This window comes from Sus scrofa, chromosome 2 (genome assembly GCF_054392235.1).
Source record: "Sus scrofa isolate SSC_HxYL_T2T_F1_AM1 chromosome 2, Sscrofa_HxYL_maternal_Yorkshire_Landrace_v2.0, whole genome shotgun sequence".
NCBI lineage: Eukaryota > Metazoa > Chordata > Mammalia > Artiodactyla > Suidae > Sus > Sus scrofa.
The window spans coordinates 65,175,035-65,247,123 of record NC_139384.1 but is presented as its reverse complement, the minus strand read 5'-3'; the positions used below and the strand labels follow the sequence as shown (position 1 = coordinate 65,247,123).

General features: G+C 33.8%; 3 protein-coding genes and 1 pseudogene across 3 annotated transcripts; all 4 read right to left on the bottom strand.

Annotated features, from left to right (window-relative positions):
- Window positions 1–1,941: 1,941 nt before the first annotated feature.
- LOC110259606 (olfactory receptor 14A16-like) lies at window positions 1,942–2,800 on the bottom strand (annotated as a pseudogene).
- An 8,255-nt stretch (window positions 2,801–11,055) lies between these two features.
- On the bottom strand, window positions 11,056–12,006 carry LOC100736692 (olfactory receptor 11L1-like). Its single transcript, XM_013994604.1, has one exon. The coding sequence runs from the start codon at window positions 12,004–12,006 to the stop codon at window positions 11,056–11,058; it is 951 nt and encodes a 316-aa protein (XP_013850058.1).
- A 25,039-nt stretch (window positions 12,007–37,045) lies between these two features.
- Window positions 37,046–38,002, bottom strand: LOC110259605 (olfactory receptor 14A16-like). The gene has a single exon (XM_021085082.1). It carries the CDS (start codon window positions 38,000–38,002, stop codon window positions 37,046–37,048), a length of 957 nt encoding a protein of 318 aa, XP_020940741.1.
- A 25,357-nt stretch (window positions 38,003–63,359) lies between these two features.
- Window positions 63,360–64,316, bottom strand: LOC110259604 (olfactory receptor 6M1-like). Its single transcript, XM_021085081.2, has one exon. The coding sequence runs from the start codon at window positions 64,314–64,316 to the stop codon at window positions 63,360–63,362; it is 957 nt and encodes a 318-aa protein (XP_020940740.1).
- Between the last annotated feature and the right edge of the window lie 7,773 nt (window positions 64,317–72,089).

Genomic DNA, 72,089 nt, shown 5'->3' with positions numbered 1-72,089 from the left:
TTATGGATACGTACAACATCATGAGATCATTATGTGAGGCATGCTACAGCATCTGTCAAGTGCAAATCAGCTTGTAAAATTTAGAGAAGCTCTAGGAAAAAAATATCTACAGACATCCTGTGATATGCCAGAACATTATTACTGATAACATCACAGTCTTTTAGTTTACATAGTCAATCTAACCCAAAATAATAAATATATATACATATATTTAAACACGAGCAAACATTTACACATAGAAAACAAACTCAAATGTATACATTATAGGTCACATTCTAATAAAAACAAAAATAATTAGCTTTATGTCTATATAATCAAATAAAGTACAACAAAAGGAATATTTATGAATTGGAACTCAGATCCATGCAGGCATCTAGGACTATGAGGTGTAATACAATAGGCACAAGGACAAGTGGCTATTGAAATGTAATTGGTCTCAAATGACATGTGGTATAATTATAAGTACACAATGAATCTAAAATGCTTAATATGAAAAATACTAAATATTTAGTATATAATTTTAAATGGAGTATATGCTGGAATGACATTTTGTATCCATTTGTTTTAAAATTAAATGAGTTAAATTTAGCTGTTTCTCTTTTTTAAAATTTAATTTTCTAAAGTTACAAATGCATTTTTTGTGATGTTTCTGTTGGACAGAACTGGCACAAGTAGAAAGAAATGAGAGTGTTCCTATCCTTGAAAAGGCCACTGTCTTTTTTGTGTGTGTATGCATAAGTTTTTACAATATTGAAAAGAGTAACATTTATTTTCTTAAATACAAAATTTTATTAAAAATTATAATAGTTTATTTCACAGCAAATACTGAAAGCTATGAGATATAAACAAAGATGGAAAATTTAACAGTTTAAAGCAGTAAATGTGTATTGGGTTTTGCAGGAATGCTCAAAATGTAGTACAAGCCCTTTCATATATCTCAGTTTAGCTGACTAAGGCACACATAACAAAGCTCAGTCAATTCTAATGTTTTACAGGTAGAAAGAAAGGACTTAAAAAAGCAAAGAGAGAGATTGGGATAATGGGAGGAATAGAATAAGGCAGAGGCAATAAAGAAAAGAAGCAAGGAATTGAAAAAGAATGGAAGGAGAGAAAAGAGAAGCAAAAATACAAATACAGTGAGAAAAGGCATCCATGGAAAAGGTAAGTGATGTTTAGAGAATCAAAAACATGTGAGACAATAAAGAAAAGTAGGATGATAAAAAACACAAATTTCTCAAGACTGAAAAATTTATTAAAATTTTTGCTAACATTCCATTTTAACCAGGAATGTGTAGTGAAAGATGCCTCATTTGGTATCACTATCCATATGATTCTTGTTTGTGACTAATTATTCATTGTACCTACTTAATTGTCTAAGTTTAAGGGATCTGTTTTAAACGGAAACTGAAAGTGAGTAAATTATTACTTATTCTAAATTTCTAAAAGGAAAAATCAAAATAATAAAAATATTCTCTTTACTCATAATTTCTGTTATGAAGTAGTAAAATATATTGCTAGGAAACAAAACATAATATGTAAATTTTGAATAAACAATATAATCATGTAAGGAATAGTGTGTGATTCTAGTTACAGAAGTTAAACCAACAGAATAGTCCAAACTGGATCTTTTGATATGAAATTAATGATTTAATGCATTTAGTGTTTCCTACACCTTCCTCAAATTTACAGGAAAATACATATTATTGGATATGAATTTACATAAAATTTAAATCTATTGTAGCTGTTGCTGGAGAAATGGAGACGCTGATAATGGTAATAGGTCTAACTTTTAAGAAAATTTTCCATTTGCTTTATATAATATGTAAGCCATATGATCTAATGTCAGCAGAGGATTTACAAAAATTGGTAACATTTTAACACTCAGTATTTTATTTAGGGCTGCCTTAATATCTTTGTTTCTTAGACTATAGATGAGAGGGTTCAGGCTGGGAGGTAATATAGAGTATAATACAGACATGAAGAGATTCAGTGATGATGCAGATTTATAGTTGCTCCCTAAATAAGTGACAATACCAGAAAAGAGAAACAACATCACCACAATGAGGTGGGGCATGCAGGTAGAGAAACTTTTGAGCCTGCCTTTTGCAGATGGGATCCTCAGGACAGCTGAGAAAATGTAAATGTAAGAGGCAATCAGGAAGAGAAAGCATACGAAGGCAAAAATACAGCTAGCAATAATAAATGCATATTCTAGATTTTCTCCAGAGCAAGCAAGTGTGAGCACTGAAGGAATATCACAAAAGAACTGATGCACTATGTTAGGACCACAGAGATGGGCAGAGAATGTACCTCCAACATGGACAGATCCATAGATACACCCGCTAGACCATGATGCTGTCACCATCTGCCAACAAGTGCCTCTATTCACGATGGCCTCATAGTATAGAGGATGGCAGATGGCAACATAGCGGTCATAGGACATTGCTATAAGGAGGGCATACTCTGTGCCAGCCAAAAACATAAAAAGAAAAATTTGTGAGGCACATCCCAGGAAAGAGATGGTTTGGCTTTTGGTCAGAGCGTTTATGATGGCTTTGGGCACAGTGACAGAGATGTAGCAGATATCAATCAAGGACAAATTCTTTAGGAAGAAATACATGGGGGACTGGAGACACTGGTCAGTGGTGGTGAGGGTAATGATGAGGAAGTTCCCCATTAGTGCTGCCAGGTAAATCAGGAAGAAGAAGGTAACATATAGTCCTTGTAGCACCTGGTCATCAGGGAATCCCATGAGCAAAAATTGTGTTATGGTGGTAACATTTCTTGATTTCTCAGGCATGCTGATTGCTATCTGTAAAAGTAAAGATCATGCTAGTAGCTAGTTTACTGTGATACAATAATATTCATCTTTACTTAACTCTTGATATGGCTTGATTTGGGGTGAGGGATAGTTTACTTGATGTTGAGTAAAAGATAGAGTAACACTGGGAAAATTCATCATATATGTTTCCCTTATTATTATAGTACAGAGAGTACGTAGAAATATGACTGACTTTGAGAGTTTTAAAAAGGCGGAAAGGGAAATGAAAAGTTTTATTTCAGTTGTCCATAGAGCAGAGGAATTTTATTACATTTCATGCTTTAGGGATATAAAGCCTTTGAGACAAATTTGTGTGTCAAGCAGCTAACACACTTTAAAGGTGCAGGGCAAAAAGAAAACAACAATTTTTCCTACTGCAAAAATTATTAATTAAACACTACTCCAGAAGTTGAGAAAAATGCAATTAAAAATACAACAAAATGTAACTAAGCAAAATAAAAAATGGTAATAATGCATGGGTTTGTGAACAAAGTCCAAGATGATACAGGATATATCCCAGGCAGGATATGAGAAAAGCATAAATTAGTATAACACTGTAAGACTAAATTTTTTAGTTGATATTATACAAAAATATTCATAATAGAAATATGAGACATCAAGACTGACATTTCCTATCTATTTACTGTAGATGAGTTCCTTGTACATTAGCCTGCCTATCTAATTCCTTGAAACTACACAGCAACAGTGGCCAGTCAAGTGGCCATAAAATGAGTCAGTGGCAATAGCTTTCATTTTTTTTTAATGTGCACATTTGCTAGACATTCAGAAACAAGCATCATAATCATTCTCTAATCACCTTTGAGACAAATTTGTGTGTCAAGCAGCTAACACACTTTACAGGTGCAAGGTCCTTGAAACAAATTGTTTAGATAATTTTCTTACCAATTTGTGCAAGTTTCATCCACAGTTGCAAATGACAGTACTGCAACTTATTCCTGAGGGAAGAGGAAGAAAATCACTTGAGCAAATATACCCTTGAAATGTACTAAAATTAGTAGGCATATATCTTCCCATTCATTGGACTTGGTAGTTAGACATGAAATAAGAAGATTATATCCCAATAACCATGATGTGATGCAGCACAGTTTTTTGTTCTATATCGACATTCCCTATAAATGGTAATAGTCATCAAAGACACTTTTATTCAAGAATAGCTGTCTGGCTCCATGACAAACAGTGCTTAATTATCTGTATAATTAGTGTAAAACTGCTGATTTAGAAGCTTTATTTTCAGGCCCTGGCATTGGTTCAAGGTTAATGATCTTAGCTTTTACATGAGCTTACATTTGTAATTGGTTAGAAATTAACTACATAAAATGGCCAAGGGTTCTGATGAGAGAGACTTGAGGGATCAGAGGACAACCTTAAATTCCTAGATTTAGCACTACTTAGAAGTTTGATTTACTTGCCCCTACTAACTTTCATTTATCAACCTATCACAACAACTCTATGAATACATTCAAGTTGTGCCTTTCTATTTTTGATGTATTATAATGCTAAGGTTTTAGTGGAAAATACAGAATTTTAATTCATGTATTGAATTTTAAATTCTGGAACATTTATTAAGCTATGGATTCTGTTTTATTTCCCTTTAGTTCTGATTTTTTTGTATTTTTAATATAGTATATATTCAAATATTATTCACATAAAATACAAACAGTATAGAAAAACTAACTTAAAACTTGCCTCACTCCCACATTTCTTCCCAGAGATTATGGGAGGTGCAAGTGTGAGAGTGTTTCCTCCAATTTAAATTAAGTGTCTCTTTTTCCTGTTTATTTTCACATCACGATGCTCTACTAATTTGAAAATTCTGAACAGTTTACATTTACCATTAATGTTTACAAACACATCATAATCTCACAGTTTCAGGGCAGTCACAAAAAACAGCACATTTACTATTATTCCAGAAAGCATACTTTAAAGTATGTGGTTAAAATGAGGCTGCACAATCTTAAAACTTGACATTAAGGATTCTTTTTGGTCATGCTTATTAAACATTCACTACTGGGCTTCAAATGAGTGGTCAAATTTCTGTGGTCTGTGGTCACTCAGCAATTCAGAATGTCTATAGATGATAATGACAATGTTTCCATTAAAGTTCTGGTACAGAACAGAACCTCAACAGGAATGCTTTATTTTGTTGGAAATAAGTTAAAATCACAAAAAAACTATGATGATTCTGAACATTCCAATTTTGTCCTTTTTTTCTTTTATATTTTGTCCTATTTCTCTCTTCAATTCCTTCTTCTTTCTTGTCATTTAATGACACACTTTTACTTTTAATTTCTCTTTATTTCTTTCTACTTCTGTCCTATTTTGGTCTTCTTAAATTTAAGCATATATATATATATATATATATATATATATATATATATATATTCTAGTCAGTTATAAATTCTTCAGTGCCCCTTTCTTCTCTTTTCTCACTGATGAAATAAAAATTGCATTTTAAGACTGAACAAGAAAAAATAAACATGAAATTCTCTCTTTGTGTTAGTTTGGGCCTCTTCTCTCCCTCCCTCCCAAGTGTTCCATGTATATGTTCATTACATATTAACCAGAGCACCTCAAAGATGGGAGTGCATGGTCATCATTAAAGATTTTTTTTTGTACAGTATAAATTGTCACAACATTGTAAATCAACTATATTTGAATAAAAAAGAACTGAAAGATGAAGAAAGTATTACTTAGTAAATTATGTCCAGTTTTAATACATTTTCATACAGTTACACCTTCAAAAAAAATGAAAGAACATGGTTCTTCGGTAATTCTCCTGGGAGTCTTTGTGTCTCACTGCTCACTTTGTATGTGCTTATCTGCACTAAATATCCATGGTGAAACATATGTAAAAAATCAGTGTGCTATTCTTATGTATGATACTTTCTCTGTAAAATGTATATGACTGTGTCTTCAACTTTTTACAGGTAGGACAGTTCTTAGAGCTTTCTGGGGGTCTGTCTTCCAGCTTATAATCTCCATATGACTCAAATAAAATTCCTCTCACTTTCAGTTTGTATGTGTCCCTATTAGTGAAGTGGGTCTCTTGAAGACAGAATATATATAGATCTTGTTTTTGTATCCATTCAGCCAATCTATGTCTTTTGGTGGGGCGTTTAGTCCATTAACATTTAAGGTAATATTGATATGTATATTGTTATTTCCATTTTATTAATTGTTTTGGATTTGTTTTTCTTGCTACCAGGAATGATTTACAAGAAGCCCCTACTGATAAGACTGAAACAATTTGATTCACACATGGGTCCTATTAAAGGGATGAGGATGGTCCAAACTAGACATGCAGTAACATCCACAATGGCCATAACTGAAATCTCTTAGGTGCCAGAAACAAAGTCAGCATAACAGGAAAAATGAATTGCCTTGACCAGAGCCTCTCAACTAGCTAAAGACCAGGAAGTGCCTGCCGTGAGAGTAAAGATCTTTTTATCCCCTTCTCCTTTGGTGCTAACAATGTAACTTCTTAATAGAATAGTGTGCCTTCCTAATTCTGCAGTGGGTCATGGTGACTTGATGTTCCCTTTGTACCTGCTTATTTGGACTGTGTATTCTTAGTGAACTTTATGCAAAATGTCAGTATGCCAGTATGATTCTTCGTCTTGAAAAATGTATATAACTATCTTTGACTTCTAACAGGTGGGATATTTCTCAGAGCTTTCTGACAGTCTGTCTCCCAGTTCATAATCCTGAGTCTGGCTTGAATAAATTCCTTTCTATTCTTCTTGATTGTTAAATTAGTCTTCATTGACACCACTTAGAATACCACATTCTGTACCAAAAACCCACATAAATTCTACTTTAATATTTTTTTCATGATAATCTTGGTGCAAAAACTAACATCACTCAAATGATGGTTCCAAGTGTTGCATTTGGATATTCAGCCTTGCTCCAGGGGATGTAATTGTCCTAAACTTATTTTTGCCCATGTACAACAATGTCTTTTTTTAATTTTTATCTTCCTCTTTATGCAGCACTTTCATTTTAATGTAATGTCTTATAAAAGTATAATGTTGCTGAACATTTTTAAAGCAGACCTCAGAAAAGACTACCTAAGCAGAAACACTGCATTTTTATATTTATTTTGGACACATATGACACTAATATCAATATACATTGATTTTCAATTATTTTATTTACTTTTAGTCTCTGCTAGGTTTGCACTCAAATATTTTCTGCTTTTGGATATTTTACCCCTCCAGTTGTTCTGGACATTTTTTGGTATAATTTTGAATTCAATTTATCTTTCAACCACCTAATTAAGCACATAATTTATATTTTATCTTTTTTTCTAAAATTATATCAAGGAATTGACCTCTTATTATAAATTACAGTGCAGCCACCAAGGGTCGCAATGCATTTACATGACATTTAAATTTTGCTACAGAGCCAGACTTTATGTAGCAGCTTCCTTCCTTTCTTTCCTTCACTTTAGCCTATATTTGCAGATTGATATAGAATCAACACTAATAGCTTCCAAGGTCACACCAAGTATAAGCAGGGAAAATTCTAATTTGCCAGACTTTCCAGCTTAAATAATCAGGGGTCACTTCTCAACAGACCCTTTTATTCCCCTTGAAAATAATAAAGCTGACTTTGGTTTTCTGCAATTAAGGTTTCATAATTAAAGTTTCTTTTCGTAAGGTATTAATCAGTTAGCAGATAGGTATTTTACAAAGATTTCGGTACACTAGTATTTTAAAGGAAGCTATAAATACAGATTCAAAATATAAATTGTAAGATTTACTTTAGTAAATTTATACCACAGAAAAAGTTACAATCAAACACATAAAATGTATACAAACTATTTTCTGGGTCTGGAAGTTGCTTAAATACTTATAGTAATTACCTTTATGTACATTGTTTTTTGGTTCATAAAACATCATATATAAATATATTGTCTATATTTAGAGAATGACTTGTGAGAAAACACTGTTCTCTTTGTAAAACATTTCTTATCTCCTTTACATTCTATGAAGTTTTATCCATATTCTTCTAGCTTTATTACCAAAATGAAATTTAATATTATTTTACTTTTAAATTTTTCTCATGTTTTCTTTTTTTGTCAACATTGACTCAGGTTTTTATTTTATGGTTTTACATTGCTTTACAAAGATCACCCTTGGCATAAATTCTGATATATGATAATCAGCTGTAATTCATCTTGCCCAAAGGAAATGTGTTACATATTACCAAGTTCATCCCTTTCCAGTAAAACCGTATTTATTGCAGTTTTTGATAGTAAAACCAAAATGTTTATTAAATATAAAAACAGAAAGAAAATGAATGAATGGAACAGGGAAATTTCTTTGTGTATCCTTAAAATGTAGTTGGGATAGGTAAAAGAAACTCTATTTTCCATAAATAACTCAATACTACCCTCAGCTCCTGGCATATCCTAGGCAAAATTAGAAGAAAAAAAAAAGAAAAAGTCAGTTTGTTTTTGGATAAATGGTGTGATAAAGGGAGGGAACCTTAAATATACATTCTGCCAAGGACTTGGATTTGGAAAGATTACTACCATTAATACAATAAGAAAAGGGGTTAAGAACATACCACCACAAAATATGTTGCTTTGACATAGTGACTATTATGTGCTGAAAGCTCTTAAGAAACAACACATATAGGAAGGGAATCTATGACTTTTCCTTGCTACTTAAAACAGGTCATAACCTTTCCCTTTAGAAGGCAACCACCGGTTCCAGGAAGAGAAGAGAATTCTTATCACTGGAAGTTGGTCATTGAAATAAATACACTTAAATAAAGTTTATTGTTAAATAAGTTATTATCCATATATTCGTTAGTCACTCTCCCAAAACCTACTACCCCCATCCCAAGCATCTAGGTCCTGACACATCTCCACACTTTTTCCTTATTTGTTAAAATGTTATGTAAACTCTTGGGCTTAAAGTGTTCTTCTGATTTCTGTTTACTTGAAAAAATAACAACACAAAAGTCATGAGTTCAAGTTTTATTCAGGGTCTTATTGAAGACTTTAGTCTGGGTTTCAGTCTTTCAGTAAATCTGAGGAATCTGCTGTGAAGAGGTAGAGCAGAAGCCAGTATATATGCTTTTTTGCTAGGAAATAGATGCAGTCAAGCATACATCTTGGTAAAAGGAGCAGATATCCCAGTTAATTATTTTAGTGTTTTTCTCTGTATTGGAAATGCAAAAATCTTGGTTTATTAAAATTATTATTTTTTTATTCTTTTTTAAGGACCTCACCAGTATTATATGTAGGTTCCCATACTAGAGGTTGAATTGGAGCTACAACTTCTGGTCTGCTCCACAGCCACAGCAATGCAGATCTGAGCTATGTCTCTTACCTACACCACAGCTCACTGCAATGACAGATCCTTAACACACTGAGCAAGGCCAGGGATTTAACCCACAACCTCATGGTTACTAGTTGGATTTGTTTCTGCTTCACCACAATGGGAAAACCATAATTTTCTTAAAATATACATCGAACAATCTAAGCAGCTTGTTTTTCCAAAAAACAAAATGCCTCATCTGGTTTTCATCCTGAATGCCTTTCGAGGTGCAATGTCATTAACAACTGCTTTGACTTAATCCTTGTAGAATGACATGATGAGTAACATTACTTGTATTCTTTTGAAACACCTATGTTCAGGTAAAAAATTAAAACACAGTGTATACTTTTATACTGTGAATCTGTCTTTTGTTAGTTTAATACTTAGACTTAACCAAAGAACCTAAGAGTATAGAATGACTTTTTTCCTTTCCTACTAAATGGCATCCAGAAATACCTGTGTGAAGATAATAGAATGTTTCCCTGTTATTATGAGAATTCATATATTGCTTTTGATATTCAGATGGAAGGGAAAGGACTTGAAAACATGTCCGTACATATATTTTTCACTTACATGTACAGGCTATTTTGATAGTAGTTTCTATGAATACGTCCAGTGTTAAAAATGAAAAATAACCCCCAAACTAATTAGATATTGGGGTAAAGAGAATCTATAATTTTAATATATAGCAGAACATGACATGTCAAAAATTTAAACTAAGAAAAATTTCAAGTGTTGGCAAGTGCAAGGAATTCTTGAATTCATTATAATGTGTTGTGATTTAAAAAGGATTTTTTAAAATCTTGATTGCCTAAATTAGTGCTTCTAGTTGTTTAATCTGTATATCAGTCATATGTGGATCTTGTTTTAGTACATAGTCACATTCAAGAGGCATTACTAAAGCTCCCAGATTACTCTGATCCTTCTGGTCCAAAGACAACACTCTGAACAACAAGACTTTCAGAGACAATCAAATAGAGAGTACTCATCCTAAAAAGATTTGATAGAATTTCTTTCAGCACATATTTTTCACTAAAATATTCTGAAATAATTAAATTTACCAATCTTTTTTTTTAACATAGAAAAATGGACAACCTAATGGAAAATGTAGTTTGTACTAATTTTTTCTTCTTTTTTCTATCTCTTTCTCTCTGGCTGAATTGAATAGTTTATGCTCAAATTATTTTCTTCTAGGCTCTTTCATTAAAGTTGTTATTTGTTTTCCCATTTCAGATGTTCAACTCTTATATTGTCTACTTCTATTTTTTTCCTTTTTTCTATATTTCTAACATTTTGCCATGCTAATATTTTAAAATTTTGTAATATTATCTAGAAAAGTTCTAGTTTTCTAATATTTTTCTGATATTTTTCCAATGATAATCTCCTGTTAAGTGTATATTCATAATAAATCAGCCTCTATGCTTAAGAATAGTTCCTGGCTCAATATATATGTTTAATAAATATTCCATTGAAAGATTTTAAGTACAAAGTGACATAGTTATAATGACACCCCACTAGATGTAGTAATACTGCTTAATTTAACAGAAACAATTTTTGGCCCTCAGTTACTGATAAGGTATGAATTAAAAATTTTTTTTTAACTGAACTATTTTATGTGGCTAATTCATCAAATTTCCCCCTCGTGACTCCATTGTAGGTAGGAAATTTGTGGTATGTATCTATTTATTACTATAATATTGCATGGAGGCATTCTTAAACATGATAATTATATAATATCTATTTCAGCAGAATCAACCAAAGGGTAAAGGGCAGAGTTGTTCATATTAGATGGTAGCAATTTTATAAGTTTCAATACTTACCATTTGCAAATGTGCTTTGAGAATCCATTCTGAATTGCACATTTTCCTTGATCTCTCAAATCTCCTACATTTTTCTGGACAAGAGAAGTCTCTTTTGTGCTAGAATTTTTCTGAGAGCTTTCTTCACATCTTTGTTTCGTAGGGTATATACAAGTGGATTTATCAATGGAGTGACCACACAGTAGAACACTGAGATCACTTTACCAATGGTAAAATTGTACTTGGCTGGGGGACGAACATAGGCAAAGATGATGGTGCCATAATAGATGGTGACCACAGTGAGGTGGGAGGCACAAGTGGAGAAAGTTTTCTTCCGAGCCTCCCTGGAAGACAACCTGATTATTGTGACCACAATGTGTCCATAGGAAGACATAGTGAGGAGAAAAGAACTTAGAATCACAATAGAGCTACATGTGTAGCCCAAGGCTTCCACCAAGAATGTATCTGAGCAGGAGAGTTTAAAAATTGGGTCTGAGTCACAAAAGAAATGATTGATCTTCTGGGGTCCACAAAAATTTAAATAAGAGATGAGTATAGTAGGTAGGAGGGGGGCAATGAAACCCCCAACCCAAGATCCAGCTGAAAACCGCAGACACACCTGAAAATTCATGAGGAATGAGTATCTGAGAGGGCTGCATATGGCCAGGTATCGGTCATAGGCCATCACAGCCAAGAGAATGCATTCTGTAGCCCCCATGGAGAAAAAAAAGTAGTACTGAGTTATACAACCAGAAACAGAGATCATAACAACATGTGAGAGACAGGTAGCCAGCAATTTAGGCACTGTGGCTGTGGTGTACCAGATCTCTAAGAAGGACAGATTTCCTAAGAAAATGTACATGGGTGTTTGGAGTGTGGAATTCATCAAAACCATGAAAATGATGAGAGAATTTCCCATAAGGGAAAGAAGATATACAGTGAGAAACATTACAAATAATGTAAGCCGAAGATACAGACAACCAGAAAAACCCAGGAAAATAAACTCTGTCACTGTGGTTTGATTTGCAGCATTCATATCTCATCCTCTCTGATCTGGAATGAGTCAACAAAGCCTAGAATATGGAAGATTAGCAAAAAAATAATATTTAATATTTATTTCATGATGATAATGGACAATATAATAATAAAAAACTATGACTGGCAAAGAACCATAATTGTCTTTATAAGCATTTTACACAATTGAAGTTTATTTGAATTATGAAATATATTGCAAAGGTAAATATCAAATAATTTACTGTACAAGTGAAGACATTAAAGGAGTGAATATTTTTCCTAATTACATCAGTTTAGGTGGTGTGTGACAGAGATTGTTTTAAAAGGCCCCAGTTCAGTGAATATATAAAAATGTGGCTATTGAAAAAAACTGTTATTATCTGATCTCTGAGGATTTTATATCCTAGAGGATTGTGAAAAAATCAACAATGAGTAGCTTGGAGGCCACTGTATGTGGGTGATGCTTTGAGAATTCAGCTCCTGGAACATACTAGTTGCCTTATGATGGCAAAGATTTGCCTACAGTTTTAACTTCATAAACCCCTTTATATGTCTTTAGTTAGGGTTTGGTGGGAGATTAGTACATGAGCAAACTCTGTCTCCAGAAATATAGCAAAGGATGTTAATTCAACATATGTGAAAAAGTATTTGTTCATAAATATTCTTTTTAACTTTTCTAATCTTGGCTTGATTTTTCTTTTTTTTCTTTTTTTTTTTAGAATCACTGCATCCAGCAATTTTCCTACATTGTTTAGGAACTTTCAAACAAATAATATTAAAGTCATACATCCATTCATCCTACAATGGACGTAGTATTTTTTTTGTGTGTACCTTATTTTTAAGTATAATTATGTTAAGTGTTCTTTCCAAAATTTAAAAGAAATATGTTTTTAGAGAAACAGTGTTTTTTAATAGTTATATTAATGTATATATATCTTTGATACCAAAATATCCAGATGTTAAGTGCAAGTTATAGTAGAAAAAACTTAATACCCATAATAAAAACTTTCTTGTGTATGCAAAATAGATTTTTTTTACTCTTTTTTTTTTTTTTTTTTTTTTTTTTTTTTTGTCCTTTGTCCTTTTAGGGCTGCACCACGGCATATGGAGATTCCCAGGCTAGGGGTCGAATCAGAGCTGTTGCCTGCTGGCCTACACCAGAGCCACAGCAACTCAGGATCCAAGCCGTGACTGCAAACTACACCACAGCTCATGCCAATGCCAGGTCCTTAACTCACTGAGCGAGGCTAGGGTTTGAACCCACAACCTCATGGTTCCTAGTCGGATTAGTTTCTGCTGTGCCACAATGGGAACTCCGATTTTTCTTTTACTCTTAAAAACAAAAAGTTCTCAAGGTAAAAAAAAAAATAGACTTTATATCACAATGAGAAAACTGTAGAATGTAAAAAGAAAGCAATATGGTTCATATTTACATGTTTCTATCATAAAATTTTATGGAGAATTTAAATTATAAACTTCTATAGAAAAATATGTATAGGACTTATGCCACAGTATTCACACTCCCTGTGGTGTACTATTGATAAAGTAGAACTTCTCAAATATACAATATTATTATTTAAAAGGCTAGGTTAGTATGGTCAAGGGATATTTTATGTGTCCCACTAAGCCAACTATTTGATATAATCCTCTAAATATTTGATATTTTTTTCACTTGCTCTGTCTAAAAGAATTAAAATTTTGCTTTTGCTGGCTATGCAGCTATTCAAAATTCTTTTAAAAATATGACTAGAAATCTATCTAGAATATATAACTTAAGGAAACCATTTTGAGGAAAGAACTGAGATAAAAAGTTAAAATGTATTTTCTAAGTTTGATAGAGAAATTTTAACATTTATTTTATTCATATAAGACCAAATGTCCAGGGAGTTCTCATTGTGGCTCAGCAGGTTGCAAACCCAATTAGTGTCCATCAGAATGTGGGTTTGATCCCTGGCCTCTCTCAGTGGATTAAGGATCTGGCATCTCTGTGAGCCGTGATATAGGTCACAGATGCAGCTCAGATTTCACTTTGCTGTGCCTGTGGTTTTGGCCAGCAGCTGAAGCTCTGATTTGACCCCTAGCCTGGAAATTTACACATGCCACAAGTGAAGCCCTGAAAAGCAAAAAAACAGTGTCCAAAGTAACTCTTATTGCTATTATCTGTACATCTAATTGAATGCTACAGTCATACTATATGATATAACATGACTATTTCTTCTATTGTTATTATTACTATTCTGGAATTAACAAAATAAAAAGAAAAAATGATTTGGAAGGAATATCAGTATAAATTTAACAACAGAATCTGGTTGATGCCATCTTCAAAGAAAATTTCTTTTCTTTCCCTGAAAGATATCAGAATTATATATTCTGCCTTTAGAAAAAAATAAAGGTTATAACTCCCTATCTATGTATATATATAACTTTAGCAGCAACGTGAATGATAGAAAAAAAATAATTTCCAATCAGCATTTTAATAAAAAATAAAACAGCAATTTAAATACAAGGAGAAAGTTATATACATTTTTTATTTATTTAATGTTTTAATTTATAACTCTTCCTACATGCCAAATAAATATCTGAATAAGAATATTGCCTCAGGTTACAGAAATAACCAAAATGATATAAGTACTGTCATGTAAATCTGCTATTACCTAGAAAAGTGAGAAATAACACATATTATATCCTCTAAGGTATACTCACAACCTGTATGTTTTGCTTATTTCCCAAGAATTGAATTACTTTTGTTATATTTCCTTAATTACTCCTTTTCAACATGTCTGTGAATTAGAGCACACCACATTAAATTGGTTTGTAAGGGAGATAAGATAAGAAATTAGCTCCCTGCTATGTCATTGGCTGTGGAACACCATTTATACTACAGCTAAACATGGAGTTCCCAGTATTTTTTTCTCTTTGGTTTTCCCTGTGGCCAGGATGACAAAGGTATGACATGAGATCCCCCCTGTGAGAAGCAGTAGGATTTCATCAGTCTTGAGCCTTGGAGAGCTGAGCTGTCCTTTGCCTTGGGAGATCCAAAAGTTCCCCTGAAGACTTCCTTTTGTTGAGAGACAGAGTAGTCTCTTCTAAGGGGCCAAAGGAAAAACAAAGTATGGGAAGCATTTGAAATATCTCTACATAAACTGGAGAAATAATCTCCTAAGTGACTTTATGAACTAGCACTGCCCACGGAATTCACCCTTCAAAATACAATTTCAGAATTTTTATCTCTCAATATTTCAGCCTTTACACAAGGTAATATTCAATAGCATAAAAAGTATAAACTAGATCAACATTGAAAAGTCTTTCTTCCCAATAGAGAGCTACAAAACCAATAAAACAACAAATGAAAAACAGCAACAATGACTTGGCATCTCTTCATAGCAAAAAACTAAGCATTTATCAACTCTGTGTAGAAAACACTATTGTCCATTAATGCAGATAACCAGATTAAGACATTCACAGACAATTTATATTACAGATGCATATTGAATATATGCAGAGAGTATGAAAATATGAAAAACTTTGGTATCAGAAAAATAAAGTGGAAATCTAGAATAGTGAATAAAATATAGATGATATCCACAAATGCACAATAAAAAAACACAAAATAAATTTGAGCTTATTTAAATTATTTAAGAAAAATAATATTCAGCATGTGTTTTATGAACATTGATTATCCTCTAGGTTAAATACAATAAAAAATATTTTCATAAATGACAAGCAGATCAATAACTCATGCATTAAAGAAATCAATTCTAAACCAGTGGTAATTAAGAAAGTGGAAGTCACCAAAAAATATTTGAAAATGTGTGGAGATAGGTTTTTTTTAAGTAACTTGGGATACTGGTTTCCTATATTGGTGCAGGCATAAATTATGCATAGATAAGAATGCTTATCTAAGGATGAAAAGTAATCTACACAGGGTTTTAATAGTGATCCTTCTAAATATAACTATCCAAAGCAATAGAAGACATAATTTTATAGACTTAGATTTATATTTGTCATGTAATAAAATACACCCATTATAACTAGAGTGAATGTTTTGACAAATGTACACACTCATGTAACTACAAGCATAGTCAAGAAATAAGCATTCTTATTTACTCCACAAGTTTCCTCATGCCACATTCACTCATGTTAATTCTCCCCTTAGACAATCTCACTGCTTTACTTTTTGTCACAATAGCTTAAAGCTTATTCTATATTTTCATATGTACAGAATTCATATATTCTTTTTTAAAGTTTTACTGAATTATAGTTGACATAATATTGTGCTAATTTCTGCTCTACCACAAAGTGATTTATTATTCTTTCCCTATATGTTATTACAAAATATTGTGCTATACAGAAGATCCCTATTCCATATTTAATAGTGTGAATGTACTAATCCCAACTCCCCTATCCATCCTTCCCACCAAGTATCCCTTTTGTTAACCATAAATTTGTTTTTGAAGTCTATGAGCCGGTTTCTGTTTTGTAAAGAAGTTCACTCGTGACATTCTTTTAGATTACACATATAAGTGATATCATAAGGTATTTGTCTTATTCTGACTTACTTTACTTAGTATGATAATCTCTAGTTGCATACATGTTATTATGAATGGCGTTATTTTGTCCTTTTTTATGGAGGAGTAGTATTCCATTGTATATATATACCATGTCTTCTTAATCCATTCATGTGTCACTGGACATTTGGCTTGCTTCCATGTCCTGGTATTGTAAATAGCACTGCAACGAACATTGGGGTTTATTGACCTATTTGAGTTATTGTTTTCTCTGGATATATGCCCAAGAATAGGATTTCTAGATCATATGGCAATTTTTAATTTTTGAGGAACTGCCATATTCTTTTTTTTTAATTTTTTGAGGAACTGACATATTGACCTGAATGATTGTACTAATTTACATTCCAACCAAGAGTGTAAAAAGTTTCCTTTTTTCTATATCCTCTCCAGAAGTTATTATTTACAGTCTTTTTGATCATGGCCATTTTGACAAGTGTTAGCTGATACCTCAATGTGGTTTTAATTTGCATTTCTCTAAAAATTAACAATATTAAGCATCTATTCATGTGCATTGTGGCCAAATTTATGTTTTCTTTGGAAAAATGTCTATTTATATCTTCTGTTCATTTTTTGATTGGGTTGTTGATTTTTGGATATTGAACTGCATGTGTTGTTTGGTTATGAGTTGTTTGTATATTTTGTAGATTAGGCCCTTGTAGGTTGCATTGTTTGCAAATGTTTTGTCCCATTCTGTGAGTTGTCTTTTCATTTTCTTTATGGTTTACTTTGCTGTGCAAAAGATTTTAAGTTTAATTAGGTCTCAGTTTATTTTTATTTTTATTGCTTTCTCTAAGAGGTGGATCCTACAACATATTACTACAGCTTATGTCAGAGTATTCTGCCAGTGTTTACCTCTGGTCTTAAATTTAGGACTTTAATACATTTTAAATTTAATTTTGTGTGGGATGTTAGAGAGTGTTCTAATTACATTCTTTTATATGTAGCTGTCTAGTTTTCCCTGCACCACTTATTGAAGTTAGTCTTCTCAATTGCATATTCTTTCCTCCTTTGTTATAGATTAGTTGACCATAGAGGTGTGTGTGTGTGTGTGTGTGTGTGTGTGTGTGTGTTTATTTAGGGGCTTTCTATCCTGTTTCACTTATCTATATGTTTGCTTTTATGCCAGGTCCACCCTATTCAATTGCCATAGCTTTGTAGTAGAGTCTGAAATCAGGGATCCTGATTCTTCCAGTTCTATTTTTCTTTGTCAAGATTGCTTTCGCTATTCAGGATCTTTTGTGTCTCCATACAATTAAAATTTTTTTTTTGTTTTGGTTCTTTGAAAAAATGCCACTGGTAACTTGACAGAGATTGCATTAGTACAGTCTTTGTGACAATATTGATTCTTCTGATCCAAGAGCATTCATCTGTTTATGTCACCCTTGATTTCTTTCAACAGTGTCTTATAGTTTTCAGAGTACAGATCTTTTGCCTTCTTAGGTAGGTTTATTCCTAGGTATTTTATTCTCTTTGGTGTGATGGTAAATGAGATTGTTTCCTTAATTTCTCTTTCTGATTTTTTGTTATTAGCATATAGGAATGCAAGATATTTCTTTGTATTCCATTTTATATCCTGTAACTTTATCAACTTCATTGAGGAACTCTAGTAGTTTTATAATAGTATTTTTAGGATTTCCTTTTTATAGCATTAAGCCATCTAAACTGATAGTTTTATTTATTTTCCAATTTGGATTCCTTTTAGTTATTTTTTTTCTTTTCTAATTACTGTGGCTATGACTCCCAAAACTAAGTCAAATAAAAGTGGTGAAAGCAGATCTCATTAACTTTTTCCTGATCTTAGCAGAAAATCTTTCAGCTTTTCCTTGTTGAGAATGATGCTAACTGTTGTTTTGTCGTATGTGCCCTTTTATTATGTTGAGGTGGGTTCCCTCTATGCTCACTTTTCAGAGGATGATATCATAAATTGTGTGGTTTTTTGTCAGTGCTTATTCACATCTATTGAGATGATGATATGCTTTTTATTCTTCAGTTTGGTTATGTGGTCTATTACACTGATTTGTGGATATGGAACATTTCTTGTATTGGTATAATCAATCCCACTTGATCATGGTGTATCATCCTTTTTCTGTATTACTGGATTCAGTTTGCTTATATTCTGTTGAGGAACCCCCACTATTATTGCATTAATGTCAATTTCTTTTTTGATGGCTGTTAGCAATTGTCCTATATTTTGAGGTACACCTATATTGAGTGTATATATATTTACAATTGATAGATTTTCTTCTCGATCTTTTGATTATTACATAGTGTCTTGCTTTTTCTCTTAGACAGTCTTTATTTTAGACTCACTTTTTCTAATATGAGTTTAACTACTCCAGCTTTCTTTTGATTTCCATTTGCTTATAATACACTTTTCCTTTGACTCACTTTCAGGATTTATGTCCCCTAATATCTTAAGTGAGTCTCTTGTAGACAGTGTATACACACACACACACACACACACACACACACACACACACATACACGCACGCACACACACAGTGTATTCTTTCAGCCAATCTATGTCTTTTGGTTGGAACATTTAATTGATTAACATTTAAGGTAATTATTGATACATATGCTCATATTGCTTTTTTTTTTCAGTTGTTTTAGATTAGTGTTCTTTAGCATTTGTTTTCTTCCCTTTCTCTTTTGTAGTTTTCTCTTGTGCTTTGATTACTATCTTTAGTGTTGTCTCTGGATTGTTTTTTCTTTTTTTTCTGTGTGTATCTATTATAGACTTTTGGTTCACACTTACCATGAGGTTTTGATATAGTTTTGAGATATATATATATATATAGATATAGATATAGATATAGATGGAGAGAGAGAGATGTCACTTTTCTCTTAATTTCAAATGCCTTTCCAATATTCTGCACTCATACTCCGCTCTTCTCATGATTGTTGGTTTTAATATCATATATGCGTGTCAATGATTTCTTACCTTTACTATACGTTTGCATTTACTGGAGAGCCTTCTCCTCTGTAATTTATTTATTCTTAGTTATGGCCTTTTTTTCATTCTGGAGAATTTCTTTATCATTTTGGTAAAGCTATTTTGTGGTGCTGAATTCTCTTAGCTATTGTTTGTCTGTAAAGCTTTTGATTTCTCCATCAAATCTGAATGAGAGCAATGCTGAGTAGAGGATTCTTGGTTGCAGGTTTTTTTTTCTTTCCCTTTCACCACTTTAAAATATTGTGCCACTCTTTTCTGGTCTGCACAGATTCTGCAAAAATTGTGATAAGCATATGGGGGGTTCCATTGTATGTTTTTTGTTGCTTATCCCTAGTTGTTTTATTACTTTTTCCTTGTCTTTAACTTTTGTCAATTTGATTAATATATGTTTTGGTTTATCTCTTCTTGGGTTTATCCTATTTGATATTTGGTGTGCTACCTGTACTTGAGTATTTCCTCTCCAATATTAGAGAATTTTTTGGCTATTATCTCTTCAAATATTTTCTCTGATGCTCACTCTCTTCTCCTGCTGGGACCCCTATAATATGAATGTTGGTAGTCATATATTCTTTGGGACATCTACTATGATAGACATTTTTCCATGTTGATATGTTTTGTTGGTATTATTTTTATTATTGAAGTGTATTCCTTTGAACAAATATATAGATAATTATATATTTACTTGTTAGTACATATGTAGATTCTATCCAACTTGAGGTAAATACGGATAAAACTGATGTCAATTTCATTTTGAAATCTTGATGCAGATTTGTTGCCTTTCTTTTGATTAAATAGCTAGAAAGGCGTCAATGTACTTATATGGTAAGTGCCTATATAACTTAAGAAGAAATTACCATAAATTTTCCAAAGTTGTTTCAACATTTCACCTTCCCCATTGTCATCAACAGTTAGTATTGTTCTGCTTAAATTTTAACTTTTCTAGTGGATGTTTAGTGTATCTAATGCCTCATCATTTATGTTTCTGATGAATAATGATAGAATATTTTTATAAGTTCACTGGCAATTGTTATGAAATTGTGCTTAATACACAATAATCAAGTCAAAATTTATTAAAGAATTAAATGTACAACCTAATTACCTTGACATGGTTCTTTTTAAGTTATTTTCATTACATCATCAAAAGCACAGAAACATAAAGCAAAAACAAACATTGGCACTTTGCCAGACTAATAGATTATTCTGCATAGAAAACAATCAACAAAATAAAATGAATCTATCAAATGATAGAAAATATGTACAAACAATATATCTTGTATGGAGTTAATACTCAAAATATGTAAGGAAATTTTATAACTCATTAATAAAAAAAGAACCAGTTAAAACTGGAGAAAGGATGTAAATAGTCATATCTCCAAAAGAGACATTCAAATGACTAACAGGTCAATATAGGAAACACAACATCACTAATTACCAGGGAATTAAAAATCAAAAACACAATAATTTTCTACTTCACACTGATTAAGATGACTTAGAAACAAAAATAATGCTTGGGAAAAATGTGGAAAAGTGGGATTTCTTTTATATTGTTCGTACAGATATAAATTAGTACAGGCACTATGATAACTATTATGGATGTTTCTCAACAACTTATAATTATTACAATCATCATTTGATCCAGGAATCTTACTTCTGTGCATGTATACAAAGGAAATAAAATCATAATCCTGAAGTTATATGTGTGCTCCACATTCACTGCAGTGTTATTCAAATAGATATGCTATGAAAATTAACAAATCAATTAATAGTATCAAGAAATTAATGGCAATGTAAATTAAGCATATCTTAAATCTATACTATCTATTTATTTACTTAGTCAATAACAAGTCTGAATCCTGAATTTTGATTGTGAATTCTAAATTTTGAATCCAGAATAAATGAAAAAAATTATACTGTGAAAGCATTTTTGACCAGTAAGAAAATGATAAATATCTATATTCTGTTTTGAAGAATACAGATTCTGAAGTGACAAGTATTCATGGAGGTAAATCTCCTCTCCCATTAATATTACACTTTTAAATATATTAGTATTATAGAATCAAATTAAGTTAAAGGCATAAAATAAGATAAAGTAAATTAATGTTTTACTAGGTAATAATACTCCTTGATAAACAGTAACAAAATTAAATAAAATTTTAAATAAAACATAAATCTGGAGGTGGGATAAATATGGTGGAGGAATAAGATATGGCACTCAACTACTACCACAAACATATTTTAAAAAAACACCAATGTACATGGTAAATGAGTTATATAAGACACCTACTGAATGATGGCAGAAGACCTCAAGCCAACAAAAAGAGCAAGAAGCCCTCCAGATAACTGGATAGAAAAAAAGGGAAAAAAAAAGAGTGAGAGAGACATAAAGGAATTGGGATGGGGCCTGCACTCTTGAGAGGGACCTGAGAAAGAGGAAATGGTCCCACATGCTGGGAAGCCACCTAACTGATGGGGATATCATCTGACATGGAGGGACCTCAAAGCCACAAAGAAAAGCACACCAGCTGCAAATGAGAATGGCAAATCAGAAAGAGAGCTACAGAGTCCATCAGTACTACTGCCCCCAGAAGCCACAGTCTGAGATGTTCAAGTGGAGCCTGTGTGCTGAGACTCAGGTTCTGGAGGTTGTTTCCTGGGAGAGAACTAGGGTTGACTGTGTGGAGACAGCCTGAAGGAGCTAGGGGGTAGTGTGCCAAGGGCTGGGGAGAGGAGTGTCCCTGCTGAGGGAACCCTGAGGTCTGGACCTGCAGGAGAAGCAAGGTGACATTGTTGGGGAGGGCAAGAGGAAATGGGGTGGACTTCCATAGAAATTTCTCTGTCTGCACACGTGCAGACACTCAGAGGGCAGGGTTAGGGGTGGCAATGCATCTTGGACCTATAATGTCCCCTCATGTGCCAGCCATTTGTTGTAGCACCTCCTGTGTAGGCAAAGCAGGATGGGATACTTCTTGCATGTTCTACAGGTAGCAAGGGCAAACCACTGCAGTTATCTCTGAATGCAGAGGTGGGCATGCCCCACCACCACAGATGGGTTCATCAACAAGCAACGTTTGAGCCATAATCACCACAGAGGTTGCCAAAGAAGAGGGTATTGCAACCGAGTACAACCTATTGTTGCTCTCAATCCCCTGGAATGCACATGCCCTGCCATCACCACTGCCAAATGCTCTAGGCACCACCTAAATCTGCCTGAGGCTTGGTACCACTTCCCAGGACTCTGCAACTAGGAGTAGCCTGTGTGACCTTCCCATAGGTCCTTTCTACTATCAAGAGCCCAGAAACCAAGCACTGACTACTACCCTGGCTCACTGCCTCCTCCCTGGAAAGACATGCTGCACCCTATCCAGGGGATAACAGCTTGCTCACACTGAGGAAAGATACAGCAAATATCTAAATTCCCATGCCAAAAATAAATAGTAAGCCCTTACAAAATACAAAGGGGTGCACTTGAATATAAATATCCCTCTAAGACTACGGTAATTGATTTCCCTAAAATCACAGAATAAGAAAAATATAAGAAAAATAAAGAAGCTCAAGAACCAATCCCAGGATAAAAACAGGAGAATTCAGCTGAAGTTGCAAAAAGTGAAACAGACCTCTGCAGTCTAGTAGACACTGAGTTCCAAAAGGAGATAGTGGGGAGTTCCCATTGTGGCTCAGTGGCAAACGCTGATTAGTACCCATGAGGGTGTGGGTTCAAACCCTGGCCCTGCTCAGTAGGTTAAGGATCTGGCATTTCCATGAGCTGTGGTGTAGGTAACTGATGTGGCTCAGATCTGGTGTTTCTGTGGCCATAGCGTAAGTCAGCAACTACAGCACCAATTTGACCTCTTGACTGGAAACGTTCATATACTACAGGTGTCCAAAAAACAAAAACAAAAATTACAAAAAAAAGAAGATTGTGAAAATAGTGAAGTAATTAGGGGTTACTTTGAAGGACTTAAGAGCAAATATAAATAGTAATGCAGACTACTTTAGAAAGGAACTAGAAAATATAAGGAGGAGCCAAGAAAGATTAGAAAAGTTAGTTGCAGAGACACAAACTGAGTTAAAGGCACTGAAGAGAAGAATGAATAATGCAGAGAAATGAATTTGTGACTAGGATGACAGAATAATGGAAATCACCCAATTAGGACAGCAGACATAACCAAAAAAAAAAAAAAAAGAAAGAAAGCAATATAAGATATACATGGGATAATATAAAATGGGTCAATCTATGCATAATAGGGATTCCAGAAGGAGGAGAAAAAGAAAAGGGGATAGAAAATATATTTAAGAAATTATGTCTGAAACTTTCTAAAGCCAAAGGAAACAGGTATAAAGATTCAGGAAGCACAGAGGGCCCCAAACAAGTTGAACCCAAACAGGCCCACACAAAGGAATAATATGACAAAAATGGCAAATTTAAAACTAGAGAGGAGTTTAAAGGAAAAAGATAAAAGCAAAGCATTAATTATAAGAGAACACCCATAAGGATCTCAGGTGATTTCTCTACAGAAATTCTGCAGGCCAGAAAGCATGGCAAGATATGTTCAAAGTTCTAAAAGGGAAAAATTTGAAGCCTAGAATACCCTGCCAAGCAGGGATATAATTTAAAATAGAAGGAGAAATAAATAATTTTTCCAAAAAACAAAAATTAAAAGTATAGCAATACTAAACCCATTCTAAAAGAAATGCTGAAAGTCCTCCTGTAAGTAAGTAAGAAGAAATAGGATGGAAGAAACCAAAATTGGAAAGTATTCACTTAAGCCAATATACAGAAAAAAAAGAAAAAAAAAACTTTTGTAAAAGAAATAATAAACTAAAAGAACAGCAAAAGAATAAACATGATGATGTTAAAAAAAGTACATCAAAATCATAAATTGTGGGGAAGGAAATTAAAATCTAGACTCTTACTTTTTAGAATATTTTTAAGCCTACATGACTCTCAGGCTAATGAAAGCAAATATAGGAAAGGGTTAATGTATTTTAAAAACAGGGCATCCACTAATCAAAACCAAACAATACATTCACACAAAACAAAAAAAAAAAATAGGAAACAAGTATAAAATAGAATGAAATCATCCAAACAAACAAATGAAAAAAAGAAAAAATGAAAAACAGAATCAACTGGAAACAGGTTTTAACCTGGCAATAAATACATATTTATCAATAGTTACTTTAAGTAATAATGGACTGAATGCTCCATTCAAGACATAGAATGGCAGACTACATAAAAAAAAAGAGCCTAAAATGTGTTGCCTACAGGAGACTCGCATTAGGGAGAAGTACACATAAAATTGTGAGGGAGGGGATGGAAAAAGATATTTCATGCCAATGGAAAGACAGGAAAGCAAGAGTTGCAGTACTCATATCAGACAAAATAGACTTTAAAATGAAGGTGATAAAAAAAACAACAAACACTATTTAATGATAAAAGGAACCATTGAAGAAGAGCATATTACACTCAGCAACAATATATGCCCATGATATAAGAGCACCCAGATACATACAACAAATACTAACAGACATAAAAGGAGAAATTAATGCAAATACAATAATAGCAGAAGACATTAACACAATACGTCCATCAAAGGACAGATCCTCTAGACAGAATATCAACAAGCAACAGAGATCCTAAATGACACAATAGAAAAGTTAGACTTAGAGTTCCTGTCATGGCACAGTGGTTAAGGAATCCAACTAGGAACCATGAGGTTGCGGGTTCCGTTCCTGCCCTTGCTCAGTGGGTTAACGATCTGGCGTTGCCGTGAGCTGTGGTGTAGGTTGCAGACGCGGCTCAGATCCTGCGTTGCTGTGGCTCTGGCATAGGCCAGTGGCTACAGCTCCGATTCGACCCCTAGCCTGGGAACCTCCATATGCCGCAAGAGCAGCCTGAGAAATACCAAAAAGACCAAAAAAAAAAAAAAAAAAAAGTTAGACTTAACTGAACTTTTCAGGATATTACATCCCAAAAATCAGAATATACATTCTTTGCAGATACACATGGAATATTCTCAAGGACTGACCACATATTGGAGCACAAAAACAACCTCAACAAATTTAAGAATATGGAAATTATTTCAAGTATCTTCTCTGAACAAAATGAAATGAAATTTGAGATCAAACACAGAAAAAGAAATGAGAAAAAACTGACTAAATATAGACTAAACAACATGCTACTAAAAAATCAATGGGTCAATGAGAAAAAAAATAAATTAAAAAAACACCTTGAGACAAATGATAATGAAGACACAATGATTCAAAATCTATGGGATGCCACAAGAGCAGTGCTTAGAGGGAAGTTCATAGTGATATAGTGATATAGGCCTTCCTCAAAAAAGAAGAAAAACCTGACCCCCTTGCTGTACAGTGGGAAAATAAAAAAAAAAAAAAAGAAAAATCTCAAATCAATGACTTAACCCAATGCCTAAGAGATTTAGAAAAAGAAGAATAAACAAAACAAAGTCAGCAGAAGAAAGGAAAGCATAAAGATCAGAGAGGAAATAAATAAAATAGAGATTAAAAAACAATAGAAAAAATTAACAAAACCAAGAGTTGGTTTTTTGGAAAGGTAATCAATACTGACAAACCTCTGGCCAGACTCACCAGGAAGAAGAGAGAAATAACCCAAACAAAATAAGAAATGGAAAAGGAGAAATCTCAATGGATATTGCAAAAATACAAAAAAAAAAAAAAGAGAGAATACAATGAACAATTACATGCCAACAAATTTGACAACCTAGGAGAAATGGACAACTTTCTAGAGACATACAGCCCACCAAATCTGACTCAAGAAGTAATATATCAGTCAAGCAGACCTATCACTAGAAATGACATTGAATATGTAATAAAAACAATCCCTACAAACAAAACTCCAGGACAGAAGGCTTCAGAAGTGAATTATACTAAACATACAAAGAATGATTAAACCCATCCTTCTTAAATTTTCCAAAAGTTTGAAGAAGAAGGAAGAATTTCATAGACATTCTATGAAGCCACCATCACCCTAATACCAAAACCAAAGATACTACCAAAATAGAAAATTATAGGCCAATGTCTTTGATGAATATAGATGCAAAAATTCTCAACAAAATTTTAGCTAATTGAATCCAACAATGTATAAAAAAAGATCATACACCACGACTAAGTGGGATTCATCCCAAGTTCACAAAGATGGTTCAACATAGAGAAATGAATCAGTGTCATTAGCCACATTAACAAAGTAAAGTGAAAAAACACATGATCAACTCAATAGACACAGGAAAAGCATCTGACCAAGTTTAACATCCATTTATGATGAAAACTATTACCAAAGTGTATGTAGAGGTAAGATGCCTTAACATAGTAAAAACCCACAGCAAATATAATACTCAATGGAGAGAAGCTGAAAGCCTTCCCACTTAAATCTGGATCAAGACAAAGCTGCCCACACTTACCACTTTTGTTCAATATATTATTGGAAGTCCTAGCCATTGCAATCAGAAAAACAATGAAATAAAATGTACCCAAAATGGAAGAGAATAGTTACAATTGTCACTCTGTGCAGATGACATATATTATTTATAGCAAAACCTAAGGATTTCACACAAAAATTACTATAATTTATCGATGAATTCAGAAGTAGCAGTATACACAATTAACATTCAGAAATCAGTTGCATTTTTGTAGAATAACAGTGAAATATTAGAAAGGGAAAATAAAAATAAATTTTAAAATTGCATCCAAAAAAATTAAACACCTGGGAATAAATCTGACCATGGAGGTGAAAGACACATATGCTGAGAACTATAAAACATTAATAAAGGAAATTAAAGAGGATTCAAAGAAATTTAAAGATATTCCATGCTCCTGCATTGGAGAATTAATATCATTAAATGACCAGAGTACCCAAAGCAATCTACAGATTCAATGTAATCCCTGTCAAATTACCTATGACATTTTTTCACAGAACTATAACAAACAATCCAAAAATTTATATGGAACCATAAAAGACCTGGAATTGCCAAAGAAATCCTGAGGAACAAAAACCAAGCAAGAAACATAACTTTCTCAGACTTCCGACAATATTACAGAGCTACAATGATCAACACAGTGTGGTACTCATACAAAAACAGGCATATTGACCATTGGAACAGAATAGAGAAATAAACCCAGACACCCATGGTCAATTAATCTTTGACAAAGATGCAGGAATATAAAATCGCAAAAAGTCTCTTCAGCAAGTTGTGCTGGGAAACCATTGTAAATCAACTATAATATAAATTTAAAAATCTATAAAAATAAATAAAGAAAAAACTAAATCTACATAAAATAAAAACCCAGGATTTCCCATCATGACTCAGCAGTAATAAATCCAACTAGGGAGTTCCCGTCATGGTGCAGTGGTTAACAAATCTGACTAGGAACCATGAGGTTGTGGGTTCAGTCCCTGCACTTGCTTAGTGGGTTAACTATCCAGCATTGCTGTGAGCTGTGGTGTAGGTTGCAGACGCGGCTCAGATCCTGCATTGCTGTGGCTCTGGCATAGGCCGGAGACTACAGTTCTAATTAGATCCCTAGCCTGGGAACCTCCATATGCTGTGGGAGCGGCCCAAGAAATAGCAAAAAGACAAAAAAAACAAAACAAAACAAAAAAATCCAACTAGTATCCATGATTATGCTGGTTCAATCCCTGGCCTTGCTTAATGGGTTAAGGATATGTGTTGCAGTGAGCTGTGGTATAGGTAGCAGATGCAGCTCAGATATGGGTGTTACTGTGGCCATGGTGTAGCCAGCAGCTGCGCTCCAATTTGACCCCTAGCCTGGGAACGTCCATATGCCATAGGCCACATACGTAGCCCTAAACAAGCAAAACAACAACAACAACAACAAGAAAAACCCTCATAATAACAAAATGGATATGTTGGTGAAAATTCAAGAAATAATCAAGTTAAGAAGAAAAAACATTAAGGAATTTTATTGAGGCTAAACTGAGGAATATAACATAGGAGCTAGATTCTCAGAAAGCTCTGAGTACTCTTTTACCTGTTAGTAGTAGAAGGCATAATCATATATATTTTCAAGAAAAAGAATCACACATCAAATTAATGTACTAATATTCTACCCAAAGGTCATCAAGACTATATAGTCAAGGTAAGCATATACAAAGTAAAAAGTCACCATAACCCCTTACAGAATTGGGAAAATATGCAATTATTTTATGAAATTATAATGCTAGTGTCAGAAAAAAGATAAAAATACCAATATTTATGATCAAGCAGGCATTCCCATCTTTGAGGATCTCTGGTTAATATGTAAAGCAGATGTACAGTGCTTATCAGGGATGTAGAGAGGCCAAAACAAAAACAGAGAGGGATTTTATGTCTAATTTTTCTTGTCCTGCTTTAAAATATGAATTTTATTTCATCAGATATATACTAGTGATTCAATTATATTATTTAATCTGTCCACATTTATTAAAAATGTAAATATTCAAGCAGTGTTTTTCATGTCTATAATTACATAATCATATTAGTGTATACATCTATATCTCTATATGCCTCTATATCTGTATTATATTATTCTAACATACCATAGATAACCACACATTATATTTTTTTTTTTTTTTGGCTGCACCTACAGCATAGGGAAGTTTCTGTGTCAGGGACTGAATCTGAAGCACAGCTGTGATCTATGTCATGGCTGTGGCAATGCCAGATCCTTTTAACATATCTCACCAATCCAGGGATTAAATCCATGCCTCTGCAGTGACTAGACCTGCTGCAGTTGGATACCTTAACCCACTGAGCCACAGTGGGAACTCCACATATTACTTTCAATTGTGATTATCTTTTTCCTCTAGCCTTATTAATTTTTGAATGAAAAATAAAAATGGTGTACATATAAAGTGTAGATGTTTTTTCTATATGCACACATTGTGAAATTACTACAAAAAATCAAGGTAATCTTTCCATCACCTCACATTGTTACCAATTTTTGTTTGTGCATTGTGACAACACATAAGACTTACCCTCAGCAATAGTTTAACTACACCTTATTGTATTGTTAAGTATAAGCCCTATGTTGTTCAATAGACCACTAAGACATTCATCTTGCATTACAAAAAAGTCTGTTTTCTTTGAGTAACTCCTTCTTTTCCCTTACGCTAGTCACTTATAATTACTCTTCTAGTTTCTGGCTTATTTCTTTATTTCTTTTTTTTTCCTTTTTCTTAATTGCTTTGTCTAGGTCATTGAATAATATGTTCAAAAGGAGAGATAAGAGAAAATATCTTTTTATTCTGCATCTTAAGGGAAAACTTTTAGCTTTTCATCATTAAATATAATGTTAGCTGTAGACTTCTAATAAATATCATTTATTACATTAGTAAATCCTTCCAAACTTATTTTGCTTAAACTGTTCTTTTTTATTGTTTTCCCAATGCAATTTTTTTTTTCTACTGTACAGCATGGTGACCCAGTTACACATACATGTATACATTCTTTTTTCTCACATTATCATGCTCCATCATAAGTGATTATTTAATTATTACAAAATACTGTTGATTATGTCGGATACTTTCTCTGCATGTATCTTTTATTCTCTTAGTGTGATACATCGCATTGGTTGAATTGCACAAGGTGAAACATCCTTACATCCCTGAAATAAATTATACTTGGTCATAGTTTTTTATTTGATACTTCAATATACTGTTAAATTTGTTTGGGGTAGCATTTTATTGGAGGATATCAAATATGTCATCAGGAATATTTATATGAAGTTTTATTTTCTTCTGGGGTTTTTATCTGGTTTTGTCATCAGGTTAATACTGGCCTCATAGAGTAATTTTTAGTGTTCCTTCTACTATTTTTTATTGAGTTTAAAAAGGTTTTGTACTGATTCTTCAACTCTTTGGTGGAATTTATATTTGAGGGCTTCTGGTCTTGTGCTTTCACTGCTTGGTATATTGTTTGATTACCGCTTCAATCTCTGTGTTTGTTATTGGTTTGTTCAAGCTTTGCAGCTTGCCCTTGTCTTGATTCAGACTTAGTAGCTCAAATGTTTTCAAGAAATTATACATTTCTCCTAGGTTATCCAATTCTTTGTTGTAAAGTAATTCAAATTTTCTCTTACTATTTTATCTCTGTGACATCAGTTGTAATTTCTCCTCATTAAATGCTGATTTTTTATGTAAATCTTAATTATTATTTTCTAAACTGGTGTATATAAATGTAGATTTTGTTCATTTTTTCAAAAAATTAATTCAGCATGTTAATTATTTTTGATTATTTTATTATTTTTCTTGTGACATTTGTTATTTTCTTCCTTTTTTGCTAAATGTGACCTTGAAATGCTTTTTAAAATCTAATCTGTTCAGGAAATAAAACTAGCTGTTTGTCTTTAGATTTATTTTCTTAATTTCGACACCTATTACTATAAACATCTCTGTTAGAATTGCTTTTCCGTATCTCATATATTTTGCTATGTTTTTTCCCATTTGTGTAAAGATTTTTTCCTTTGTTTTTGACTTAATTGATTGTTCAGGATTTATTAATTTTCAAGTTTTTGTGCATTATCCAGGTTTCCACCTGTTATTGATTCCTAATTTAATATACCTGTGATTGGAAAAAAAGCTTGATATAAATTCAGTCTTTATAAATTTATTAAGGCTTATTTTGTGGTTTGCCACATAATTCTATCTTGGAGAATGTTCCATGTACACTTGAGAAAAATATGGATTTTATTGTTATTGGAAGGAATATTTTGAAAGGTCCTTTTGGATTAAAGGGTGTCAAGAGACATGTTTCTACAATATTTTCTTAGCCTCTCTGCTTCTATTTTCTATGCTAAAAACTTTGTTTTGTCCTGCTTTACCTTTACCCTACATTCCTGCTTGAAAAACAGTCATGGTGATACTAAATGACTTAAGCTTAAGAACAAAGACCAAAAGGCAAAAGCTATTCATGTGGTCAGCTGAATGAAGACATAATGCTTTGGTCTAGGCATGCTGGACCTATGTAGATAGGAATGCTATTTTCACAGCATGATATGTCCTGTTAAGATAAGAGAAAGATGAGCCTCATGGCCCCAAGGGGTTTATGAAGGGTCACTAGCAGGATATGCATCAGCAAGGAGAACAAGGTGCAAACCTAGGCACTCTGGGTTGCTGCAGATAGGCATGCCATCTGTGGAAGCACAATGGTGATTCTCTAGATTCTATGCATAGATAGCTGAGGCCAGGCTATTGATTGTTAAATGCCTAAAGGTCAGAGTAAAAGCTTAACCAGCTACCAGTTATGTGACTTTAAAAAAAAATTAAAAAAAAAAAACTATATTCTGCACCTACAGCCCCCTCCTCACTTGATGTAACCTAAAGAGCACAATAAAAGAAGTGTGGTTTCGTGAAGCAGCGCTTTTGCTCCCTGAGACCTTGAGTCCCCTGGTTCCCACCTTTGATTAAAATAAATGTCTCTGTGTTTTGTTTTATGTTAATTTTTCTTAAGTTTCACAGTGCCTGTTCTTCAGCCCTTACCTGCTGAGCTGGTCTCAGCAAAAATGTAGTTAAAATCTATTTTTTTCTTACTAATTTTCTGTTTGTATGACTGCCTGTTTTTAAATGTGTTATATTGAAATATCCTACTAATGTTGTGTTGTTTTATATCTCCTCTTTGGATTAGTTAATATTTGCTTTATATACTTAGGTTTACTGATACTAAATTCTCATATACTAACAATTGTTATAGCCTGTTGATCACCTTATCATCATATCCATCTCTCTTTTGGTTTCTGTTTTCATAGAATATCTTTCCATGCCTTCACTTAAAGCCTATATGTGTTTTAAAGCTGAAGTAATAATGTTGTGGAGAGAATATGGACAGACATTTTCCATTTGTTTAGCCACTTAGCCACCTGTCTTTTGATTGGGATCTTTAATCTTCCAGCTTGAGAGACCATTACAAAAAGATACTTCAATGATTAACATCCTGTATGTGACAAAAAAAAAAAAAAATCTACTCTATGGCAAGTCACTATCATTAGCCAAATCCAGAAAGATGCCCTTCATGGTATACTTGTTGATAAAGTCCAGATAGTTTAGATTTCAGGACATTGTTTGAGTAATAACAAACACAGGATTTAGATGATTTTATGAAATACCCCCTACACACAATTTATACATTTTGTTTTTATTTATTTATCTGAATTAGTATTCCTGAACACATGGATTAATATATTTTATGATTTTTAAAATGTAGTTGTTAAGCAAATTACCACTTCTCTTTTATTTCTTCTTTTCTCTTCATTCTCTGTATCTCTAACTACCAGTGTTTTCTACATCTCTATATTTTCTTTATCTTTAAGTGTATGTGTGTCTGTGTGTGTTGAATGTATATATGTGTGTTCGTAAAATTATATTCCCTTCTCCTCTATAAAATGTTCTGGTTAATTTATCTTGGTTGAGTTCTTTAAGTAGTTTTGATATGGAATTTTTTTTTTTAGTTTTTTCATTGAATTTTTAATTTAAATAATAATCTGCTTCTATTTTGCCAAGCTTTACTTACATATTTTCCAAATATTTGCATTTAATAATTAATATCCACACTTCGATTTTAAGCTCCTTGATTCTACTCAATAATTAAAAAATGTAGACTTCTTGAACACTAAGAATTTTTTGAACAAAATTTTAAAGTGCTGAAAGTTTTTCATGTGTTTTTCTTTAACATTTTTAGTTATATTAACTATAAATTACTTTTAGGTCATTAGTAAAAGAAATTATATAAATTAATTTAGTGACTCAACATAATGTAAAATCAGAAATCAACATAATTTTATTAATTTGATTAAATAGTTGAATGCATACAACTTTGAGACATTATTTAATATTTTATTAACTTAGTTACATATTTTAATTGCATTATATTATAGAGTCAAAGTTGATAAAAATGTTACTAACCAGTTTAAATATGATCTAATGTATTTTCTTAATTGAATATGTATATTTAATTTTTTATATCTCATTATTTGAATAGTGACACTGTAATAGTATTATTAATTCATATGAACTAGTGAAATAATTTGTAAACAAAAATGTCAAGTATTTAAAAGAAAAAATTACAATTTAACATAACAAATTCAAAAGATTTCACCATCTTTTCTATCCATTCATGGGTGCCATACAAATATATATATTATATCCTGTATCAAAATCAATTGAGTCAAATTCAGAACTGATTGTCACCATCATAGAATGAACCATTTGAGAATAAATCTGTATTATCTGAAGTGTAATTAGAACAAAATGTTTATTATTATAAGTACTTTGAAATTAAATTTTAAAATATTTGAGTAAAATGGAAAGAAAATATTTTGAGTAGGCAACAACTGAAAAGCTTCTGGATCAAGTTTGCACATGTTTGTGGTACAGGCTGATGCTTATCTTCAACTAAGTTTAGGAAGAAAGCAATAAATAATGAAGATATTTTATATTTATATTTGCTTTAGGAAGAAAGCAATAAATAATGAAGATATTTTATATTTCCCAATATTTGTATACTTTATAAGTATACATTGACTAATATTATTTTATTATGCAACAATTTGATGAGTTCTCTCCTTTTTAAAATGTGAATATGCACAAGTAAATATTCTGTGTAAGACCTATCGTGAGAAAATAAAGTATCCAATCAGGATATTTTTCTTAATTTCCCATGCACACTATGTAATGAAATAAATGTAAAAAATATATACTTAGAGTGTAATGTTATGATGGCTCTTCACCAAATATTTCTGGAAATATTAGAATTATGATACAGTCTACTATCCTGTATTTTGCTTTTACCATTATAAACTAGTTGATTTATCTTATTTGCTTTAAAGATATTCTTATCCAAGAGAACTTTGTATATTTTCAATAATTATTCTACATATGAAGTTAACTTTTACAATTATAATTACTAATTGCCAGTGTCCTTGTCACAATAAATATATGCTTTATTTTAAATGAGTAATAGATTTCCATATCTCATATTTATAAGATGGTCTCATTCATATAACATCTTTAAGCCTTGCCCATATTAGAAAGTAATTACTCTAGCTACAAATCATAATACATAGTTACATATGGTACTGAAGTTCTTATAATTATTGATAATGTGATATTCTGTGTTAACACATGGTCATTGCACAAATGCTTAGAGTTGTAAGTGGCATGGAAACAAGCAATTAGCTTTACAAATATTAGAGATAAATTAGAAGACACTTGGAGAGTATTTGCTGAACAGTGAGGCTTAAATTCAAGTTTGTTGCATTTCTAGGGAGATTCCAAAGTGAGGAATCAATGGAGGAAAATAGAAAATATAAGATTCTACTACTTTCTCTTGTATACAGAAAATCAAAAAGAATCTAAGAGTTAAAAAGAGAAAACATGAGCTAATATAGTATGTAAACAAAATACTATGTTCAGTCTCCTTAAAATATATTTTCAAAGAAGAGTAAACATGTGTGTATATTTAATTAAAATGTGTGGAGAAGTATAATGTTAAAATTCATAGTAAGTAATTGCTAACCAAAATTCCCATCATGGCTCAGAGGAAAGGGATCTGATTAGCATCCATGAGGATGCAGGTTCAATCCCTGGCCTCACGCAGTAAGTTAAGGATCTGGTGTTGCTGTGAGTTTTGGTGTAGGCTGCAGTTCAGATCCGACATTGCTGTGGCTGTGGTGTAGGGTAGCAGCTACAGCTCCAATTTGACCCTTAGCCTAGGGACCTCCATATGCCATGGGTGCAGCCCTAAGAAGCAGAAAAAAAAAAAAAAAAAAAAAAGGTGTTAGTAAAAAATGTATTCACCCCAGTACATTTTTGAAAACATATTTTTTCTATGTTAAATTTTATTGTAAGTCTTAAATGTGTTTCAATGGTAGCAGTGGTAAAATTCTAATGCTCTATTGCAAAAATTAGTCAATTATTTTAATGAATGAAGATTTCAGAAAAAAAGGCATAAGCAAAATGAAGACATATCATCTTCACCCTCCCCTTATTCTCCAGTAAATTTTAACTAATGTATCTTCCTTTCAGAATATTTATTTGCTGCAATTTATATATAGCTAATAGGCCAGAAAATATAGAAAATTATAAACAAAAAAATATATCAACCAGCAGAGTTATCACAGAAATTTGATTGTGTTTGGGTTGTAGTAGCTTTTTTCTCCTAAGTTATTTGGGTGGGATATTGAATGAACAGTGCCAAAATGGAACACTAACAAACCACACATCAAGGAATACCACATAGGTTACTTTTGTGTACAGGTCATTATAATAAAGAATTAAAAACATTTCAAAATATTTCACAAGAAAAATAAAACGATAAAAATATATGAGGGAGATCTACATAGACATTACTCCACAGAAGACATATCGATGGCCAACAGGAAAATAAAAGATGCCAAACTTCACTCATTATTAGAGAAAGGCAAATGAAAACATCAATGAGGTATCACCTCACACCAGTTATAATAGTCATTATCAAAAGTCTACAAATCATAAGTGCTGGAGATGTGAAGAAAAAGGAACCCTCCTACACTATTGGTGGGAATATGTAGTGGTACAACCACTATAGAGATCAGCATGGATGTTCCCTAAAAAAAACTAAAAATAGAGTCACTATATGATATAGCAATCTCACTCCTGGGCATATATCTGGAAAAAAATAAAAAATATTCAAACACCCCAATACTTATTGAAACACTTTTAACAATAGCCAAGACACAGAAGTAACCTAAATATCCATTGACAGATGAATGGATAAATAGATTATTACTTAGCCATAAAAATAATGAAATAATTCCATTTACAATAATATGAATGGATTCTGAGATCATCATACTAAATTCAGTCAGTCATGAAAGATAAATTTCATATGCTATCACTTACATGTGGAAACTTAAAAAATGTTAAAAATGAGCTTAATGACAAAACAGAAATAGATTCACAGGCACAGAAAACAAACTCATGGTTACCAAAGGGAAAAGGTGAAGGATAAATTGAGAATTTGGGGTTAACATATACACACTACCATATATAAAATAGATAAACCACAATGAGCTCTGTATAGCATAGAGAAATATACTCAATATCTTATAATAAGTTATAAGGGAAAAGAATGTGAAAAAGCCCCAGGCTCAGATTTCAGGGGCCATTCTTAGTAACAGAGAATGTGCTTCTTTTCCAGAATACAAATCAGGACACCTGGGTATTCAGTCTCATTCAACTAGGAATATAATCTCTAGTCAAGTATCCCACCAGAATGTGTAAAATGACTTGATAAGCAGAAATCAAGATAAACTAATAGTAACTAGGTACAAACTATGAATGTGCAATTTTTCAAGCAATGTTCCAAAGTTGGTGCTGTCAGACCTGAATTCAGCTTCATTCATACTAGATATCATATTTTATCCCAGTTTGATCAAGAATCATCACTATAATTCCTGGTAACCCTGAAGATAAGCACAACAAACCAGACAGATTAATCCTGAATTTAGGCATATATTATGATGTGTCTCTATTATTTGAGAAACATAAGAATATTCTCCTTTGTCAATAGCTTTCTAGTGACCAACTTATCTAAACCTGCCTTTATGGCCTTGTTTCTTAAGCTGTATATAATGGGATTAAGGGAAGGGGGCAGAAAAATATAGAAAGAAGATAGAATGAGATCAGTGAATGAAGGGGACCCTAAAATAGGTTTCAAATAAGCAATAAAAGCAGTTGAAAGAAAAAGTGCAACAACTGCCAGGTGTGGGAGGCAAGTAGAATAGACTTTTGACTGTCCCTCTGTGGATGGAATCTTTTTGACAGTGGAGAAGATGTATATATATGAGATTATGATGCACAGAAAGCAACAGAAATCCAAGACTGCATTAACAAGAATGAGCACAACTTCTGCAGTTATATTCTTTGAGCAAGTAATAGCTAACAGCTGGGGAATATCACAGAAGAATTGCTGGATTTTGTTGAGGCCACAGTATGATAAGGAAAAGATTCCTATTGTGTGCATAGCAGATAACAAGCCACCACTGAGCCAAGACAGTGCAACAATCTGGACACATCTGTCCCTGTTCATAATGACTTCATAGTGCAGGGGATGGCAAATGGCAGTGTAGCGGTCAATGGACATTCCTGTGAGGAGCAGCAATTCTGCCACTGCTGAAAAAGGTACCAGAAAGACCTGGATGACACAGCTAAGAAATGAGATGGAATTCCTTTGTATCAAAGAGTTAAAAACAATTTTAGGCACAACAGCTGAAACAAGGCAAATATCAAACAGGGACAGATTTCTTAAGAAGAAGTACATGGGTATGTGGAGGGATGGGTCTAAGGATGTGATGGCAATAATGAGGCTATTTCCCATTAGGGCTGCCAGGTAAATTATTATAAAAAACACAGATTGTAAGAACTGAAACCTCCATGTGCCAGAAAAACCCAAGAGAAGAAATTCTGTTAGCACTGAGATATTGTTCATTCTTGACGAAACATTCTGTGTGAAAAAAAGAAAAAAAATTTGTTTAAATGATCAAGAATTCTAAATATAGCATATTTTCCTTCAATAAAACTGAGAAATAAAAACTTTAGGTGTTTCTATTTAATGTTCATCATATAATGAATGTGTTGTGTATGTGCATGAAAAAGAGAGAGAGAAATGAAAAATAATTTTAACAGTATACTTTCTCCATCAATACAGTTCAATTTATTAATCATATGTTTGTATGTATTATTTTATCATCTTTACTTCTTCTTCTTTTTGTGTGCCCAAATGTTATAATGCTATGCAAGTACATAGCAAATTGTTTCAGATTGACAACAAAATGCAACCTGGTCTCATAAATAACAATTTAATTCACATATTAATGAAAATAAGGGGACCAATATAGAGTATCCATTGATCCCATTTCATATATTATATCCACTTGCTTTTCATTTTTTGTCTTTAAATCAACTGTTTTACTTAAAATTATTTGCTGATTTTCATCTTAAAAATAAACTCCATGAAATAAAGAATTTTCTCCTCTCTACTTTAAATTTCATTCCTTCCTATACTTTTTAAATCTCTTCTTATAAGATTTTAGGTTATTGTACAATTGATTAAATGTCATATCCCATAATTTCTTCTTTTGGTCTTTTGAGTTTCTATAATTCTTCCTTCACACTCTCTTATCATTTTGGTTACCTAGATTTCACTTTTTTAAAGTTTTTCAATTAATTTTTAAAATCCATATGCCTAGACACAATGACAGAAAGCTAGAAAGAGATAAATACACACGTAAATGTTCATGAGGTTATACTTATTAATACAAAATGTAGAATTATGTGAAAGGTTAAATTTCTGTTTACAAAACTGTATTTTCTTTCTCTGACTTTTAATTACTAATATAATTTTCCTACAACTGAAAAATGTTTCCTAGTATCATGAAATCTTTGCAAATATTTTGCCTAAATATAACCCCATATTAAAGGGAAAATTCCATGTATTTCTCTACTTGATTTAAAATTGACCAAAACTTTGATGGTGAAGACATCAAAAAGGCATTGTTATAGACATAGACAGATGCAAAAATATACATAGATATGCATATATAAAATATCTATATATATAAACTTATCTCTCTTCTAGTTATCTAGTCTTGTCTCAACATGTTTCTGGTATTATTACTTTAATGCCTTAATTGAGACCATTAGCTACGGCCTGTCTTTTCCATTCAACAATCAACAACTATTCCCTATTCATTTAAGAATCCAATTAATATAGCTGAATAAAATAAAGAAAATATATTTGTTTTGAAATTTGGGTGAATCAATTTAGAGTAAAATGTTGAAATAAACTGACATGTCTGTTGATTTTGTTCAGTGCACAATTTACATTAAAATACTCCTTCATTTAAATCTTGCAATTTTGTTAATATTTTGTTTTCTTCCTAGATTGGCTAGTGTTCTTTATTTTTATTAATGTCATACATTCTCTCTCTCTGTTTTTCTGTCTCTGTCCATCTCTCTCTTTGTTTCTATTTCTCTCTTTCTCTCAGTAGATAGATATACAAATCTATTTAGCTGGACAGCTAGCTATCATCTAGATCCTTTTTAAAATTCTTTGAATAATGTAAATAGCTAAAAAATACATGAAAAAGAAACCATTGTGATCAGATGCTTGGAATGCAATATATTTGCTCATATTTTCTTGGAAGAAAACTACCTAAAACTAATCATTCCAAAATTATATTCATTTAAGAGTTATCAAATTTATTAGAGTAGAGAAGATATTTATATTTGAAATATATCTGAGCCTATATTCTAGATTCTCAAATGCACAGAGTTACAAAAATATTTTTCTTACTACCCCTCAATGTAGTCTATGATCTCCATAATATTCAGGACATTTTATTGTTAATGATATTACCAAATTAGTTACCACTTTTTGACATCTCCCTTTATCATTTTACTTACTTTTTTTTCTTCCTGGACACAATTTAAATAAAATATTTTCAACTGATTTTGCGTTGATTATGGTGTGCTCAGATAGTTCTGTATATTACAAATAAGTTATGTAAATAGCAATTACAATATCTCATAATGTCCTTTGTATGAGCTCATTTCAGAATTTATTTTTTTAAACCCATGTTTTAGAGATCTTAAATTAAATATCATGGCACAAGAAAATTTCTTACTAGAAAACTAAGAAATAAGGGTTTTGGCAGGCTTCTCATTTTCTGACTGAAATTATAACCAACCACCAGAATAAAAGAAAAATAACAGTCACTAAAGTATCTGTTCTATAGAAGATAAAGGAAGTCAGCAGGCTTTGTATGCAGTTGTTGGTGAAAATATTACTCACCATTAATGTTAATGGACAGAACTAAGTCTGACTTTCAAATATTAAGAAACTCCTTCCTTCTCTAATAGGAACTTTCCTTTTGGCTCTCTTGACTTTAGTATACATATTGTTGGTGAGAATAGAGCCTAAGGATAGTGATGATTTTATATCTGTTGTCCATGTCTCAAGGGCTTAAAGTCTGAAATTCTCCAAAGGGATATGCTGCTGCTTTTGTGTAAATTGGCTTATTGTATCTGTCCTTCACAATTATAAGAGATAAATCTTGGCACTACCTAATATGTGGAAATAAAATACCACAACTGAATTTTCCTTACCAAAAAGTCTCTTCCAATACTGGTATACAACCAAGAGTCCCATTAGTTGCTAAGAAGACATTTAAGGAATACACTTATCCAATCACCAATGAGCCTTTATAGAAAATAAGCTATGTGACTGGCACATTCCAAGGTATTGGTTATGTTATTCACAATGGGCTTTTTGTTTGTTTATTGTTTTTTTGAGAGCTAGGTTTTATTTGGGACAAAATGAGGACTTAACCCTGGGAGGCACCATCTCAAATAACCCTGAGAAAACTGCTCCAATGAGGCAAGGAGGGTAGTTAGGAAATACAAGTGTTTTGCAACAAAGGTTATGTAGTAGGGAAAGAAGGATTACTGCTAATAACCAAAAACTAAGATTGTCTTGTTAAGAAATTTAGTCCAGTGTGGGCCCAACAAGTGTCTGGGCTCACTGAAATCATTCCCTTGGCACCTCACCTAATTGTGGCCAGTATCTTGTATTTTCACAGCCTGAATTTCCTCGTGGCTCAATGTTAAGAGTGGTTGCAATCTGATGGCTGCTAGATGGCAGGCATTCTTTTTTTCCTTCCTGAGTTCCCTCAGGGCTTTCCAGCAGCTGTGCACACATTTTATAGAAGTTTGCTGCTGGTCTTGTGAGGGTTACTACTAGTCATGAGGAGCAGAGGTTACCATGAAGAATCATAGTATTTTTTTCTAGATACTAAGGGATGCAAGAATTTGGCTCATACAATATTCTCCTAAAAATATCTAGCTATCTGAATACTTGCTGTGCCAGTTTTCCCAGAGCACAAAATACCTCACCCCTAATCTCCACCTTGAGCCCGCTCAGGGAGTGTTGAAATCCAGCAGTTGCAATAGCTCATGATTTAATTCATGTAGAGGCAGATGGCAAATAATGTCAAGTACCAATTTCCAGTTCAGCAAAGTAACCAAGCCATACATACATATTCTTTTTTTCCACATTAACCTCTATCATGTTCGATCACAAGTGACTAGATATATTTCCCTGTGCTATACAGCAGGATCTCATTGCTTACCCACTCCAAATGCAATAGTTTGTATGTACTAACCTCAAACCCCCAGTCCAGTCCATTCCCTCCCCTCCCTCCTGGCAACTATTTGTCTATTCTCCAAGTCCATGAGTTTGTTTCCTTTCTATAGATAGGTTAATTTGTGATGTATATCAAATCTAAGATATATGATATCATATGGTATTTTTCTTTCTCTTTCTGACTTACTTCACTTAGTATGAGAGACTCTAGTTCCATTCATGTTGCTGAAAATGGCATTATCTTGTTCTTTTTTATGACTGAGTAGTATTCCATTGTGTATATGTATCATATTTTCTTAATAAATTAATCTATTGATAGACATTTAAGTTGTTTCCATGTCTTGGCTATTGTGATTGTGCTGCAATGAACATACAGGAGCATGTTTCTTTTTCAAGAAAAGTTTTGTCTGGATATATGCCTAGAAGTGGGATTGCTGGGTCATATTGTAATTCTATATTTAGTTTTCTGAGGTACTTCCATACTGTTTTCCATAGTGGTTGTACTAATTTATGTTCCAAACAACAGTGAAAGAGGGTAACTTTTTTTCCTTGCATCATTTGAAATTTCTCCCATTCCATAAATTGTCTTTTTTTTCTTGTTTCCTTCCTTTGCTGTGCAAAATCTTTTAAGTTAAATTAGGACCCATTGGTTTATTTTTGTTTTTATTTCTATTGCCTTGTGAGACTTACCTTTCTATGGTTAATGTAAGACAATGTTTTGCCTATGTTCTCTTCAAGGACTTTTAAGGTATCTTGTCTTACATTTAAGTCTTTAAGGCATTTTGAGTTTATTTTTGTGCATGGTGTGAGGGTGCGTTCTAGTTTCATTGATTTACACGCAGCTATCCAGTTTCTCTAGCACCACGTGCTGAAGAGACTATTTTTTGGTAAGTCTATTTAAAGTTTTGTCAATTTTGTTTTTGTTTTATAAAAAGCCAGCTCATTGTTTAGTTGAGTTTTCCTATTTTTAATCTCTATTTATTTATATTTTGTCTTTATCATGTCTTTCTTATGTTAATTGTGGGTTTAGTGTTATATTAGTTGTAGGCTTTTTGTTGTTGTCTTTCTTATTATTGTTCCTTAAAACATAAAGTTAATTTCTTATTGGAGATATTTATTACTATAATATAGAAACTATTGCTACAAACTTTCCTTTTAGAATTCCTTTTATTTGTACCATAATTGTAGTATGTTTTATCTCCATTTTTATCTACCATATTTTAAAAAATTTTTCTTTTGAAGTTTTTCTTTGACCAATTTTTTCAGCAGAATGTTGTTTAATCTCCATGTATTTATGATGATTTATTCTTATAAATTGACTTACCTTTTATCACATTATACTAAAATACTCTCTTCTAGCTTCTAATTTTTGGCTCAAGCATGAACTATAAGCTTATTGAAATTATATTATTTGATTAATTTCCTATCTCTGGTTACTTTCAAAATTCTTTTTTTTTGTCTTTGACACTAGATAGTTTAATTATAATTAGTCTCATTATGGCATATATTTCAACCTGATCAAATCAGGTATTGAAATCTAGAAATGAATTTTTCACTTCAATTATTGTATTTCAGCTCCAGAATTTCTGGTTTTTTTCTTTCTCCACAGTTCCTAACTCTTTGTTGAGTCAATATTGTCACTCTTGCATAATTTTCCTCATTTGATTTAGCTGTGTATCCGTATTCTCTTTTAGTTCATTGAACATCTGTATAAGTGTTATTTTAAGTGTTTTCAGCTGGCTAATAGATCTGTATTTTTTTATGGTTGATATCTGATGTGTTACCTTATTTCTTTGTATGAGTCATGTGTCCATTTCCTCTCTTAGTTTTGTGATGCTTTATTCATTTAGGAAAATAAGTACTTCTCATAGATTTTATACTGGATTTGTACAAGCAATGGCCTTTACCAGTAAGTATATCTGGAGGTTCTAGGACATCCCAGACTTTTTCTAATCCCTTTCTCACCTTGCTGTCTACCCACAGAATACAACTCTAATGTGGTGCTTAACTATGTTGGCTGTGTCGTCTAAATTTTGGAACCAGCTCTGTTAACACTTTGAATCAGATGAAAAAAACATCAGCATTCTGGAGTTCCCAGCATGTCTCAGTGGTTAACAAATCTTACTAGTAAGCATGAGGTTGTGGGTTTGATCTTGCTCAGTGGTTAAAGACTTGGCATTGTTGTGAGCTGTGGTGTAGGTCACAGACATGGTGCAGATTCCATGTTGCTGTGGCTCTGGCATAGGCTGGCAGCTACAGCTCCAATTAGACCCCTAGCCTGGGATCCTCTATATGCCACAGGCCACAGGTGCAGCCCTAGAAAAGACCAAAAAAAAAAAAAAAAAAAGAACTCCAGCATTCCTGTTTTGGTCCAGCAGATTAAGAACCTGACATAGTGTCTGTGACAATGAAGGTTTGTTACGTGGCCTCATTCAGTGGGAAATTGTCTAGATAGATAAAATAAAAGCCAGAATTAGAAGGAAGAAATTTTTAAATGATAAAACTCACTAGTAAATTCAATGATAATATAAAGATAGAAAATCACCCACTGACAAATATCATATTAAAAACAGCAAGCATTAGAAGGGTAGAGGACAAAGCAGAACATTGAAACTACATTTAAAAATTAAGAGACCAGCAACCAGAATTAATTCTGTACATATACCAATGACTATATCAAAATCAAATTGGAACCACAAACCAAAAATCTATAGTGGAGACACACATAAAAAAAGAAAAGCAATCCAACACAACACTAAAGATAGTCAGTAAATCACAAGAGAAGAGGACAAAAGAGGACGAGAAGGAAAAAAATTCAAAATAGCAACCCAAAGTAATTAAGAAAATGGCAATAAGTACATTTTTAACCATAATTACACTGAATGTAAAATGATAATATGCTTCAACCAAAAGTCAAGGACAGGCTGAGTAGATAAAAAAACAAGACCCATACACATGATTTTTCCAAGAGACCCTCTTCAGAGCAAAGGATATATACAGACTGAAAGTGAGGGTATGGAGGAAGGTATTCCATGCAATTTGAAATTAAAGGAAAGCATGATTAGCAATACTCATATCAGATAAAATAGACTTTAAAATAAAATTACAAAAAGGACACAATCCAATGATCAAAGGATCATTCCAATAAGGTATAACAATTGTAAATATATATTTATCCAACATATATTTGGAGCCAAATATATAAGGCAAACTTAACGGAGAACCAAAATATATAAGGCAACTGCTAACAACCATAAAGTGGGAAACTGATAATAACACAATAGTAGTGGGAGACATTAACACCCACATATATCAATGGACTGATCATCCAGGCAGAAAATCAACAAGGAAACACAGTGCTTAAGTGACATTCCAGACCAGATAGACTGAAGTTCATACAACAGTTCATCAAAAGTAGCAGAATATATATTCTTCTTAATGGCACATGGAACATTCTCAAGAATAGATCACATCTGGGGCCACAGATCAAGCATTGGTACATTTTTTTAAAAATGGAAATATTTTAAAGAGTTTTAAAAGACCACAGTTAGGAGTTCCCATCATGGGGCAGTGGAAATGAATCTGACTAGGAACCATGAGGTGGCAGGTTCAATCCTTGGCCTTGCTCAGTGGGTTAAGGATCTGGCATTGCTGTGGCTGTGGTGTCGGCCAGCAGCTACAGCTCCAATTGGACCCCTAGCCTGGGAACCTCCATATGCCATGGATGCGGCCCTGAAAAGACAAAAAGACAAAAAAAAAAAAAAAAAAAGACCACAATTATATGAGACAACAAAAGAAATACACAGAAAAATGTAGCAAAAAACACAAACTCAAGGAAGCTAAACAATATGCTACTAAAAAAACAATGGATTATTGACAAAATCAAAGAAGAATTCGAAAAATACTTGGAGACAAATGACAATGAAGACATAACAATCCAAAACCTATGGGACACAGCAAAAGCAGTTCTGAGATGGAAGTCCATATCAATATAATCTTATCTCAGGAAACAAGAAAAACCTCAAATAATTATCATCTAAAACATCTATAGAGGGAAGGACAGACAATGCCCCAAATTTATAGAAGGAAAGAAGTCATAAAGATTAGAGAAGAAATTAATACTATAGAGAAAGAAAAAATAAATCAATGAAATCAAAAGTTGGTTCTTTGAAAAGAGCAACAAAATTGATAAAATTTTAGCCAGATTCATCAAGCAAAAAAGATGTTTCAAATCAATAAAATTAGAAATGAAAAAGAAGAAATCACAACTGACAACACAGAAATTCAAAGGATTATAAAAAACTGCTATAAGCAAGTATATGCCAATAAAATGGACAGCCTAGAAGACATGCTCATATTCTTACAAAAGTACAACCTATCAAGACTGAACCAGAAAAAAAATAGAAAATATGAATAGACCCATTGCAAGAACTGAAATTGAAAATGTGATTAAAAACTTCCCAAGTACAAAAGTCCAGGATCTGATGGCTACACAAGTGAATTCTATCAAATATTCAGAGAAAAGTTAATATTTATTCTTCTGAAATTCTTCCAAAAAATTTGCAGAGGGTGGAACACTCCCAAGCTCATTCTATGAGGACAATATTACCCTAAAACAAAACCAGACAAAGATATCACAAAAAAATTACAGGCTAATATCACTAATCATTATAGATGCAAAAATCCTCAGTGAAATACTAGCAAATTCAGTAATACAATAAAAGTATCATACACCATGATCAAGTGGTATTTATCCCAGGGATGCAAGGGTTCTTTAATATCCAAAAAATAAATCAGTGTGAGACACCACCTCAAAAAACTTAAAAATAAAATAGTATCATCATCTCAGTAGACAAAATCCAACACTCATTTCTCATATAAACTCTTTAGAAAATGGTCATAAAGGAAAACTACCTCAACATAATAAAATCCACAGATGATAAATCCACAGCTAACATTATTCTAAATGGTGAAAAAAATAAAGCATGTCCACTGAGTTCAGGAATATCACAAGTACATCCACTTTCCATACTGTTATTTAAACTAGGTTCAGAAGCCGTAGCTATGGCAATGAAAGAAGAAAAAGAAATAAAAGAAATCCAAATTGGAAAAGATGAAGTAAAACTATAACTATTGTCAGGGAACATGACACATGTTCCCTAGAAAATTCTAAAAAGACTACCACAAAACTATTAGAGCTCATCAATTAATTTGGTCAATTTTCAGAATACAAAATTAATACACAGAAATTGATTGCATTTCTATACATAAAATGACAGATCAGAAAGGAAAATCAGGGAAACAATTCCATTTACTATCATATAAAACAGAATAAAATACCTAGGAATGAATAAACCTACCTAAACAGAAAAAAAAAATCTGTACTCTGAAAACTCTAAGATGCTTCTGAAAGAAACCAAAAATAAAACAAACAGATGGAAAGAAATACTATCATTTTGGTTTGGAAAAATCGTTATTGACAAAATGAGTATGCTACCCAAGGTGATATACAGATTCAATGTAATACCTAACAAATTACCAAGGACATTATTCAGAGAACTAGAAAAAATATTTTAAAGATATAAATTCCAGAAATAAACCTATGGTCAACTAATCTATGACAAAGGAGGAAAAAACATACAGTGGAAGAAAGATAATATTTTCAATAAATAATGCTGGGAAAACTGAACAGCTACATGTAAAAGAATGAAATTAGAATATTTTCTAACCCATATACAAAAATAAGCTCACAATGGATTGAAGACCTAAAAGTAAGGCCAGATACTCCTAGAGGAAAACATAGGCAGAAAGCCCTTTGACATAAATCACAGCAACATCCTGTTTGACCCATCTCCTGGAATAATATCAATAAAGACAAAAAAAATTGACCTAATTCAAACTCAAAAGCTTTTTCACAGCAAAGGAAACCATTGAAAAAAGAGGAGACAATACACATAATTAGAGAATATCTTTGCCAACAATGCAACCAACAAGGGCCTAATCTCTAAGTGTGTAAACAACTCATTCAACTCAACAACAGCAACAAACAAGCAACCCTATCAAAAAATGGGCAGAGGAGTTAAATAGACACTTCTCCAGGAAGACATATGGATGGCCAATGAGCACATGAATAAAAGGTTCAACATCATTAATTATTAGGTAAATACAAATCGAAATTAAAATGAGGTGCCATCTCTCACTGGTCAGGATGGGCCTCATTTACAAGTCAACAAATAACAAATGCTGGAGAGAGTGTGGAGTTTTATTTTGGGAATCTTCCATCACTATTGTTGGGAATGTAAATTGGTACACAACCAGCATGGAAAACAATATGGTGATACCTGAGAAAAATAAATATAGAACTACCATATGATCCAGAAATCCCACTCCTGGGCAATACTTTCATTCAAAAAACATATCCAATCCTATTTTCATTGCAGTGCTATTCACAATAGCCAAGACACAGAAACAATCTAAATGTATATTGACAGATGAATGGATTAAGAGGTGGATTGAGAGATAAATACAACGTAATACAACTTGGGCATAAAAAATTACAAAATAATATCATTTGCAGCAACGTGGATGCAATGAGACTCATATTAAGTGAAGTAAATCAGAAAAAATAAATACAAATACCACATGATGTCACTTATATGTAGAATCTAAAATATGGCACAGATGATCCTATCTATAATACAGAAACAGATCACAGACAGGTAGTGAAGACATGTGTTTGCTTGGGGTGGGGAGCGAGGAATTGTATGGATAGGGAGTTTAGAGTTGGTAAAGGCAAAATATTACACTTGGAATATTTACATGAAGTTGTAAAATTACAAATGGTGCATCAATTGCCATGAATTATTACCCCTTTTGTGGGAATTCCCTTTTTGTTTTATAATGACACAGATGCTGTTAACTTCTCAATTGATCTCTAGAACACTGCCAGAGATATCGTGGTCTGTATATCACAATTAACACATTGTCTCTCTGGATATAAGACCTGTTGCTTCCTATTATACCATCTTTCTGATATATTTCCCTCTCCTGTAATAATGAAGCATAGTTTTGCTGTAGAATTTTGAGTTGATAGTGTTTTTCTTTCAGTAATTGGAGTATCACACTGCCTCTGGAAAGCAAGTTTTCTGCTGAAGAATATATGGATGAACATAAAGAAATAAGCAAGTAATTTTTTTTCTCAAACAGTTTTTGGAATTATCTGCTATATAATCTTTGATTCTTACTGTTGAGTTCTTTCACCTAGACCTGTATGCCCCTTCTCTTATTTCCTCTTTTCCCACAGAGGTAACTAGAGACTCAGTGGTAGGGGAATTGGTAATGTTATTAAAGGATATGACTTTGCAACTAGAAAATTACAGAGATATGGAGATCTAACATATTGCATAGTAATTATAGGCAACCATAATGTGATATATAATTCAAAGTTGTGAAAAAAATTGTACTTGACTAGAACCCACATGTTTGGACTACATTTACATTTTGCTACAAGTTGTACCAACATATCTACGCAAGTTCTTTCTTTAGGGCCATTTGTTCAAATAAAGTAATTTGAAACCCACCCAAAAAAAAACCATAATAAAAAGGTAAACTTATATCTCTAACACACACACACACACACACACACACACACAACACAAACTTGCCCTTTTTGTAACCTTTGGGATTATATGAATTATTTAATGTATTTATCCAATCATTTAATACCAACAGCTAAACAAATTCTGATTAATGCTTCAGGTTCATGTTTCAACTATTGAAAATGTAGTCATCATTTGTGCATGTGAGAGTATATTGAATTAACCCCAAGAAATTTATCCCCCACTGTGATCTCATTAAGATGACTGGGAGGCTTAGATCATGATTATTTAGCATAAAATGTTTCATAGTTAGTCCTTAGGGAAACTGAATTTGGTCCTCACCATTTTTCCATATATGCAATTCTTTGGCAATTTATATTTGTGCATATTGTTTCTAATATCAGATGTTGCCAAATATTTAAATACTCATATACATATATTATCAACAATAACTCCATATGCTGGAGAGGGTGTAGAGAAATGAGAAAATTCCTACACTGTTGGTGGGAATATCAATTTGTACAAGTATGGAAAACAGCATGGATGTACCTAAAAAACTAAATATATAATTACAATATGATCTATCAATCATATGGACATATATCTAGACAAAACCTTCCTTGAAAAAGACACATGCACTTGTATGTTCATTGCAGAACTATTCAAAATAGCCATGAATAGGAAACAACCTAAATGTCCATTGACAGATGAATGGATTAAGAAGATATACACAACAGAATACTATTCAGCTGTAAAAAATAACAAGACAATGCCATTTGAAGCAACATGGATGGAACTGAGAGTCTCATACTAATTACTAAGTGAAGTAAATCAGAAAGAGAAAGACAAATACTAAATGATATTACTTATATCTGGAATCTAATATCTGGCACAAATGAACATATCTACAGAAAAGAAACAAACTCATGGTTGTGGATAGCAGACTTGTGGTTGCCAAGGGGGGCAGGGAGAGAGTGGCATGGACTGGGAGTTTGGGGTTAGTAGATGCAAACAATTGCATTTATAGAAACAATAAGGTCCTGGTGGATACAATAGGGAAATATATCCAATCACTTGTGATGGAATATGATGGAAAATAATAGGAAAAAAAGAAAGTATGTACATGTAAAACTGGGCCATTTTGCTGTTAAACAGAAATTGACAGAATGTTGTAAATTGACTATAATAAAATTAAAAAAAAATAAATGATGCATGGTAGAGCACTTCCTAAAAAAAAGAAATAAAAAATAGAAACCTTAATTTATAAAGAAATAAAGGCAGTCTACTCTTCCATTCCAAACCAAATAGAATTACAAATGTTTATGTATTTTGGCTTTAGTTAAGACCATCTATGTACACACACAGTGTTGATGTCCTTTCAAAAACCCTCACACCATGCATGAAAATAAACTGAAAATGACATAAAGATGTAAATATAAGACAAGATACCATCAAACTCCTGGAAGAGAACATAGGCAAAACACTCTCTGACATCAACCTTACACATGTTTTCTCAGGTCAGTCTCCCAAAGCAACAGAAATAAAAGCAAAAATAAACTAATCAGACCTAATCAAACTGACAAGCTTTTGACAGAAAAGGAAAACAAAAAGAAAACAAAAAGACAACTATAGAATGAGAGAAAATAGTTTCAAATGATGCAACTGACAAGGGCTTAATCTCTAGAATCCATGGGAGCAACTTGTATGACTCGAAAGCAAAAAAAGCCAACAACCCAACTGAAAAAAAATGGGAAAAGACCTGAATAGACATTTTTCCAAGGAAGATGTACTGATGGCCAACAAGCACATGAAACAATGCTCAACATCCCTGATTATTAGAGAAATGAAAATCAAAACTACCATGAGATACCAACTCACACCAGTCAGAATGGCCATCATTAATAAGTCCACAAATAACAAATGCTGGAGAGGGTGTGGAGAAAAGGGAACCCTCCTGCACTGTTGGTGGGAATGTAAGCTGGCACAACCACTATGGAGAATGGTATGGCGGTACCTTAGAAATCTATACATAGAACTACTATATGATCCAGCAATACCACTCTTGGACTTATATCCAGACAAAACTTTTCTTAAAAAAGACACACGCACCCACATGTTCATTGCAGCACTATTCACAGTAGCCAAAACATGGCAATAGTTGCTGATATTGTCTAGATATAGGAAAGAGTCCTTAGAGCTACCTGGTAGCAGGAGGTGTCACAGGAGCCACTAATGCCCCTGCATACTACTAAAACTATCATGTGCCCAGTGAATCTCTGCCACATCCCTCACCAAATCCATGCCTAGAAGCCACCCAGCTGCAGCAGAGGTAGCATAATACTGCTACTGCCATCACTTGCTCTGGGTACATGTGAGCCAGAACTCTAGGACTGGACACTTGCTCCTGCATATACTTACCTGCTATCAAAGGAATGATAAACATATAGGTAGGCAATATGAGAGGGCAAAGTAATAGCTTTCACATAAAGGATCACTACAAAAACACACAAAAAAGCTAAATAATGAGGAGATAGGTAATATGCCTGAAAAAGAATTGAGAATGACACTAGAGATGATCCAAGATATTCGAAAAAAGAATGGAGACACAGATCAAGAATTTACAAGAAATATTTACCAAAGAGTTAGAGGACTTGAAGAGCAAGAAAACTAGGAGGAATAGAACAATATCTTAAATGAAAAATACACTAGAAAGATTCAATAGGGGGAGAATGGAAGAAGAAGAATAAATAAGTGATGTAAAAACAGTTGTGGAAATCAGCATCACAGAAGATAATAAAGAAAAAAGAATAAAAATCTTAGGAGTGTCTAGGAGACTTCTGGGACAATATTAAATGTACCAGCATATGCATCATAGGGGTTCTAGAAGGAGAAGAAAGAGAAAGGGCCAGAGAAAATATCTGTAGAGATTATGGCTGAAAACTTCCATAACATAGGAAAGGAAACACTCATTAAAGTTGAAGAAACACAGAAAATACCATACAAGATAAACCCAAGGAGAAACACAGCTAGACACATACTAATTAAACAGACAAGATTTAAATATGAAGAAAAAATATTGAATGCCACAAGGGGAAAGCAACAGATAACATAAAATAGAACCCCATAAGGATAGCAGCAGATTTTTCAGCAGAAATTCTGCAAGGCATAAGGGATTTGCAACATATATTTAAAGAGATAGAGAGGAGGAACCTAGAACCAGAATATTCTACCCAGCAAGCTCTTATTCAGATTTGATAGAGGTATACAAAGATTTTCAGACAAGCAAAAACTAAGCTAATTCAGCACCTCCAAATCAGCTCTACGACAAGTATAAAGGAGTCATCTAAGCACAAAAGAGAAAGCTGGAATCAGAAAGAACAAAATTTCCAATAAGAAAACTCACTAGTAAAGTCAATGATAATATAAAGGTAGAAAATCACACATCAACAAATATATAAAAACTGGCAAGCATGAGAATAGGATAGGAAAAATGCAGAAGGTTGAAAATTCATTTGAGGAAGTTATCATTGTGTCTCAGTGGTAACGAACCTGACTGTCATGAGACATGTTTCTATAATATTTTCTTAGCCTCTTTTTTGAAAACTCCATCTTGACCTGCTTTACTTTACCCCATCTTCCTGCTTGAAAAACAGTAACAGTGATGGTAAATGACTTAAGCTTAAGAACAAAGACCTAAATCATAAGTTATTCATAGGGTCAGCTGAATGAGGACATAATGTTTTGGTCTAGGCACACCAGACCTGTGCAGATTGGCATGCCATTTGCACAAGCATGATATGCCCTCTAAAGAATAAGAGAAAGAGGAACCTCATGGCCCCAAGTGGTTTATGACTGGTCATTAGGAGAATATGCATTAGCAAAGAGAACCAAGGTGCAAACCTAGGCAAACTGGGTTGCCACATATAGGCATGCCCTTTGCAGAAGCACAGTGAGGATTCTCTGAAATGCTATGCATAGATAGCTATTGCCAAGCTTCCTCAAATGCTAATGGTTGTTAAATTCCTAAAGGTCAGAGTAAAAGCTTTACGATCTACCAGCTATGTGACTTTTAAAATAATAAAATAACTTATAAAATAATAAAAAATCCTATATCCTCCACCTAGAGCCCCCTCCTCACTTGAGGTAATCCTAAAGAGCACAATAAAAACAGTGTGGTTTCTTGAGGCAGCGCTCTTGGTCCCTCAGACCTTGAATCCCCCGGTTCCCGTCTTTACTTAAGATAAATGTCTGTGTGTCTTGTTTTATGTTAACTTATTTTTTCCTTAAGTTTCACAGCACCCGTTCTTCAGCCCCATCCTGCTGATCTGGTCTTGGCACCTGACTAGTATCCATGAGGGTGCAAGTTCAATCTCTGGCTCTAGTCAGAGTGTTCAAGATGAGGTGTTGCCATGAACCACAGTGTAGGTTGCAGACATGGCTTGAATCTGGCATTGCTGTGGCTTTAGGCTGCAAGCTGCAGCTCTGATTTGACTCTGAGCCAAGGAAATTCCATTCCACAGGTGTGGCACTAAAAAGAAAAAAAAAAAAGAAATGTATTTGAAATTAAGAGACCAGCAACAAAAACCAATTATGTACACATATTGATGATTATATCAAAATTAAACAAGAACCACAAACCAAAAAATTATATTAGACACACACATAGAAAAAACAATCCAAGCACAACAGTAAAGATAGAAAATCACAAGAGAAGACAACAAAAGAGGAAGGGAAGAACAAAGAACCAAGTAACAATCCAAAGTAATAATGAAAATGACAATAAGTACATACATACCATAATTACATTGAATGTAATAGATTAAATGCTCCAACTAAAGGACATGGACTGGCTGAGTGGTTGCAAAAACAAGATCCATTTATAGGCTGTTTACAAAAGAACCACTTGAGATCTAAAGACACATACAGACTTAAAGTGAGGGGATGGAAGAGGTATTACATGCAAATGAAAGCCAGAGTAGCAATACTCATATCAGAAAAAATAGATGTTAGAGTAAAGAAGGTCAAAAGAGACAAAGAAAGACATGATATAATGAGGAATTCCCATCGTGGCTCAGTGGTTAATGAATCCAACTAGGAACCATGAGGTTGCGGGTTTGATCCCTGGCCTTACTCAATGGGTCAAGGATCTGGTGTTGCCGTGAGCTGTGGTGTAGGTTCCAGATGCGGCTCAGATCCCGCACTGCTGTGGCCCTGGTGTAGGCTGGCAGCTACAGCTCCAATTAGACCCCTACCCTGGGAACCTCCATATGCCATGGGTGGAGCCCTAGAAATGACAAAAAAAAAAGACATGATATAATGATCAAAGGATCAATCAAAGAAGAAATAACAATTTTAAATATATATGCACCCAACATATAAACACCACAATATTATAAGGAATCTTCTAACAGCCATACTAGGAGAAATTGATAGCAAAACGTAATTGTGGTGGACTTACATCAATGGATGATCAACCCAGCAGAAAATCGACAAGGAAACACAGGCCTTAAGTGACATCGTAGACCAGATAGACTTACTTGATGTTCATACGATATTCCATCAAAAAGCAGAAGAATATACATTCTTCTCAAGTGCACATGGCACATTCTCCAGGATAGACCACATCTTGGGCCACAGAAGAAACTTTGATGAATTAAAAAAAAGATGAAATTATTTCAAGAATTTTCAAAGACTACAATTCTATGAGACAAGAAATTAACTGTAAGAAAAAAAAACAGAAAAACCCACAAACTCCTGGTAGGTAAAGAATATGCTTCTAAACAACCAATGGATTATTGAAAAAATCAAAGAGGCAATCAAAATATACTTAGGGACAAATGATAATGGAGATACAACAATACAAAACCTATGAGACAAAGCAAAGGCTCTTCTGATACAGAAGATTATGCCATACGATCTTATTTCAGGAAACAAGGAAAAGCTCAAATAAACAACCTAACCTTACATCTAAACATCTAGAAACAGATAAACAGACATAGCCAAAATTTGGTGAGGGAAATAAATCATAAAAATTATGGAATAAATTAATGACAGACAAAACAATAGAGATGATCAAGGAAATCAAAACTTGGTTCTTGGAAAAGAGCAATAGACTTGATAAACCTTTAGTCAGATTCATCAAAAAAAAAGAGGGAGAGGGTTCAAAATTAAAAATGAAAAGCAAAAGTTACAAATGACACCACAGAAATATGAAGGATCATAAGAGAATGCTGTAAGTAACTATGTACCTATAAAATGGAAAATCTAGAAGAAATGGATAGATTCTTATAGACTTATAACCTACCAAGACTGAATGAAGAAGAAAGTAAAAAAAGTGATTAGACTAAGCACAAGAACTGAAATTCAAAATATGATTAAAAACTTCCAAAAAAGAAAAGGTCATTACTTGATGGCTTCACTGGCAAATTCTATCAAACTTTGAGGAACGAGTTAACATCTACTCTACTGAAACTCTTCCAAAATATTGCGGAAGATGAAACACTCCAAAACCCATTCCATGAGGCCACCATCTACCTGATATTTAAACCAGACAAAGACACCACAGAAAAAGAAAATTAGAGACCAATATCGCTGAAGAACAGATGGAAAAATCCTTAACAAAATACTAGAAACCATATCCATCTGAGCATTAAAAGTATCATACACCATGATGAAGATAGATTTATCCCAGGATGCAAGGATTCTTCAATATCTGCAAATCAATCAGTGTGACACATCACATCAAGAAACTGAAAAATAAAAAATGTTTTAATCATATTAACAGATGCATAAAAACTTTTGACAAAATTAAGATAAGCAACAATGGAGCAAAATGGCTGAGGAGTAAGATGTCACACACACCTTCTCCCAAAAACACATCAAAAAAACACATCTACATGTAAAATGACTCACACAGAACATCAACTGAATGCTGGCAGAAGAACTTAATCCTCCAAAAAGGGCAAGAAACTCTTGACATAACTGGGTAGAACAAAAGAAAAAAAAGAGAGAGAGAGAGAGAAAAGGAATAAGGACTGGACTAGCATTCCTGAGAGGGAGCTGTGAAGGAGAAAAGGACCCACATCCTGGGAAGCCACCCAACTGATGGAAAGATCAGCTGAGTTGGAGGGACCTCAAAATCACTGAGAAAAGTGCAGCAGGTGGACTAAGAATAGCAAAGCAGAGTGAAAGCCGCACAAATCACCTGAACCTCCATCCTGGAGTCCACGGCCCGAGATGCTCAGGTGGGGGCTGAGTGCTGAAACTCAGGCTCTGGAGGTGAGCCCCTGGGAGAGTATTGGGGCTGGCTGTGCAGGGACAGCATGAGGAGCAAAGGAGAAGGGCACAACAGGCAGGGGAACAGTACACCACAGGCTGAGGAGGGGAATGCCATGGCAGAGGGAACCTGGGAGAAGGTCCAGACCCACAGGAGAGGCAAGGTGACATTGTTGGGGAGGGTGAGAGGAGGAGGGGCAGATTGCCATAGGAAACTCCTTGCATCAGAGTGTGCACATGCCTGTGGGATCTCAGAAGGAAGGGAGGCTCTGGTGCAGGCTACAAGCAGCGAGAAGACTCCTGCTTATTCAGGGGAGACTGGGCACTTCTTGTACAGGCTACTGGTGGCCAGGCACCTCTTCTGTGGACTAAGGGCATCAGGGGGCTAAGTGCGGCATGGTACCTCTTGCATGATCTACAGTTGGCAGGGACAGACTACAGCGGTTGTCTCTGAGGCCAGAGGAAGGCATGGCTTTCCACCAATGGGGGTCTGTGAGTGGGCCCCAACTCTGACCCTAGTCATCTCAGGGGATGGAAAAAAAGAGGGCACTGTAACCAAGCACTATACACTTTGGCTCTCACTCCCCTGGGAACACACCTGCCCTGCAGCTTCCACTGCAAAACACTCTGGGTGGTGCTCAGACAGTTGGATACTATCCCTTCCCAAGACCTTACAACTAGGAGTAGCTGGTGCAGCACCTCCTGCATGGGCTAAGTGGGACAGAATGCTTCTTGTGTGGTCTGCAGGTAAAGGGGGAAAACCACTGCAGTTATCAATGATTCCATATGTAGGTGTGGCCCACTGTTACTGGGGATACCTGAATAAATATCACTTGCAGCTCCAACCACCTCAGAGGGCACCACAGATAAGGAAATTATGACATAACACCACCTGTTGTTGCTCTCACTTCCCTGGGAGCACACCTGCCCTGCTACTGCCACTGCTAAACACTCTGGGCAGTGACCAGACCCTTGATCACTGACCCTTCCCAGCAACCTGCAACAAGGAACAGCTTGTGCAGCATATCCTGTGGGGGGTACGCAGGAAGAGGTACTTCTGGCATGGTCTACAGTAGGTGAGGGCAAATGACCACAATTATCTCTGGCTCCAGAGGTGGGAGTGGCTCACCACCACTAGGGGTCTGTGCACATACAGCACTTGCAGCCCAAGTCACCTCAAAGACACTATAGAGGAGGGCATTTTGATCAACAACAAATGTTGGTGCTCTCACACCCCCGGGAACACACCCGCCCTGCTTCCGCCACTGCCAAACACTCTGAGTGGTACCCACATGCCAGATCTCTGTCAGGTCCCAGGATCCTGCAACTAAGAGCAGCCTGTACAGCACCTCCTAGGTGGTCTAAGTGATACAAGTTGCTTCAAGCAAGGTCTACAGGTGGAGGGGCAAACCACCACAGTTATCACTGACTCTAGAGCTGGTCATGGCCTGCTCCCACTATGGGTCCCAGAACAGGCACCACCTGCAGTTCCAATCACCTCAGAGGAGGGCATTGCAATTAAACACAAGCTGTTGCTGCTCTCAGTCCCTTGGTAACTCATGCACCCTACTGTTGCTATTGCCAAATGCTCTGGTCACCTTGCAGATCTGCCTAGAGCTCATTATCACTTCCCAGGGTCCTGAAACTAGGAATAACCTGTACCACCTTCCCGCAGGTCCCTGCTGCTGTTGAGAGCCCAACAATTAGGCACTGGCTGCTGGCCCTAGCCATTGTCTCCTTCTCCCTGAAAACACACTGAGCATCCTGGGAATATCAGCCTGCTCACATCAAAGAAAGAGACAACAAATATTCAAACTCCCACACCAAAATAAGTGATAACACCCCAAGAAATACAAAGGGTTATTCTTGTATAGAAGTAGCCTTACAAGACTACAGTTTGGTTTCCCCAAACTCACAGAAAAAGAAAAACACAAGCAACATAAAGAAGCACAGAAACCATCCTTACTTCAAGGAACAGGAGAATTCACCTAAAGCAGTCAACAATGAAACAGACCTCTGTGGTCTGACAGATGTTGAGTTCAAAGGGGAAATAGTGAAAATACCAAAGGAATTAAGAGAGGATATGAACTGTAATGCAGATTCCTCTAGAAAGGAACTAGAAAATATAAGGAGGAGCCAAGAAAAACTAGAAAATCCATTTGCAGAGATATAAACCGAGCTAACGACAATAAAGACCAGAATGAATAATAAAGAGGAATGAATTAGTGATGTGGAAGATATAATAATGGAAATCACCCAATTAGGATGGCAGACAGAAAACCAAATGAAAAAGCAAGAAAGAAATATAAGAGACCCATGGGATAATAAAAAGCAGGGCAAGCTTCACATAATTGGAATTCCAGAAGGAGAAGAAAAAGAAAAGGGGATTGAAAATATCTTTGAAGAAATGATGGCTGAAAACTTTGCAAATCTAAATGATACTGATATCAAGATACAGGAGGCACAGAGGGCCCCAAACAAGCTGAACCCAAACAGGCCCACACCAAGACATAATAAAAATGGCAGGAGTTACAGATAAAGAGAGGATTCTAAAGGCATCAAGAGAAAAGAAAAACATTTATTATAAGGGAACCCCCCCATAAGGCTATCAGCTGACTTTTCTACAGAAACACTGAAAGCCAGAATGGAGTGGCAAGATATATTTAAAGTGCTTAAAGGAAAAAGTTTGCAACCTAGAATACTCTATCCAGCAAGAATATAATTTAAAATAGAAGGGGATTTAATTCTGGCCTTTCTATCCTGTTCCACTGATCTATATTTCTGTCTTTGCGCCAGTACCATACGGCTTTGATGATTGCTGCTTTGTAGTATAATATGAAGTCTGGGAGCATGATTCCTCCAGCTCCATTTTTCTTTTTCAGGATTTCATTGGCTATTCTGTGTTTTTGTGCTTCCAAACAAACTTTAAAATATTTTTTTCGAGTTCTGTGAAAAGTGTCCTTGGTAATTTGATAGGGATGGCATCAACTCTGTAGATTGCCTTAGGTAGTATACTCATTTTTGATAATATTAACTCTTCCAATCCATGAGCATGGTATATCTTTCTATCTATTCATGTCATCTTTGATTTATTTCGTCAGTGTCTTATAGTTTTTAGTGTACAGGTCTTTTGTCTCTTTTGGTAGGTTTCCTCCTAAGTATTTTATTCTTTTGGATGTGATGGTAAATGGTATTGCTACCCTAACATCTCTTTTTGCTCTTTCACTGTTAGTGTATAGAAATGCTGTCAATTTCTGTGTATTAATTTTGTATCCTGCAACTTTGCCAAATTCGTGGATGAGCTCTAACAGTTTTCTGGTAGAGTCTTTAGGATTCTCTAGGTGTAGTATCATGTCATCTGCAAATAGTGATAGTTTTACTTCTTTCTTTCAAATTGGACTCTTTTTATTTCTTTTACTTCTGATTGCTATGCCTAGGACTTCCAAAACGTTGTTGAAGAGTAGTGGCGAAAGTGGACATCCTTGTCTTATTCCTGATCTCAGCGGGAATTCTTTCAGCTTTTCACCATTGAGAATGATGTTTGCTATGGGTTTGTCATATATGGCCTTTATTATGTTGTGGTAGCTTCCCACTATGCCAACTTTCTGAAGGGTTTTTATCAGAAATGGTGTTGGATTTTGTCAAAGGCTTTTTCCGTGTCTATTAAGAGGATTGTAGAGTTTTTATTCTTCAGTTTGCTAATGTGGTGTATCACACTGATGGATTTGCGGATATTGAGGAACCCTTGCATCCCTGGGATAAATCCCACTTGATCATGATGTACAATACATATAATGTATTGCTGGATGCAGATTGTTAGTAGAGCCAACTAATCTATGACAAAAGAGGCAAGAATATACAATGGAGAAAGGACAGCCACATGGAAAAGAATGAAATTAAAACACTCCCTAACACCATACACAAAAATAAGCTCAATATGGATTAAAGACCTAGATATAAGACCAGACACTATAAAACATTTAGAGGAAAACATAGAACAAACACTCTCTGATATAAATGACAGCAACATCTTCTCACATTCACCCCTTAGAGAATTGACAGTAAAAACAAACAAACAAACACACAAACAAAAAACAAATGGAACCTAATCAAACTTAACAGTTTCTGCACAGCAAAGGAAAACCTAAACAAAACAAAAAGACAACCCACAGAATGGGAGAAAATATTTGCAAGTCAATCAACTGACAAGGGATTCATCTCCAAAATTTATAAACACCTCCTACTTCTCAATACCAAAAAAAACAAAAAAAAAAAAAACCCATGAAAAAATGGGCAGAAGATCTAAACAGACAATGCTCCAAAGAAGACATCCAGATGGCCGAGAAACACAAAAATAGAAATATAGATCACTGGAACAAGATAGAAAGACCCTAAATAAACCCAAGCGCCTATGGTCAATTAATATATGACAAAGGAGGCAAGAACATACCATGGAAGGGCTACATATTTATAATCAACGAAGAAGTGCGAAGAGAAGAAGACCACCTTCTTCTTCCTTTTGGGGTAAATGTCGAGGCTTAAAACATTAATTACTCCTTTGACCTAGTATGGTTTAACCAGGACAGTCATGGCATTATTTAAATCACATATATTAACAAAAAAGAGGTAACATATACTAAAATATTGTCGGAGTTCCCGTCGTGGCTCAGTGATTAATGAATGCGACTAGGAACAATGAGGTTGCGGGTTAGATCCCTGCCCTTGCTCAGTGGGTTAAGGATCCAGCATTGCCATAAGTTGTGGTGTAGGATGCAGATGCAGTTCGGATCTCGCATTACTTTGGCTGTGGTGTAGGCTGGCAGCTACAGCTCTGATTAGACCCCCAGCCTGGGAACCTCCATATCCCATGGGAGCAGCCCAAGAAATGGCAAAAAGACAAAAATAAAATAAAATAAAATAAAAATTAAATTAAATTAAAAAATAAAATAAAATATTGTAATTTGTCTTAGGTTTTGGTATAATGTTCCCTTTTACATAGATTTTTTTTCCCTTTTCACCTATATCTGTGTCTTGAATACATATAGAAATATTACTTGCCGAAGACTATTAATTCCCTGATTTAATGTAACATGATTCAGAACCCATGTCTATTTTTTTTTGTGTTTTAACTATCAGGTTTTGTGGCTTGACTGTATCTGGAGCGTAGATGAAATTTGTCTTCCTTCAAGGTATTATATAGATTGTTGCTAGGCTACTGTATTATTTTCTTGAGTGATCATTAACTTACAACAGCCTCCCAAACTCCTTCAAAAATTCCTTTCTGTATTTACTAACCTAATGGGATTTTTCAATTAACCATTCAATATTCCCACTTTATTCCTATCAGCTTTGCATTATCTCACTGACAGGCGACAAAGACCAGATATGAATAGTAAAGTCTACTTTATAACTCTCCATTCCCAGGATCTATGGCACTCCATTTCATTCTTAAAATGGACCAAATTTTGGTATAAGTTAAACACTAACCTATCTATTGTGCAAATGTTAGATAACATATATGGCTGTTTATGTAATAATACCAAAAATCAGGATATGAAGGCTAATGAGGCAATCTTTCATGTCCATCTATTTTATTCACTCTGAGTAAAACTCTTATGCTGGAAGTTAAAGTCTCTCAAGAGAACACAGATACTTGTCATAACACGAAAATACTGGCTACATTTGACTGATCCTGCAAAGATCACACAGCTAAAGCCAGAAAATAAATTATATCCCTAGGATATCTCAAATTTGAAGTGAGTCAATCTCTTTTCACTGATTTCTGTAAAAAGAAAATTCAGGAAGTGGATTTGACTGTGTTGCAAACATGTGGAAAAAGTTAAAAGGGTTCTGAAGAAATTCTCATGCCAAAAAAGAGGAAAAATGCAAATTTAAAAAAAATCTAGACACCAGTTGTTTTCACATGAATTATTGTCTAGTGCTGATGTTAGTCTTTTATAAGAAAGTCAATGTTTTCCTGACATGGATAATCATTTGTTTGGGAAAGATTACAATAAATGAATTACTACTCTTATAGTACAATAAAATTCAAAAAACAATGATAGATATATTTATGTAATATATGTGTTGTTCATTATCTCACCTCTCTGAAGTAATCATCCTTTTCTAGTTGAAATACATGTTAAGTTCATTGGGGAAAGAAATCTTTCTCATTGGAAAAAACATGAATTTCATATAGAAGAAAATGCTTGAACTGATATAAATAAAAATGGAAATTATAAATCTATGGAAAAGAGTGATATATAAATAAAACTAAAATGATTAATAGAAATATTTTTCTAAATATTTGTCAGTACTAGGTTACATAGAAGTTTAAATCCCCCAGAATTTAGTATTTGATGATTTTTATCCATTGTGTGTGTGTGAGTGTGTCAGTGTTTCCTATATTGTTGACAGTTTCTTTTTTATTAGTAAAATATAAACTCAAAGAATATACACACATGTAGGCCATCATTGCTATACTACTATTACTTTAACCATCCTTAAGCAACATTACTGCCATCGGCACACATAAAGTACTACATAAAGTATTACAAGGTACATTACTTCCACTACCAAATTACTTTTTTAATATTTATTAATCATCTTAAAAATAATATGTACATGTATCTGGCTTCCCTATGTCATTATGATTATAAATATTAAAAAGCATAAATAACAAGAACTTCTTCCTTTTCTAGTAATAATTTCTGAATTAATCATGGCAGTACATAAAAATACTCAGGTTTGGGATGAGTCTCATAATGCTATCACTGGAATCTTATTTCCTTCAGAAAGTTCTGACCTTTGGTCAAGGTGTCCTTCAGAGCAGCTTTCATGGTTTCATTTCGTAAACTGAAGATGAAGGGATTCAGGAGTGGTGTGACGACACTGGAGAGGATGAAGAGGATCTTGTTGAGGTGCAGGCTGCTCTTCTGTGAGGGGCGGACATAGACAAAGATGGAGATTCCATAGCCCATAGAGACCACAGTGAAGTGAGAGGCACAGGTAGCAAAGGCTTTACGTTGACCTTGGCCTGAGGGTATCTTCAGAATGGTGGAGATGATGTAAACATAGGAGACCACTGTGAGGGAGAGGGAGCTGATGAGCAGGACCAGGGAGCTGAGGAAGTCCAACAGCTCTATGAAACGGATGTCAGCACAGGCCAAGTGGAGGAGAGGGGCACTGTCACAGAAAAAATGATCAATCACATTGGGGCCACAGTATGGCAGTCCTGCCTTAAGGACAGTGGATGGGAGGATCAGGAGAAAGCCACCCACCCAGGAGAGGATGACAAGATGAACACAGAGTGAGCTAGTCATAATCATAGGGTACTGAAGAGGGTTGCAAATGGCCACATAGCGGTCATAGGACATGACAGCAAAAAGGATAAACTCAGTGCATCCAGAAAGGAAGTAGAAATAGGACTGAGTGAAGCATCCATTAAATGAGATGCTTTTCCTCTCCAACAGGAAGCCTCTCAGCATTGTAGGAACCACACAGGTCGTGGTTAATATTTCACTGAAAGAGAGATTGCTAAGGAAGAAATACATGGGTGAGTGAAGCCTATAATCTACAAGAATCAGGATAATGATGAGGGTGTTTCCAAGGACTGTCACCAAGTAGGCCAATAAAAAAATCAAAAAGAAGAAGCTCCCAAGGGCTCTAGTGGATGGTATTCCTATAAGAGTAATCTCAGTCACCATGGTCCAGTTCTCCCTGTCCATGCTGAGTGAAGAATATCCTCCTTTAACTTTGTCAAAAAAGAAAAAGTAACAACATGTATCACTGATTAAAACACAATAGTATAAGATATATTAATCTGAGCATAATTTTTTTAGCAAGAATAAGCAATATTATTGAAAAAATCTTGTTGGAAAAAAATCATAAGTCCTGTTTGCACTACATACTTGAGACATTATCAGGTTAACAGAGATACTTAATGTGGTTAAATCCATAGATCAAAAGTATGCTAATATTGTCTTCATATTTTATTGTAGGTAGTAGATATTCTATGAAGAAATATTTTATAAAAAGCAAATAGCTAAGGGAACCAAAACAAATAGAATATTAAACTGTAAAATCATTTTCTGAATAATTTTTAATAACAAAAAATGATTTGATTATGTTTTTGGAATGGCTTCACAAATGTCTGTGGTTGCATTATTAATCAAAACCTGAAATTTCTGAAAGCAGACTTCACAACATAGAAGTTCTTTCCAGAACTGTTTTCACTTTACATAATTAGAATACTTTGGCATACTGAGGGTAGAGAGAAAACTACAAATTCCAACTTAACCATAATTAAACACTTTGCCACTTAAAGGAAACAAATTAACACCATATATGATTTTAGTAGTACAAAAATATCAAAGGAAGTCCTCAAACCAAAAATAATATGGAAGTCAATGAGTAAATTTCTGGAAATAAAGTAAAATAAGAAGGAACACAGAAATATTTAAAAAAATAATAAAGAACATCATGGAAAACCAGTATGTCTATTTTATCAAAACTTGAATGGATTAAGCTCACCTAGTACAAATATCAAACTAAATTAAAAAGAAAATATGATTGTATTTTTTTGAAGAAACACACAAAATATAATGAGTGAAAAAATTTAAATATATTGGTAGAGCAAAGCAAAATTTGAAAATACCTAGGAAAGCCGATGTCACAATACAAATAGCAAACAGAATTTAATAGAAAAAGGAAAAAAAATTTCAGAATAAAACACAAGGAAAGTGACGATATTATAGGACAAATAATAACTTTTAATTTAAAATATAAATAACCATACATAATGAAACAAGTGATATTGTATCAGCATTTTCAAAGTAAAAGTTGGAAATTTAGGCACATACTAGGACATAATGAAGTAATAAAATAAATTGACATTGTTTTCATATTTAATGATCTAATACGGCAGAAACCAAATATCGTTAAGTTTATTTTAATATTATTAGAGGTCAGCATTTATAATTAAATTATGGTACTATATATATACAAAGGCATGAGTGAGTATACATTATTGAATAATAGAAATAAGGACACTATTCCTTAATTTATGATCAATATTGTAAAATTTTGATTTTTAAAAATATGTTGGTATAGATACTGAAATGCCAATCAATTACTAGCACGACTTTTAGTTTTGAATTTCATCAAAATAAAATAAGTGAAAGCATGTAGAAAAACTAATACCATTATATATTATACTAGATATGATAATATGTATTAAACTACATCAAATTAGGACAAGCATTCAAATCTACATGAAGGCACATTTATGATTATTTTATTCTATTTGTTTTGGAAAGTGAAAAAAGAAAAAATTCAACTTACATAAGATGAGTTTCCAGTATAATATCCTGCCATTCATCAACTTCCTGCAAAAATCTCTTTGGAAAACATGACCATCGAGATAGCATAAAAAAAAGGTAAAATGAAGAGAACATTCTTGGGGAAAAATACTTGTAAACCATAAATGGGATAATATCCAAAATATGTAAGAAAAAAGATAGAGACCACAGAGTCTGAAATATTCCCCTTGGTGTTAGTGCAACAGTCCTAAATTAGTCATTGTTATTGACAATGCTCCAGGATTGAGGAAATGGAGAAGAGAAAAAAAAAAAAAAAAAAGAGCAGGGAGAGAGAGAAGTTTTATTGCTTGATTCAGGAAAGATATGTATTTTTTAATTAAGACTTTTGAATCGGTTTAAGAAAATAAGTAAGGTAGAGTAACTATTAGAAAAACAAAGCACTGGGCTAATGTCATTAAAAAAGTGGTAAAATTTTATGTTATTTGATTACCGTTATAATTTCTTTATGGATCATTTAAACTAAACAAACATACTGTACTTGCAAGACTAACATTTTCTAACATCTGGCTCTTAAACTCTTAGATATCTCTCAGTTAAAGCCCTTTTTCTTCATGAATACACTTTGCCTATAACTCAGTAAATGCTACAAATAGGCTTTCAGTCTCCTTTTCTAGATCATTCAAATTTTTACCAGTTAACTAAACTTCCTTGAAGTTTCCCCTACCAGTAAAATTTTGTTAGGTTAAGAAAAGGTAGAAAATGTCCCAAATTTTATCCCCCCCCTTTCTTTTCTCCTTTAGAATCAGGCTCCAGAGCTGAGAGGACAGGGTTTCCAAAGAAACTGCTGAGCTCAGGTTCCTTTCTGAGGTTGGGCTATTCCCAAATTAACAGAAGACAATTCCACAGCACTCACCTAGAAGAAGGTCTAACTAAGAATAAAAGACTTTAAAGTCAGCTGAAGCTCCCACAGGGGGAACTTTACAGGGTGGGAAATATTAGTCTATTTTCTTTTCATTCTGAAAACTTTGCTTTGTAAACTCATTAAGAACTATTCTATGGAGACCTTAATAAGTGTATGAACATTTTTTCCCAAAAGGCTGTTTAAAATGAGAAGACAAAATTCAAATTATGTGAACAATTCAGTTTCTGGCCTGTACACACACAAAGAGAATGTATTTATATCGGTGTATATATGTATGTATGTATAATTAGAAAGATCTGTGTTTTAGGTATAATCTTTGATCAAGCAGTATCTTAGAGCTGCAGCTAGCTGCTCTCAAGTTTTGGGGGTGACATAAATTCATCATTGTTCATTTTCATTGGGTAAAACTAATGGATGTGAAGGATTATTTTACAAACAGAAATTCATTGGTGTGAAGTGGTAAGATCAACCATAATATTTGAGCATGTTGTGTCCTGCATGGGCACTGAGCCAGGGATATATAAATAAAAACAAAGAGAAATATGTTTATCTGTCATGACTAGTAATGTTTATTGACTCTACATTGCAATGCATGATACACCATAACAGGAAGTAAACTTTTGAAGGAAAAAAATGAAGCTCTATAAATGTAGGAAGTTCTTTTGATAGTACATAAGTGAAATGAGATAAAATGTTCACTGTGAGAAAATGACTATACTACCTAAAGCAATCTACAGATTCAATGCAATCCCTATCAAATTACCCATGATATTTTTCACAGAACTAGAACAAACAATCCAAAAATGTATATGGAACAACAAAAGACCCAGAATTGCCAAAGCATTACTGAGGAACAAAAACCAAGCAGGAGGCATACTTCTCCTAGACTTCAGGCAATATTACAAAGCCACAGTCATCAAGACAGTGTGGTACTGGTACCAAAACAGACATACAGACAAATGGAACAGAATGGAGAACCCGGAAATAAACCCAGACACCTATGGCCCATTAATCTTTGACAAGGGAGGCAAGAACATAAAATGGGAAAAAGAGAGTCTTTGCAGCAAGTATTTCTAGGAAACCTGGACAGTTGCATGCAAATCAATGAAACTAGAACCCACCCTCACACCATGCACCAAAATAAACTCAAAATGGCTTGAAGACTTAAATGTAAGACAAGACACCATCAAACTCCTGGAAGAGAACATAGGCAAAGCATTCTCTGACATCAACCTTACACATGTTTTCTCAGGTCAGTGTCCCAAAGCAACAGAAAGAAGAAACCCATGGGACCTAATCAAACTGACAAGATTTTGTACAGCAAAGGAACCCAAAAAGAAAACAAAAAGACAACTTACAGAATGGGAGAAAGTAGTTTCAAAGGATGCAACTGACAAGGGCTTAATCTCTAGAATATATAAGCAACTTATACAACTCAACAGCAAAAAAGCCAACAACCCAACTGAAAAATGAGCAAAGGACCTGACTAGACATTTCTCCAGGGAAAATTTACAGATGGCCAATAAGCACATTAAGCAATGTTCAACATCACTGATTATTAGAGAAATGCAAATCAAAACCACCATGAGATACCACCTCACAGCTGTCAGAATGGCCATCATTAATAAGTCCACAAATAACAAGTGCTGGAGGGGCTGTGGAGAAAAGGGAACCCTCCTGCACTGTTGATGGGAATATAAGCTGGTACAACCACTATGGAGAACAGTATGGATGTACCTTAGAAAACTATGCATGGAACTACCATATGACCCAGCAATCCTGCTCTTGGGCATATATCCAGAAAAAACTCTCCTTAAAGAAGACACATGCACCTAGATGTTCACTGCAGCACTATTCACAATAGCCAAGACATGGAAAGCACCCAACTGTCCATTGACAGAGGATTGGATTAGGAAAATGTAGTATATATACACAATGCAATAATACTCAGCCATAAAAAAGAATGAAATCATGCCATTTGTAGCAACATGGATGCAACTAGAGACTCTCATCCTGAGTGAAGTAAGTCAGAAAGAGAAAGACAAATACCATATGATATCACTTATATCTGGAATCTAATATATGGCACAATGAAGCTTTCTACAGAAAGGAAAATGATGGACTTGGAGAACAGACTTGTGGTTGCCAAGGGGGAAGATGTGGGAATAGGGTGGATTGTGATTTCGTGCTTAATAGATTCAAACTATTGCCTTTGGAATGGATTAGCAATGAAATCCTGCTGTGTAGCAGTGGGAACTATATCTAGTCATTTATATGCAGCATGATAATATAAAATAGAATGTGTACAGGTATGTGTAACTGGCTCACCATGATGTACAGTAGAAAAAAAATTGTATTGGGGAAATAACATTTAAAAAAATTAAAAATAATTAGAAAAAAATGATGAAGAAATTGAAGTAATGGGAAGACTGACAATAATTAAGGAGATTCAAATAAATCCTTTGAAAAATTTTGTTAGTATTAGAAGGCATATATAATAATATTTAGATATATTTAAATATATTATGTTTTATATTTTGATATCATGTAAAGCATATGTTATATTAATGTCTTTGGCTCAAAATCTTCTTAGATTTCAAATTTAACTTGTCTGATATTAGCATAGCTATTATGGCAATCTGATGGGTGAAATTTTTATGAAATGTCTTCTTTCATTATGCAACCTATTTTTGCCTTTGGAATTAAAATTCATACTGAATACAGTATATAGCTATATCGGTTTAAAAAAAATCCATTCCATCTATCTTTGCCTTTTGATTAGAAAGTGTATCTATTTACATTCAAAGTTGTTACTGATAAGATGGGATTTACTATGTGGTTTTAGTGTTTTATATGTCTTAGGTCTTTTTACTCCTTTTTTCCTCCATTAATTTTTTCCTGTTTACTTGATTTTCTGCAGTGACAAAAATAATTTCCTTCAAGTTCTTTTTGTGTATATTCTACAATTATTTTCTTTGTTGTTGCTGAATTAGTTTTATGGGATTGCCATAACAAAAGTACCAGAGATAGGAAACCTAAACAGTGAAAAAATTATTTATAGTCTCACACTTCCACAGGATTAGAAATCTAAGACCAAGGTTTTGGTAAGTATGGTTCTTCTGAGGCCTCTCTCCTTGACTATCAGTTTACTATCTTCCATGTCCTTTCATTGTATTTCTACTCTATGTGTACACATCCCTGATATCTTGTCCTCTTCTTATAAGGATACAAATTGTATTTGATAAAGAACCTGCCTTTTTCATGTTGTTTAACCTATTTACCACGTCAAAGGCTTTAACTGCAAATATGATCACATTGATGATTAGAGTTTTAATATTTAAAAAAAATTCTGTGGGGGTTGAAATTCAGTCTATAAAATTTACTATGAGCATTGAATTTGACACTAAAAATGAAAACATTCTATTGTATTTGAGCCAACTTACTTTCAATAGATTATAAAAACTCTGCTCCTATATAGTCTCTCCTTACCCATTTTCAGTTTTTAATGTCATGAATTACATCTTTATAAATTGCGTGTCCCCAAACATAGAGAAAAAACTTTTTTTAATACACTTGTTTTTTAAATCTGTAAAAAATAAAAACTGGGGTTACAAGATAAAAGTACAATTTATATCAGGTCTTTCTTTACTCACGGATTTATATTTACTAGAGATAATTGTTTCATATCACTTTGAGTTACTGTCTGTATCTTTTAGTTTCAATCTAAAGTACTTTAATTAGTATTTTGAAAGGAATTAATAGCCACCGACAATGTCAAATCTTGTTAATCTAGGGTTATCTTAAAACCATCCTCATTTTATAAATAGTTTTGCTGATATAGCATTCTCAATTGACTCATTTCCTCATCTTTACAAATATATCAATCCATAACATTCTGGCCCCCATGATTTTGGATGAGATACCTACTGACATTCTTATTGAGGATATCCTGTATGTGACGAATCACTTCTATATTGTTGTCTTCAAGATTCTTTTTCTCTTCGACATTTAAGAGTTTGATTATAATGAGTCACTGTGTATATCTTTTAAGGTTTTTTTTTTATTTGAATATCATTGAGCTTCTTGGATTTACAGATTGCATCAAATATGGGAAGCTTTTAGCCATTATTTCTTCAAATAATCTTTCTATTCTTGTCTCTCTCTTCTCCATTTCTTACTGCCATATTGTGTTTGTTTGCTTGGTAGAGTCACATAGCTCTCTTAGGCTTTGTTAATTTTCACTTCATCTCTGTTTTTTTTCTTTCTGTTGTTCAGACACAATACATTCAATTGTACTTCTTCAAGTTTAATTCTTCCACATATTAAAATCTGCTCCAATTCCTCTGGTGAATTTTCAAATTTTTATTTATTGTACTTTTTAAATCTAGAAATCAAGTTTTAAAAATTGTTTGGTGTTTTTGGATGCAAACTATTATATTTGAAATGGATGGTCAGTGGGGCCCCACTGTACAGCACAGGGAACTGTATGTGATTGGGTCACTTTGCTGTACAACAGGAATTGAAGAAACATTGTAAATCAATATAGTTTAGTTAAAAATAAGTGAAATAAGTAAAAATAAAATTGTTTCTATATTTTTATTGATATTTAGTTTGTTCACCCAGCACTTCCTGAATTTGTCTACTTCTTTTAACCTCTAGAGTACTTTTAACATATTGTTTTAGTCTTTGCACTTTTTTATTTTTTATTTTTTTTTCTTTTGTCTTTTTGTCTTTTGTTGTTGTTGTTGTTGTTGTTGTTGTTGTTGTTGCTATTTCTTGGGCCGCTCCTGCGGCATATGGAGGTTCCCAGGCTAGGGGTCGAATTGGAGCTGTAGCCACCGGCCTACGCCAGAGCCACAGCAACGCGGGATCCGAGCGGCGTCTGCAACCTACACCACAGCTCACGGCAACGCCGGATCGTTAACCCACTGAGCCAGGGCAGGGACCGAACCCGCAACCTCATGGTTCCTAGTCGGATTCGTTAACCACTGCGCCACGACGGGAACTCCCTTTGCACTTTTTTAAAAGTCTTCCTAATAAGTTTATCATCTGGACTTCTCCAGTGACAATTTTTGTAAACCTATGTGTTTCTTTAGAATGGACAATATTATGTTTATTTGTACAGAATTTTGCTTTTACACTCTGAATATTTGAATCATATAATTTTGAAAATCAGAATCTCCCCCCCATTTTCCAGGTTGCTTTTTGGTTTTGTTTATTTGTTTGTTTGTTTATTTGTTGTTTTATTGATGTTCTTT

Bases quoted from the DNA above. Each gene is read 5' to 3' on its own strand.
- LOC100736692 (XM_013994604.1), bottom strand. From the start codon at position 12,006: ATGAATGCTGCAAATCAAACCACAGTGACAGAGTTTATTTTCCTGGGT.
- LOC110259605 (XM_021085082.1), bottom strand. From the start codon at position 38,002: ATGAACAATATCTCAGTGCTAACAGAATTTCTTCTCTTGGGTTTTTCT.
- LOC110259604 (XM_021085081.2), bottom strand. From the start codon at position 64,316: ATGGACAGGGAGAACTGGACCATGGTGACTGAGATTACTCTTATAGGA.